The following is a 68,140-nucleotide window of genomic DNA, read 5'->3' on the forward strand; positions in this document are numbered from 1 at the left end:
AATGACAGTGGACTAGTTGTCAGGCTTAACCACACACACAAACCACAAACTTATACATACATCATCTTTAAATCCTAATTATATCACACTGGCAGAAGGTAATAAAAAATGTTTGTCATAAAATATGTAAATAAATGACATCACAAGCCCATGAAGAAGTGGTGGTGTTAGATCTGAGATGATTTGTAGGGAGCTATTTCACAATCACTGGATAGCCTGCTAAAAAAAAAAAAATAGAAACTTTGAAAGAGTTTTTTAAAAACATAAATCAATTTTTGGCAAATTGAAAGAATCGGTCGCATCCTCCTTCTGAAAGCTCATATACATTTTCTTCCTGATAGTTTGCCTGTTGTCCTGTTCTGGCTTGTTCTCCCACACAAGGAGCAGATGGCAGTCAGACTTAGGTGAAAGCCCATTTTAGGGTCTCTAATCCTAAATGCCCATCTGCTGCATCCTAAGGTTTGCCATTCGGACCTAAAATACAAGGTGATGATAGATTACGGCACTTCCACCCTCATGGTGATTAAATAATAAGTTACCTCCACAGTCATTTATCAGCACAGAATGACCTGCAGAGGGAGAAAGATACTTCAATTTGTAAAACAATGCCATGTGTTTGGGATAAACACCAAACTCCAATACTGTAAATATAATTTAATAATTCAGGGGAATTAAAGAATAATAAAATGAAAATGATATGCAACTAAAATGAAAACAGAGACACATCCTTAAGTCATTTCGTGCTAATTTTCATCTCAGATTTTTTTTTCTAACATGTCAAAACTCGTATGGAGTATAATTTATTATCTGTGTTTCCACATTAATTGTAATGTATAAATATAAAGTGGCTTTGTTGGTTTCTGCTGATTGATTATCTGGATAAAGAAACCGCCAGCATGAACTTAGGTCACTCTGCATGTACGGCGCTTTTTCTAGCAACATGTATGTGTTTGTATCAACTTGTAAAACGATCATCTACTCACCTGACAATAATCCTTCTCAGGCTGATTTATGAAACCCTCTTGGTTAATGAAAGTTCAGGAGCTACTGACACAAGAATAATGGATCGACTTAAAATGTACTTACTATTTTCTTTCACATCATTGTCTTGTCAATAATGTTGTCAATAATTTAGATGTATGTGTTGGTTCCCAGGTGCAATCAGTGTATGTTTGCCATATGTCTTGTAGAAAACCAAAGTCTGCATGTAACAAATGTTAGGTTAAATTTAAGTCAAAAGACTATTTGTACATTTGTACATTGTTGTTTGTGTGTCTTTAAATTCAAATGATCTGTACGTTGTACAGGTTCAGTAGTTGGACAAAGGTACATAGCACATGCTCTGGAAATATTTCTCACCCACAGCTCAGACTACCCACTGGACTCTTAGTAACTATCTGCTAAAAGCTGCTAGGAATGTGGCCCTTACTCAGGCTAGCTAAGCTGGTACTGAGAAGGGACACAGTGGGAGGTCAGGGGGTCCGTTGTTTACCCACCAGATCAACCTCCCTCTGTCCAGTCATCTCGGCGTTTCTGTCTCATCCAGTCCTGCACATGTGCTCCTACAGTTTACTTCCTTTGAGACTAAAGAAATGTATCTCTTTTTCTCCTAGAAAGTTCCTTATCTCAAACAAATTTGAAGGAGGATTTTTAAAACTGATTGACATTATTCTTTTAACCATGAAAAAAAAAATACATATTTTCGATGGTCTGTGGGTCAACGATGTCTCGTGTTTAATAATTTGTGGCGGGTGACAGTTTGGTTTGGATTGAATATGAAACAGTACCACTGGGGGGAAAAAAAGAAGACAGCATTGCAGCCTTTAATGGACGGACTTCTTCTCTTCTGTGGTTTGAGACTCTTTTCCCTTGAGATATTACGGTTTGGCTCATTTTCTCCAAGTGCTCTCAGGGATTTCATCTCCCAGTTACTTTACAAAAGCATGTTGTAGCGTGGACTTGCATTATCGTTTGATAATTTTCCAATTAGACAAGGTCTTCACAAGTCTTATCTTAGAGCATGTCTCAACTGAATACAGTTCTCTTGGAATTAATTAGAGTTCTGGCAAGAAATATTGAGCTTCCATAAGTGATTGACTATATACTGTAAGGTTTAAACTTTGGCAGATGACTGGGACAAATATCACCTGCAGTGTCAAGCAGTAGGTGATGTAAATCAATGAATGATTTCCTCCCGTTCATGTCAGCAGTTTCCCTTAAGAGATCGTATTTAATTGCTTTCTGCCAGTTCAGCTGATATGATGTAAAAGTGTGTTTCTTACAAAGTGGAGAAACACTTAAATACAACTTTTCCGTATTTTGTTTAATAAGAATGGATGCTTCTATATCAAAACAGGGACCTTATATTGCTGAGTGGATTTAAGTTAGAGACCTTTACAAGGTGGGATGACCCCTAAAATTGAAACTTGCGTGTGTTTGTGTAATACTATATCTTACTGTTTCAAGTAGTGGCTTCGAGCCAGGTGTGCCAGTTCCTGAACTAATCAAGCTGACTGGTCCTGCACCGTCAGCAGTCAGCAACCTCATTCAGCCTCCAGCCTCACACTATTCAAGCTCCAGGCTGAACAAACATTACAGAAACTCTGCTGTAATGCTGGGCTAAGACTGATGGAGGAGATAACCTGTCCTGGTCTGAAGAAAAAAAATAATAATAAATAATTTATGAACTGGCCAGGAGTGTCAAGTGTTGTAACGTTGAAGAGTATTCAGCCAACTCTTTGCTGTGAAGTTCAAAGCTTGGATCCATCAGCTTCTATAATTTAGGCAAACCTCTGATCACTACATGTAAAGTAACCTGGGAATGTGTTGGCCACAAAACAATAATTAATTAGCTACTGCCATTTTTTTTCATCACCTTCATAACAATTATACTCAAAATATTCCTTGTTATGATTTTAAAAGAAAATTAAAAAAAATTTAAAAAAAATCACAGGACTAAGTCACTGAAACATCGTGTATCTTGTGATTGTGCTGTCTTGTTTCAGTTTTGGTGGATAATTAAGTCTGCATTACTCGATCTGAAAAAACCAACAAATTGACAGGTTACGAGTTTGCCATTGTGCTTTACAACACATTTGTTGGTAATGACAACGTCTAAGAAGTGAGACCTAACAAATTACCTCGAGTAATAAACGTGATTTACGATGGATTCCTCTGCAGGCGAACCGCTCATCTATGCGTCCCAGGACACCGTCCTATGGGAGGGAAGAGGCGGAGGAGGAGGACAGAGGGAGGGAGTGATGGGGAGAGGGAGAAATTGAATGAGAGGGACAGGGCGAAACTGAGAGGAGCCACCACAACAAAACTTCTCCAACAGCCAACCAAGTGGAACTACAGATTGGTTTCTCTTCTTTTCTCCACGCATGGCTGCCTAGTCCCAACAAACAGAACTTCTACGGTGTAAAGTTGTGGAAGCAGACGGGGGTTCCCGCTTTGAAAGATGGACCATTTAATAAGGACCAGGTTGCGCAGGAGAGTGCCACTATTTCTTTTTATTCTGCTTCACGTCACGACGAATCAAGCCGGTAAAGTATCAAGTAAATAATACAGATGCCCGGGTGGCAGTTTATAAGTAAAAAAAAAAAGTCGACGCAGTGCCTTCTGTAACCTGATCAAAGCACTGTCTCTTCTTTCTGAGTTTACTTGACTTTTTTCATGCACCTTCATGCATCCCTCGGCCCCCTGCCAACACGAAGTTATTAGCGCAAAGGCATAATCTTTCCACTCTGTCTTTTCAGGTTCGTTTCAGATGCTGGTGTGTATAGCTGATATCTGTGATTTGAATCTGTGCGAATGTTTTTGGTGATGCTGCTACTTGTCCAACGGAGTCGCTTCAGGCTTGGATTAAAATTGTAATCTGGCTCAAATTACTTTAAGAAGTTGTCGGAACGTTTCAGAAGTCTGCAAATTTATTATATAAGTTTTGCATATGCATCGCTACATAACAATTATTCGTGTCATTGCACAGTGGGCACATTTTGATTGACTCAGCTTTTTTGCTCCAGTTGTATTAATTCAATATTCACATCTTTCCAAGGTTTTGATTTGAGTGTGTCCTTCCTGCAGCAGGTGTGCCATCTCAGGAAAGATCTCAGGAGACCATGATGTCATGTTTGAGTTTGCTTGTGACCGGCGTCGGTTTACTGTGAAAAGGTTTAACGTTGGCTTGAGAAAGAGGTGAATGGCTGAACACTGAAATAACTGAGTAGATTAAAATTCCTGTCATGGATCTGTTTAATGTGCCCTCTGCTCACAGAGGTCTTAAGTGAAGGCGCTTAGCACTAACACTCCTACTGCCTTAGTCATAATTATTCTGGCACACTTAAATATTTGACATGTTTTACTGCAGGCTGCTGCCTCTGCTCATGTTCTACACAGTAACTTAAGTGACCCATTACACTACATGTAGAAGTGGACTGATTCGACTCATTTTCCAATAATCCACCTGCAAGGAGGAAACTTCTGGTCTCAACATCGGCCCAGGCATCCACATTCAATTCGAGTGCAGCCATTTCAAGACTTCCTTGTTGCCAATATGGCCAGTAACAAGCAGTTACAGTTTGTCATTTGCCCCCCATGCTATCTGTCACCCACACAGGTCTCCATGCCCTATGGCCATGTCAGAGTAACTGGTGCAGACTACTTCCTTGCAGGTGCTGCAGTTAATTGACTCCGTGATGGAGTGACATGCCGCAACAGCAGGAGTTAGCCCTGTGGTCATCAGAAGTACTTAATAATATTTCATTTTCACTCGTGGCTTTCCACATGCACCCACTTTGTGGCTGCCAGGATTTGTTGGAATTCATTGGCTCAAACACTGTAAAACGATGGCAGGAGGAAGTGAGCTAACCGACCTAATCACATTCAAGTGGCACAGTGGCCACAATGTCTAATGTCGTCTTAATGACGGCCTGTGAAGTGAGGGGCTCAGATGATTTAAAAGTGCACGGGACATATAGCGGTGCTGATATGGCAGTCTCAGATCTGCACATGTGGTTGATAATACGTTTGTGTCTCTGAGTCTGTGAATATTTGCATGCATATGTGTGTGTGTGTTACAGTGAAAGAATGTTTTCCCATATGCTTTCTATGTGTGTGTTCGACAGAGATGAGAGAGCACTTTGTAGTCATGTTTACAGGAAGTGAGACATTCTTGCACACGTGCACAGTTAGTTTCACTTAGAATCCTTTGTTCTTCTGCCTCAACACATTTTCATTCAGTTTTCTTTTCTTTTTCTGTTCCATTCAAAGCGGAGGAATGTTTGTTTTCATTTTATAGGCCTTATCTCTCTGTTCACATCATCTCCCTCCTCCTGCATGTACCCGGCCTCATCCTCAACTGGTTCTGTGACGGGGGAAATTGTGCATACAGCCCCCTCACTGTGTCCCGTTTGATCCCGTCTTGCCAATCCTGCACCAGACTCCCAAAGGAAGACAGCAAGCCTTGTTCGCCTTTGATCCCACAACAAATTAGTGGCAAATGAAAACAAATGAAATAGGCAGATGAATTTAGCAGAGTAGAGAATAGGAAAAAAGGAACATTACAGCTCTAGTGTCTTCTTTTGTTATGAGAGTTTGTGTTATTCTAATGGTAATGTTAAACATCTAAAGCGTCAGATATGCTGATGTCTGTCCCTAGTTGCTGTTATTGCAACTGTCATATCAGACTGCTTCTTAAACTGTTTGATGAGGTAAAACTGTTTGGAATCCCCCCAAGTCTTTAATATGTAGAAATGATGCTCAAACACTTTTAGGCACCAGACTGCAATCTATAGTATTCAACACACATCTGGCTTGCAGAAACCCCCCTTCCCCTCAGGCTCCTACGGCTTTATGTTTCTGATCACTTAGTGCTCTCAGCAGCTTTCTGTAGGACCACTTTGAGATTCTTCCCGTGGAATTGCAATGAGCAGACATCAGAGGAGTGGACTTCTTTGCAACGTCCCCTTCCATGTCATCTTTAGCACGTGTTTATGAGCCTCACAAAAGTTTTATCATAGTCGTCCATCCTATGCACATCCACCAAAGCTATCTCTAGACTCTTGAAATCAATAGCTATCCTCATTTATTAACCTCTCTGAGCCACCAAGCATCCTTTGGGATGACTACAAACTACAGTGATCTTGGTCTTAAATTCAGAACCACGGGTTGTTGTGAAATTAAATTAAATTAAATTAAATTAAAAATTACCCTCAGAAGCACAAACTCAAAGGTCATGTGCACAGAATGGTATTAGACATTGTGCGTGAATGTGTGTGCAGCTTATAGTGTTGTGCTTTGATTTTGGCAACTCTGGTTACATTCCCTAATAGCAGCCTCAGTGTTATGTCTGTGAGGCTAAATGATGGCTTGGGGTTGAAACTTGAATGGGCTTGGTCATGTGTGCGTGTGCATGTCATTTATCTGGGTAATCCTCTGTGCCTGAGGTGTGTATGCTTTATATGTCCATTCAAAACGGTGTCTGCACACTTGTATTTGTTGGTGTGATGTGCTATGTTCCAAATTTCTGTGGACCTGCTGTCCCTCCTAGCTCTTTAAGGGAGTTTACCGAATAGAAATTGGGTCAGGCTAGGTTAAGGGCCAATGTTAGGCATGCGGTGGAGATTATAATTAGGGAATGGATTTCCTGCCGTCAAAGAAAATCCTCACAAGTATAGACATACTCGTGTGTGTTTCTGTGTGTGTTTGTGTGGAGCGTCTGTCCAGTTAGGGGCCTTGAGGGGCAGGTGTTTTCTCTGTGGGCCAAGCAGCTTTTGGCCTGTCGACTTATCATGCCGTGAGCAAACATGAGCAGAACAAACTGTGGAGATTAAAGAATGTGGTGTTGATGTGAGTTGGAAGGAAATGTGTGACCAGATTCTAGTAGAATCCTTCGGCTTCAACACCAAAAGGACATGGGCATTGTAGCCTCAACAACAGCACATAGCCACTGACCCACATCCAGCAGATCACTCAGTAAAACGCTAAATCATTTGAATATTTTCAATAGTTATGACTTTTGGTTTTTCACCTATCATACAAATATTAATACTGCGGGAATTACTGGTAATTTGATGTTTCACATTCCACGCTTGAAAGCGATCAAAGACCTAACAACAGGCCCTATTGGTCACTTTTACCATTGCTTTCATTGCCTCTTATTAATATGACTTCCTAATCCATGACTCCTCAGACTGTTAAAAAAACATTCCCTGTATTTATATGCACAACCGCTAACTTGACTTGCTCCTAAATCAGTGATAACTCAAAGAACAGACTCAACCACAAAGCACATTCAGAGCAATAAACATATCTGACTATCAACTTATTGCAAACTTCCAGACCAACTAAACTTTGTCTCAAAAATGTACCTCTGTTACGGATATTTGCAATATTCTTTCCAAGGTTTGAAGTACCTCTGCTTATGAGCAACATATAAAATTCTGAAGAAATTCTGACAATCTCAGAACCCCAGAGTACCAAATTTCCCTCTGTGGATTCCATGTAATTGAGCTACATATAAACAGTGTGTGCAGACTGGTTGTTCCTTCTGGTGTGACTGTGTGCATAGTGACTGTTTCCATCTTATTTGCCTGTGCATGTGTTTAAATTTCCATCAGCTCAGCATGCATTAGCTCTTCTCATCTCATAGTGTTCTTGTTCACACACAATGGTGACCCAGACAAAAGGTCACACCAAATCCTAATTAGATTATAGGGTACTCTTCTCAGAGCCTGGGAGAAAATGTGTTTGTATCAATTTGACCACTTCCACTGAATCTGTCATAATTGTTTCATTATTAGTCACCATTAGGATTGTTTTGTGAAGAAATTCTCTCTCAAAAGTAGTTTTGACAGAGAGTGGAAATTCCAAAAAACTGGTTTTAGAGAGAAAAAGACATCCTTTTAAAATTGATAAAATACTGTCTGTGTATTTCTGCTTGCACATGTTTGGCACATGGTCATGTATTGTCATTGTTATCTATTATAAGATGTGTGCACATCTCCAAACAGTAATTCAAAGTTTAAATGTCTAAATGTCTGTTTAAATGTATTCTTCTCTCAGGGTGTGGCCCAAGATATTGGAAGTTCCCATTGCCCAGATTAATTTTTGGCTTCACTTCTTGTTAAAATTCCCCCAATTCCCAGATGCAACAGATTTTGACAGTGTAGCACTGTGTGTGTGTGTGTGTCTGAGAGAGGGATATTTTCAAGCAAGGCTGGGAGTGTAGGTGGTGTGAGTCATGAAGAATGTCTTCAGAGACATTTGCTTTAGAAGCACAGAGAAGACATTATGTCCATGTATGACTGAAATGATGCTGAGTTGTATGACCGCAGGGCACGGAGAGACTGTGTCAAGCGTCACACAATACAGAGAGGATACACTGTGTGGTGGCCTTTCCAGGGGATAGAGCCCGAGCTGAGAGTTGGTGTGTCAGGAAGTCTGTGCCTGTCACTGTTGGTGGGCAGACATGGTTGTCTCACAGATAACAACACAAGAGGAAGAAAAAGGGGAGCCTGAGAAGAGTGTTATGGTTTAGAATATGTATGTGTTTATGTGATTTATTGTGTACATGCTGTTCAGCACGTTTTAGCTCTGACTGTTCGCCCAAGAATTGCCGGATGTCTGTGAAATCGCTGTATGTTCCAGCTCCCAAATACTCTGACCTTTAAGTGCGTGGAAAACACCCTGAGTCATCAGTCCCGAGAGATTCGATGATGTTATTTCAAATATGTTGAGCCATAACTTTTAAGTGGTGCCGACAGTTTTGTTTATCAGTAACCATACCCGAGTGTTCTCGAGGATGTTGTGCCCTGGATGCTCGGCCACTCTTCCAGAGTCTCACTTGAAGTAACATAATTTGACGGGTGAGGTAAGGACATAATTACTACAAAGCCTAATAAGATGCAAGCAAAACCTGTTCAGACAGTCAGTGCTGCAGGATAGGTAAGGAAGCCGCAGGAATTGGCTTAACTCAAATTGACATAAATGGATCCAAACCAGGGAACAGATCAAATTCTTTCTCTGATTGTTCTATGGATCAAGACTTCACATGGCAACCTTCCACTACTCTGGGCTTTTCTTCTTGATACAATATCAGGGATGGTGAAATAGTGAAATAGAGGATACTCTACAGGGACATTATTGTATTTCATTGGGGTCATTCTTGTATCCAACTAGTTAAAACAGCTATTAGGGTTCCATCTTGTTAGGTTTTTCCCACGTCCTATGATTCAGCTTACCAAATTTATCCATCAGTAGTATATTTTACACATGGGTGTGGGGTGTTTATTGTTCTCTGCACATTGAACTGACAGATAATTGGGAAAGCAGTCTCTTTTTTGGGAGAGCTTGTCTTAGATTTCTCCCTGTGGCATTGTTGTGCATTTTGACAGTTCTCTGTTGTTCTGTGAGTGTCAAAGGTCAGCAGTCTCCTGTCAGCCCGTAGCTGAAACGTGTAGAAATGGGCAACAGTTAGCTTTAAAACTTGTAGTGGTGAAGGCAAAAATCTTTTTTTATATGAGATTGAAGGGGTGCACTGACATAGCATCTTTGGATGGTCTGAAATGAAATGATTGTTAATGCTGTTAGCGTGTATAAAGGCCATTTTGTCAGGTGCTGTTCTGGATGGGCTGACTGAAACTCAAGAATCCTGTATAATTAAACCCACGTTGCTTTAGTTGAGAATACAATATTCAGACTGTTCCAAACATCGCTACTTTATGATCTCTCTTGAGCCCTGTGCAGGAGCGTGAATGAGAGACAGATAGAGAGAACTGCATGAATAGATAGAAAGACAGAGAGAGTGAGTGAGAGAGTTTTGAATTCTGACCTTTGACTAAAAAACAAACTTTCAGCATTGCTATCCCAAAGGAAATTGATTTGCAGTCAGGAATCAAACAAGGCCACAGCAGAGCTATAAAGAGCTCACTTGGGATTAAAAAAGGACAGAGACACTCCACCAATCCAGGGAAATACAAACATTAAGGATTAGGTCCCAGACATGATGTAAATTGCAAAGTAAACTTTTGTTAAGAATAACGTCTTTTGACAGAAATGCAGACGCTTTCATATTTAATAAAGATTTAACCTTTTGCTACAAGAGCCCAAGAGTCTTTTGCTTCTGTCTGGTCGGGGCATTCAAGGATGCGGCTCGTCCTTTTGGTGAATTACTAAACGCAAATCTTACAAAGTGCTTCTTGTAACCCATTCGCTTTGATGGTGAATTGAAACAGCAGTGTCAAACTATTTTATTTACTTGACCATATCCAACCCTGAGACAAAAAATATTGATTCAATGAAATTCTCATAAAAACAGTTGCATTATTGCATTGCACACTGAAAATAGATAATTTAAAAAAAAAATCTACTTGTGATACTTGTAAACCAGGTTAGAGTGCAAAAATTTGATAATGTCAATATCCTCATTCTTCATCGAAGTGTGAGTGACCAGGCTGTTATCTTTTAAGGTCGATAGATACTTTATCCCTTGACATTTAATTCTTGGTGTTATGTCATGATAAATAGAGCAGTTATGAAAATGATCCTAAATGACTGTGGGTGGGGGAACATTTATTGGCACCACTTTTACATATAACAGCTCAAGGTTTCGGTTGTTAGAGTCCAGCAACTTCTGTCATTATTTAATTTACATGGCTTATTTATTACTCTCTGTAAATTTCAAGTTTAAATCTTGAGGGCTTGAATACCTTTAGAGCTGTACTTTATATTTTCCATTGTTTGATCCTGGCTATAATTCATAGTTTAACCCATTCACAACCCCGTTGCCACGCTAGGGGACGGGGATGGCGAGCTCTCAAAGCTTTTTTTAATAAACGAAGTCTGCAAATAAATAATGCCATAAAATATAACGCTGTGTTTTTCTGCAAGCCATGTCTGGGCTGCGGTGAACTCTCTCCACATGTTTAATTAACAAGGAGAATAAAAGGCGAGCTCTGTATGAGCAGCAATAGCTACAGGAGGCAATTTGGGTTTAGGATCCTCATTTCAGATGCCTGGAATGCTAAGTGCTGAGTGGCTTGCTTCAGCAGCTGGTGGGAGCACAAATCTCTGATCCTGGCTAATGCTCACGGCAGCACTTTATCAGCAGAACATCTAATAACATGAACAGCAGACTGCAAATAAAGCAGGCTGACTGTAATGTGAGAAACCTTCTCCTGGGAGAAACATCATATCTACAGGGGCAACAGATGTGCTTATTGCAAATAGGCATAATTTGACAATGTATGTATTAGCATACCAAAAAATATCCCTCTCAATTGGTGAGACAGGTTCTCTGGCTTGAAATGAAAATAAAAAAAATAATAAATTAATGTTTCAAGAGTTTTCATGCTTGTCAGAAAAATTGGTTTTGAAGGTTTATTACAAAATGAGCTGGCTTGTTAGGGCTTATGATCTGTGAGAATACATGAATCACTGATGCACTTATGCATGCCAGTGAAGTTTTATCAAATTGGGATACATGAGATGCAGACATATTGTTGCTGGCTGCATGGTGCAGGGTGAGCAGTGTGCAGGTGTCAGCTGTCAGGTGTGCTGCTGGAGGATTATGGGTTAGACTGTGTACCACCCCTATCCTATAATAACACCCACCGAAGCCTGGCCACCTGCCGCCACATCTCAGAGGAGCTCGCCTCTTCCGACTCTGAGGAAGCAGGAAGGCTCCACACTTTAAAACCAGCTTCCAGCCACACTAAACCCTGCTCTTCAGCTCGATAACAACCAGCACTTAACTGAGCTAGACAGAAAAACTGCTTTCTCACTGGCAGAGTTTAAGTGTGCAACTCACAAGTTGAAAAGCATGCTGCTGCCATTTGCTACGAGCTGCCCCCTATCATAAATCATTTTTACAGTTTTGAATAATGCTAGAAACAGGAATAAACACAAAGTAGGAATTCAGTACTTTTAAAGAGACTGAATTGTAGCTATGCACAGATGGTTAATGTTCTCTTTCTTTCCCCAGCTGATCCCATTGATGTTCTGCGAGTTCTGGAGCTGTCAGAGAACATGGAGGGGGTGTCTTTGGAGGCTGGTATCTGCACCAGCAGGAGGGACGTGGAGAAGACGGACTTGGCCTACAAGATCAAAAAGATCCAGCTCAGTGTTCCCACCAAACAGTTCTTCCCTGGTAGTGGACTTTTGTTCAAAAACAGAATAGCCTTTCAATACTTGAGGATTTCCAAAAAAAGCAGAAATCCCTCAAAAGTGTCACATTTGTAAGGGATTCTTCTCTCAGTAAAACCTTAAGAAATATTACTCAGCTCCCTTCACTCCTCCTCCTGGGTACTCGTTTCTTTCATGGGCAATACTTTTCATCATTATTATCTTTACACAGGTCTCACTGGCAGCGGGTGGTGCCTGCATGTTATAAAAATGTCGGCTCCCCGCTGAGCTCTCTCTTGTAAAACTTAACAACTCTCTCTCCTCTCCTCTCCTCTCCTCTCCTCTCCTCTCCTCTCCTCTCCTCTCCTCTCCTCTCCTCTCCTCTCCTCTCCTCTCCTCTCCTCTCCTCTCCTCTCCTCTCCTCTCCTCTCCTCTCCTCTCCTCTCTCCTAGATTCCAGATTTCCTGAGAATTTCTCCCTGATGGCCACCATACGAGCTAACAAGGGCTCCCAGTTCTTCCTGCTGTCAGTGTATGATGACCAAGGGGTGCAGCAGCTCGGGCTCGAAGTGGGTCGATCGCCTGTCTTCCTGTATGAGGACCAGCATGGGCTGCCCACACCACAAATGTACCCCATCTTCAAGAAGATCAACCTGGCTGATGGAAAGTGGGTAGTCTGAGGGCCTATAACTTCTCTATTAGACCAGATGTTACTGCAATTTAACATCCATCATTCTGTTGATTTGACAGCACACAGTAGCTGATGTCTGTGTTCAATAGATCAAATCCACCAGCACTCTGTAATTGATATTGATAAAACTGTGCATTTTATAAATTTCCCAAACCTTGAGTGTCCTTGGAGGGAATTAGAAGGTTGTGGAGTACTTGATGCAATGGTTCGATCTGATCAGAGGAGTTAAAGAAATCAATCCTCCACAGTGTCTAATACTCAGAGGCACCTGTGGTCAGCTCGACTTGCAAGAGGTGTGAAACAGCTCTTTGCGATTCTGATTCTGCTGACATATGTGCTGTATCTTCACAAAATACTTCCGCTACTACATTTTCACAGTACTCCCCCCTTCCCAGGCTTAACTGTCAGTTAATTCTCTCCCCTTGTTCTTTCAGGTGGCACAGGATAGCTTACAGTGTGCAGGACAAGACTGTGACCCTTTACTTGGATTGTCAGAGGGTTGAGACCCTGGATCTGCTGCGAGGGGACGATGCTGTGGTCAGCACTGAGGGGGTCACAGTGTTTGGGACACGGCTGCTGGATGAAGGTGTATTTGAGGTAGGGCTATGTCAAAGTCTAGAAATGTCTGAAAACAGATAATCAAGTGTTTTATCATAATCCTATCCAATCCAACTCTGTTTCTTCACGTACTGTGGCCAGAGAATACAATTATTTCTAAGTTCTTTGTGCATCTCTGTATTGAGGTAGACAAAGGAGGTAAATTAGAGTATGTATTTTGTGAACTCTGAGTGATTAAGTTTAGTTTGTGAAACCATGGGCGATCAAGTTTCACTGGGGTAACATAGTACAATGCATATTAGCAGAATCATCTGACGGGGCACTGAACAAGTCAGCAGCAGGCCAGATGAATAAAGCAATAAGGTTTTGGATTGTTCGCTGTTTGTCAGATTAAATAACCTTTTCATGCTGCACCAATTGTCAAATAGACAAAACCAAAAAGCTTGTATTGTATATAATCTATACAGTATACCTTGGTGTCAGTGAAATGGTCATATTAGCTGACTACAAACTGTATTTGACACTGTGGAACGTTGACCCCTGACTTTAAAGGTACTTACGAAAAGACTTAAATCACAGAGGCCACAGGGTGACAGGGGTCCCTTGTCAATCAAGTGCTGCAGGAACAAAGCAGTGAGGGGAAAAAGGTTAGGTGTTTCAGAGGGAGTGGGGAGGAGGAGACATGCTGTTCAGACATGCCCAGTCTCATCACTTCCATTGCAAAGCCAAGAAATAACACATTCTCTTTGCTTTTTGGATTTATTAGCATACATCTCTTGGCTAGTCCGATTGGCCATCTGTGCATTTGAACATTTAAAACATGCTCGGCTGTGGGAGTTTGTAGTTTGGTCATGACTCATCCTCTTGCAGGACAAATACCTGCTTCTCGTGACTGCTTTTATCACAGAGTAGCAGGCACAGAGACAAAGATACTGCTTAAGTTGTTTCAGGATGCATCTGCCTGAAAGTTCAGATCATTTAATCCATTTAGATATATGTCCCCATGTCTATCAATAAAATGGCGGCAAAAAGAAAAGCAAGAAAAATCAATCTCTCTCTGGGAGTGATTCCAGTCCCTCTTTTTCAGTGCTGTAACCTTTTATTGCCACAAGTCAGTCTTTGTGCTTCCCATGGCAAAGTGCAACCCCTGCTCCATTGTCATTCCCAATGAGGTTCCACTCTAAATCTCTCACCCACAGCATGAAATAGAGATCGGCTCAAGCCCCTTCCTCTGCCATACCCTCGGGGCTCTGTGTCTGCTCGGCAGTGGAGCAAGGGAAAAAAAAAATGGAGAAATATACAGAGGCATAAGATGAGGTATACAGTCAAGTACAGAGGAATTATCATCCTCCCACAGTCTGCAAAAAGAAAGACTGTGTTTAACTTAAGAGAGTGCAGGAGGATGGTTGTTATAACTCCTTATTGGTATAAGTAGAGGTCATCATACCTCTTGATGTTCAGGGGAAACGGATGTGCTTGATCCAGACAAGTGAACACCTACTGCCTTTTGGTACCTCCCTAACCTCATCCACACAATACCTTCACCTTCCCTATGCCCTAATTTAACCTCAGTTGTCCCTCCATGCTGTAAGTCAGTCTCCACTCCCTTCCTGCCTTCCCCTCACAGACACTGACAGGCTCTCCAGTTTTTAAATTACTTTATATCCCACTTCAGTTAAGAAATGTGTCTCCTCGTGTGCTCTGTAAATTTCCCTTTTTAGATGCAAGGGAGACCATTTAATCTTTGTCTTTGCTCCAAAAACACTCCCATGCTCTTATTTACCATTCTATTTGAAGAGTCATGATGATGATACCAAATTTGTGGTGATGACTAATACCCTTCAGACTGTCTGTTCATCAAATCCATCCTTTAGTCAGATTCATGTGCTTGTTGTGGTCATGTGTGGAAGTCTGCACTTAATCTGTTTTAAATCTTTTTTTCTGTAAAAAAAAAAAAAAAAAATCATCTCTAGCTCTTTAGATTTTTTTTTTATCGATAGAAATGATGATAAAAGATTAATTCCATTGTGTGCTGCCACGTGGGCTGCAGCCGCCCCCAGCATCAGTGTTGTACACGTCGGGTGAGGCTGGTGCCATGGGGAGGAAAATTAAGCAGGCTGACCTCTGGGTCGCTGTTCTCAGGCCCTGGTTCTGGGGGAGGAGGCCAGTGTTCCGGACCAGTTCTCCCACCGTGGGAGCTCAGCGTGGGAGCAAGGGGACTGTGGTCAGCCACTAATGTCTCTATTGCTTCCAGATTGCCTACAAATGACTACAGAAGTTTGGTGTTCAAACTCAACACAATGCTTGCGTTTGCAGTAAAACAAACATCAGGTCTGGTGGCGCTCCTTCTTGGCTGCTGTGTGCCCCATGTATGCGCTGCTAACACGCTGACTGCTTAGATAAGATCCAGCCCAGCATTTGTTTGTTAGGAAATTCAGATGCTTTTTGTCTCAATTAGCACATGGAACAAGAAATATTTCTGGCTCGCTGGTACAGACATGTTGAAACAATGTCTTATCAAGCATGCCATTAAAGGGCAGCTTTGTTTGGAGTACTTAGCAATCACATCAGTTTACCCCACACATTGCACAAGCATATTGAATTGGTCAAGGTCCTATTAGGTCATATTTTGCCTCAGTAATAGCTTGTGTCTGATGGTGGTCTGATGTTTTTGGTTAGTTGTGAGCATCTGCTGCACTTTAGGCAAACGAGGAGCATCAAAATGTTGTCTCATTATGTTGAGCTTGTTTGTGACAAACTTTCAGGTGCTCCTTGGCTCACTTATTTTTTTTTTAGAAATTGAGGCGAAAGTCGAAAATTCCTCAGAGAAAGCCTCGTTACTTGTGATTTGGTGAAGTTGTATGACTGCTGGCTAGCTGGCACAACGCACCTTATCACAGGCAGCAGGGGAAAGCAAAGAGGTCACTCTGGAAAACTAATGAGTCTTGACCACCAGAGCCATGTGTGGCCTCATCAAAGATGTTTGTGACCCATCAGAAACATGTGGCTTGAGCTTAGGTGTTTTCCTTTTCCACACATCCTCACATGTCCTCCCAAGATGTCCTTGCCTCAGCCTCAATGGAGAATGGCGGTGCACACATTTTGGGCGACACTTGACTCTGTGTTTCTAGAAGCGAGTGCACCTGCTGGGCAAGGAAAACAGGAAAACTTCACTGTGAAAGCATTGCCTTTGATCTCAAATTGAGATTGGATTAGATTGGATTAACTCCCTGTTGCCGTTCTCCTTCTTTCTGTTGCTCACCTTAGAGCGTAATCATTTCCTTTGCTTGACATTGGCTTTTGGCCAAAACAGGAAGAAAAAAAAGGATAAGTGGATAACAACTCTTTTCATGTTTGACGTATTAAAGCATAAGCAACTGTTTGAACAGTCATTCCCAGGTTTACAGTTTTTTACAGTGCGCAGTGATCGAGACATGCGATACTGATGAAGCACGATTTGAGCTGTATTAGAAGATATGCGACCCAGAGACGGGTAACGGAGAAGTGATATGTTTGGATTTATTTCACCTCTGGCCGCTAAAGCCTAATTAAAGAGTTTACAGTGGGACGATAATTACCACAACATCGAGCAGTTAATCTAACTTAATTTATCACAAATGGCTGCCCAGCTGTCCCTGGACAACATTTCACCTGACAATATGTTTGCAGTAGCCTGTCAGCTACATAGATTCGTATCGCTAATTTAATCACAAACCTTGTCAAACACTGGGCTCTGGGGCTGCCTGCAGTTTGTCTGTACTGAATTACTTTCTGCCTTCAGTCCCACAGAAATTAGCAGTGCAACTCATAATTATTACGTAATTATTTTGTGTGGGTTTTTTTTTATCCATTATTAATCTTATAGAATGTCAAAAAATTCTTACAAATAGCCATTACAATTTATTTGAGCCCAAAAAGTATTTTGTTGTTATTTTTGTCTTAAAATGTAATATTTATTTTATTTTCATATTTAAAGCATTGCGTTGGGTATTTTTCTTGATGAATGACTAAGTAATGAGTCACTTAACATTCTTTTAAATGATAAATCAATTAATTTTCTAGGCTTTTGAGCACTACAGAGAATTATGTAACATATCCTATGGGCAGAAGACAAGAGTGATGTTGAGTGTAAGGCCACTAGAGCCAACCGAGGCTCCTGGCCCAGAGCTGCAGGGTGTAGCAGGGCTGTCTCTGTGCATGTTTGTATATACACTCTGGCTGTGCCTCCAGGGCATGATGGGAAGATAAAGGTCCTGACAAGGAGGCGAGAGAGCTTTTTGACTAATTTCATGTACCCAGTCAGGCCCCTCCTGGAGTTGAGGGAACACAAAGAAGCAATAGTCAGGAGCAATTGTACTAGTAGTAGCAGTTTGATGATGTTTCTGTATTACACTTTGCTTTACATCGAGCTATGCAGCCAGTCTTGTTGTTCTCATTGCATCTGTGGTGTTGTAGTGTATTGTTACATGTTCAGTATTCTGGTCCTTCTAAAAGGCCTATTCACTGTGCAGTAGCAGTTGCTGTATGCTTCTGTCAGTGCTCTAATGAGGTGATTCTTCTCTGTCTGCTTTCTGCTGTCTTTCAGGGAGATATCCAGCAACTACTGATCCTGGAGGACTCCCAGGCTGCCGCCAGCTACTGTGTAAACTACATACCAGATTGTGACTCTGATTTGCCCTACGACAGCAAAGCTCTGGAATTGCAGGAGGTCAGTACTGCCACTGAAGAAGGGGCAATGCCTCATGAAACAAAACGTGAAATTTTGTACAGTTTATACACAGGTAATATGGAGCACAGTTTTAGGTTTCATGTTATAACTGCATTGACATGGTTTGTCTTTTGGTTTGAACACAAAGAACTTTAATTCAGTAAAAGTACAACTATGTCAATAGAGCTATGGGTTCCAAAAGGTTTGAGTGTTTGCAAAAAGAGACTTGAGAGATTAATAGGCCATCAGTCTAAGTAGAAGTGTCTTCTTTCAAATGCAGCCAGCAATGGACAATTTTTAAGGTCAGGTGTACACTCACGCTCACGCACACGCACACACACACACACACACACACACACACACACACACACACACACACACACACACACACACACACACACACACACACACACACACACACACACACACACACACACACACACACACACACACACACACACACACACACACAGCCAGAAGCCTATTACTCAAATGTGATATAATATCTCTTCCTTTTCTCAAAGTGTATATATAAAAAAATTAATCCATCATGGATATATAAATTACTGTATGTTTCTTTGGTGGTGTATGACAAATAGAGATAGAAAGAAGTGAGGCAGCTGCGTGCGTGCGTGCGTGTGTGCGTGTGTGCGGCTTGGTTTCTAGGAATAGAGAGTTTTAACTGAACATTTAGACATCTTCTTTAAGTGTCTATTTTTTGTGCATATGTGCCTCATGAATCCCTCCTCACATGTGTGGATACTTATGTGCGTAGATATGTGTCAGCAAACAACTTGGTGTGCCAGCATAGTTCATTAATACAATGTGAGGACATTTCGATCGTCATCCAGCTGGCTTTGACAGAACTACAGCTGAGCAATGAACTCGGAGTCCGGCACATGTTAACATCTGTCACCCCACTGACCTACTTCCCATCACTCCCCCTTAAATACTGACCTTGTTTACAAGTGGATCTAAATCTCGTCACTGATGACTTTCACAGACTCGGCCCTCAGCATCACTTTCAGCCAGAGTCCATTCACATCACTGACATGCAACGGACATCACTCTGGAGGAGGACACAGCCCATATTTGCTTAGTTGCCAGAGCACATAAAGAATTAGCATCTTTGTAGGATCGTAGACAGGGTGACCTCTGACACAACATGTAAATATGTCTTCCACTTTGACTTAGAGGAAGCAACTCTGTATTTGTTTGTTCCTTCTCATTTCAAGTTTGCTTTAGGTATTACCAGCTCAGTGGGAATCACAGTGGGTGTCTGACCCACAAAGGTTGTCAAAGGACCTGTAACACATTGCTTGACTTTCCTGAAGCAGGCTATTTCCTTTGCTGTGTTTTCATTCACAACAGTGTTTTGTTTTTTTCCCTCCATCCTCCACCTGTGCCCTCATCTTACATTCAAATGTTTTCATAAAAGAGCTCCCAACTTGGGTCTGATGCCTTGATGCAAAGCGACCAGCCAGCTGAACCACAGGAGGTCTCCAAAAAGGACAGGAAAGGCAAAAAGAACAAAAAGAAGCAGGACAAGGGCTCTAAAGGCAAGCGCAAAGGCAAGGGCAAGGGCAAGGGCAAGAGGGGATCCAGAAAGAAAAAACGCGAAGAGGAAAGTCTTGAGGACGGCTTTCTCAGAGTCTCCACAACACGGCCTGAGTATCAATCGCAGGAACCGTTTCAGACCACAGAGCTGCCAGAAATTAAGAGCACCCTACAAACTGTCAATGAAGGGTTCGACAAGACCGTCGAGATGCCCACACATGAACCTGACTTCACAACCGAGGCCCCCACTGTGGTACCTAGCACAATGCCTGTGTCAAAGGTTACAGAGGAGGTAGACAAATTTACCTGTAGACCCTCGATCTCCTCCGACCATCTGCAATTCTAACCAATCACTCCCTTAATACCTCCTAACCATAGAGAGCACCTCTTCCTCCTCTCATCTCTCCAGTTGCTCACCACCACTAACCAGCACCGTCCTAATCATTACCTCTTCCATATCCCTGCCAGAAAACATAAAGAATGCATTCTGATAAAAAGTTGATAGTTTCACTACATGCCTTTTTATGGAGTCCATGCAGACCACACTATACAGTTGTATATCCAAAAAACATGATATGCATGGTTAACACAGTATGCAGACTTAAACAATGAATATTGGGATTGCAGTTCATTCAATATGAATATTTTGCTCGGATGCCAGCTAAATCATTTAAATCACACCACATATGCTATTATGAACATACCACAACAACCGTATATCATTTCTTTTTATTCAAACAATTTTTAACATCCCACAGCAATAAACATGTCATATTTTTTGTATGTCTCCTTGATGTTTAGTCCTATTTCATTTGCCAAGTAAACACATTTTTCATGCTCATGCTGTGTCTGTAGCTGCTGCAGTCTCTGCCATGCTGTTACATGAATCCGATGTAGTCCATTTGCTAATTACACTGCAGCATTGTAATTAACTGCACACCTGTCAGCCTGTGTTCCGGATAACCAACACATTCTCATAAAATCCACCTGTTTTGCTAACATTCATATTGTACATTAGAAAATGTGCTTTTACTCGGAGGCACTGTGTGCCACAGAGAAGCGCTCAGTGTCCCCTGGTTCATTTTTGCTATGATTCACTTAAGTCCGTGTGTTGGCCTGCAGAAGGACACGGCAGTGAAGAAGCCGGTGGTGGAGGAGTATGCAGATGACCTTTACTCAGACCTCTATGATGATCTCTCAGTTTCCACAGTAACAGTGGGTCCGAATGTTACTGAATATGAGGTAGGTTAAACGCTAATTTAAGACTTGTCTTCACCTCAGAACAGAAACAGAGAGGTATTTTGGTTTTCGCTACACTTGTTACGGCTGGAGTTATGATTCTCTTACAGGTTTTTGAATATGATGATTTCAAGAATGACACACAGGCAGAGTACGAAGAGTATGAAGTGTACGACAACGGCTATGACTTTGCCGAGCGGGAGAGAGCAGAGACGTGGGAAGGAGAGGTAAGTCTCAAGGTGAACTCGTACATCAAGGGAGTGGTCATGTTTTCAATTGCCTGTGTCAAGTGATTCCTGACCATCTGCATCTTTTCATCCATTTGTCCTCCTCAGGCTAACGTCAGAGGAGAGAAAGGCCAGAAGGGAGAGCACGCTATTATTGAACCGGTGAGCAGCTAGAAGCATTTAATGAATAGTTTAGTAGCTTCAGTTATGAGCACAGGACTGGATTGATCATTTCCTAATGTACATTATATCCTCTCTGTGCTTGTTTTTAGGGTACATTAGTGAAAGGACCCCCAGGCCCACCAGGGCCAGAGGTAAGCCAATTCAGTCTGAACTGTCCAGATGTTTGGTTGTTTGCCATCAAGATGAGACTGTAGCTTCTTTGGAGACTTCTTTCAGGAAAGAACAGCCAAAATACATCCCTGCACCACAGTGATGCCTCTGTGATGATATTTTCGGTTGGTATTTTTGTAACACACCGTGAAGTGACCACTGCATCATTACAAATAAGCAGATAAGAAGATTTCAAAGCTACATAAAGAAAATAAAAAGGGATTATTGTCAAGCATTTGGAGGATTAAAATGTGATTAACATTTCATTTCTAAACTGCAGCGTGGCAGTGTTCCTTGATGCTTGTTTGAGTGCTGTGAACGTTTTCTCCGCAGGGGCTTGCTGGCCCAGCTGGACCAATAGGCCCTCCGGGACCCAGGGGAGATACTGGTGAATTGGTGAGTGTGGCTAATAGGACCTATTCTCACGAGCCAAATGTTGAGTGGGTTGTTTTGACCTCAGTTTGACCTCTTTACCTGAGGGACAGAACTGAAACATATCCTGGTTTGTTGTACGGAACCTGCTGGAATTCAGGGACAGATGTTAACTCAAACACATGTGACCTGATTATCTTATTTTGTGTGTCTGTGTGTGTGTGATGGCTTGAAAAAGTGTTTTTGTCCATGATTCATCACAATGGAACACACTCCATCACAGATGCTCCATTATTTCCTGGTTGTTGCTGGTTTCTATCAATTTGTTTCAGCAAAGATGATGAGGGCAGTTTTTCACCACACAGATCCCTATGGCTTGCAAGCTCCTCACATTCAGTTTCTGTACATATTTTAGTAGCTATTGACAATTCAGATTCTGCACCGATGACAAACATGCAAACCTTTTTAAATTTCTTAGATGAAATTAAATATGATGAAACAATACCTGGCAAATGTTGCTCAATTCAGAAAGCAAGTACAGAAGGAGCAAATGCAAAGAAAAATGATCACTTCATCAATTATATTAAAATAGATAACAAATAAATTTAATCTTGAAACTGAAATGGACTAGAAAAGACATTTTTGGTTTTAACATATCCCTTTTGCTCCCTTTATTCAATAGTAAATCTCATCAGTGTCAGTCAGTCAGTCAAGACAGTGTTTCTCATACATATGCTCTACTTGGCCAGCCCACCCAGATACATAAAATCACTCAGTTTCATTTTAGGTAAATCTTGGAAATCCTATTTCACTACTTTCAATGAAATTTGGCACTGCAGTGACTGGAGGCTCCTCTATGTGCAGCTGGCTACCGAGTGTCTACTGACGTGAGGCGTCAAGGGAACATCGGGGCATTGTAGAGTCTAGCAAAGGCTTTAATGGGAGGCGTTTAGGGAACAGTTGTAAACTGTAGCATGTAGCAATTACTGAACAATGGGGCATTCAGGAATTTTCTGTAAATTGTAGCATCTAGCAAGAGCTTGTATGTGAAAGGTTTAGGGGATACTGGGAAATTGTAGCAACAGAAAACTACATGGGTAACACTCTCCCCCTCCAAATTGTATGACAACTGAATTGGCATAAAAAAAAAAGTGACATTCAGGGACGTGGATAGATAACGAGGCCCAATAGAAAATGAATATTTACAGAATTATTGGAACAGTTTAGTGGAAACACCACGCAAATGTTAACCTCAGAGGTTTACTTAAGTTATTTATGAAACATATGTTTTAATACATTCTGCCTTTGTATAAATTTAAACCAGCAGCAGCCTCTAAATCCACCCAAAATGCATCATGCATTAAAAGTATATGCATCTATATACAGATATATATATAGTATCTATATACAGATATATATATAGATACTATGAAGTATATGATTACAACTTGTCGACATATACATCAGCTAATTGTAATTGACATGCACTTTGTTTCATGTTTAGGATATATATTTATGAACAAAAATGTTCACCATTGAGGTAACATAATTGAACACATTTCTAAGGAGGTTTTTCTCAGAAAAGTCAGTTACTTGACAAGAGTCAGTGCCAGGGAAACTACCACTGATTCATAAAAATATTTCACACTCTGAAATCCTTTTGCCTCAATGCAACATTAACTGACTTCTTGAGATATTTGCAGCGTGTAAACAGAAGATAACGTGGTGGGTTTGAGAGGCATGCTGTAGAAATATAGCAAAGGTTGTTTTTGCAAAGATGCAGTCATGTTTTCTTCCATTTAGCCTCTAGGTCTCTCTCCGTCTCACACACACGCACACGCACACGCACACACACGCACGCACACACACACACACACACACACACACACACACACACACACACACACACACACACACACACACACACACACACACACACACACACACACACACACACACACACACACACACACACACACAGTACATAGTACACAGTGACTTACATTATATTAAATTCTCTTAATATATATATATATATATATATATCTTCGTATTTACATTATTGCTTTTGTCCCTAAATAGATGATGGGTCCCCAGAACATGTTCAATACAATTACACACTCACACTATCAAGGTAACCGATGCCTATCCTATTTCCTGTCCTCTCTTTTTAGGGTCCCCCAGGACGTCCTGGTCTAGCTGGGGTTGATGGGATTACAGGTCCCCCAGGAACCCTGTTGATGCTACCAGTAAGACCTTAAAACACACTTACACATGCTCATGCACATGCAAACACAAACAGAGCACACTTTTTGGTTTCTCGTGTTGTGTAGTGGCATGGCCACAAGGGGGGGCTGTGTGATTGAACTTCACTTACATTTGGGGAATCCTGCAGTGGGACCTGACTGCTCCTTTCCATTTCTACCAGTTCCAGTATGGTGGTCATTCCCAGAAGGGACCAGTGGTGTCACCGCAGGAGGCGCAAGCACAGGCGATCCTGCAACAAGCAAAGGTTCACTTTACAGAAACCCATACTTTAACACATGTTTAATATAACATCATTGATGATCACATTTATATTTTATGCTGTAAGAAGACCCTTTTGCTACATATATAAATTCAAAAGGAATCATTTTCAGCTTAAATAAACCCCACAGTTGTGTTTTTATTTCAGCTGTCACTCAAAGGGCCTCCAGGTTCTCTTGGTCTTACAGGTCGACCAGGCCCACTGGTAAGGCACTCCTCTGACCTTGACCGAATCCTCATCTTATGTCAAGGGCTCCTCCAACCTCTAACCTCAACTTCAAATCAGTGTGACCAGCCACAAGATCTCCTTCCCATCCTAACCTCATCATTATTCATACTCAGTATGTTGTAATTGCTTGTGAAATCTTCCCTCAGAGAAGGCAATCTATAAAAATGAACATTTGCTTAAATTAGTAGAATAGATGATTTGTTTTCAGCTCATTTGTATTTGGTTTGTTTGGTGGTATATTTCAGTGTATTGCCCCTCTTCATCATGTGCATAATGGCCTTTTGTTTTTATTTGGTAGGGTGTTCCAGGTCCCTCTGGGCTCAAAGGAGACCATGGAGACAGTGGCCCTTCTGTAAGACCAGGCATCATTTCTGCCTCATTACTTGCTTCCGTCATACCAGTCTTTTTTGTCACAATATTGATTTCCTTTTGTCCTCTTGCCTTCTTTTTTACACCTTTTCCCATCTGTCTTGCTCTCCTCATTTCTCATGTAGGGGACGCGTGGGCTGCCAGGCCCTCCTGGAATTAATGGAAAGCCAGGCAAGAGGGTGAGATATCTTGAGTATTGCAGGTTTCCACGCTGCAAACCTTTCTCTCTCTGTATCTTGTGTTAAAGGCATGCAGTGCCTGATAAACTGTAAAGCACAGCCTGTTTTACATTGTGTCTCACAGGGGCGAGCGGGAGTGGACGGAGGTCGTGGAGCTCCGGGTGAAACAGGCTCGAAGGTAAGCTCATTGAGACCTCGCTGCGCTGCACAGCAATAGCAATAATCTCATCTAATTGAGCTGCACCAACAACCCATTGATTTTTTTGTTCAAGCAAAGTATTCACATCCTCACTGCATTTAAGTTGGTATGTGTGTGAATGCTGGAATACTACATTTGCCAGCACAATATCTCCCATGTTTTGGCAGCAAGGTCTCATACAATAACAAACTATCTCCACTTGCAAGTGTAAGCCTTCAGGTATCAAGCAGCCCCCAGCTTATTATACGTATTGACAACGAGGCAACTCAATACATAATAGCTGCAGGAAGAGCTTAGTAAATAAATCAGTCTCCCCTGATGCTGGGTCTGACAGAACAGCGGAGTCTTTATCAGTCAAAGCAGCATTTTAGCAGACCTACAGCTAATCTGAAAGCTCCCTCTCCCCAAAACACACTTGGAGCAGATGGGAGGCTCTGCCAGGGGAGACTTTCACTACAATTCTGCTAATGTTTACACATTACCGTATGTTTGTGTGTGTGTGTGTGTGTGTGTGTGTGTGTGTGTGTGTGTGTGTGTGTGTGTGTGTGTGTGTGTGTGTGTGTGTGTGTTTCAGGGTTTAATGCACTTGCTTCTCTCTTACTTCTCAGGGTGACAGGGGTTTTGACGGCCTGCCAGGTCTCCCAGGAAACAAGGGACACGGAGTGAGTTAAATGTGGTATAACTTGACATTGTCAACACATTTATTTAGGCATTCAGACACTAACACGCTAACATGGCATGCATGGATACCTTATACGTCATTTGGCAGATGTTTATTTGCATTTTATGATCATGATGATTGCTGTGATTTCTGTGATGAGAGCGTACACTAAAAAGCATCTGCTTGATTCTGCTTTGCTATAAAGAGATCAGCCCTAAATATCTGGAGGGTTGTGGCTAATGCATTTATCTTGTAGGGGGACAGAGGAAAGCCTGGTCCTCATGGGCCTGTTGGAGAGTCGGGAGAGAAGGTGAGTGCACGGTACTTTCCAAAAGTCCCTTGCAACAAACAATGCACATAAACACATCCTGCAGCGGTGCTTTGTTTTTCACATTTTTTCCATCACGCAAGGTTAAAAGGGAAATCCTTTCCAGATCAACGAATGAACTCCATAAGACATTTAGATGGTAAAGCACCACAGATCTAAGTAGGTTTTGGTGAAATTAAGTCATAAACTGCTGCATATTTCATTCTGCTCTAATTTGCTGGAGTTCATTCAGTATTAAGGTTTGCAAAAGACATGAAAGCCAGCCAATCCATCCCTGACTCAGAATTGAAAATATGAAAGATCTGTGAGGATCATATCAATCTATGCAGGCAGGCGGGAGACGTTTGAGAGTGGCGGTCTATTAGTCTTTGCTCGGAGATAGTTGAGCCTTATCTGTCAGGCAGTGAATTTCTTTAATGATCTATTTTCACAGATTATGTCTGTGGGGATATAAATGAAGCCATGCCTGAGGTTAAATCTGAGAGTTGCACGATATCTATGTTTTGATGCTGTTTCCTTCTTATTTATTTTAGGGATCGGATGGACCAGTGGGGCCAAGAGGGCAACCTGGAGAACCTGTGAGTTCCTTCCAGATGCTTCCAGATGTGGCTACATCTGGAAGGATATCATTTTTATTTCAGACTTAACACACATCACAGCTCACTTCTGAATAAAAATATAATTTTTTTCATTGTGCCTCTACATGAAAAATACTTTTTTCATTTCATCTAGTCTATGCTTTGGCTCTTCAGAAATATAGAATATGAAATATAGAATGTAAAAATCCTTTTCTCGGTGCAGAATAAGTCATTCCCACCACAAACCCTGAGGGGATTGTAGGTGATCACTGGATTTAAGCTCTCCCTGAAGTTTCAGCCAAAATCATACAACAGAATTTACACATCTGCTGCTCATACTGTATGTTTTGCTCATGTAATAAAGACAATGAACAATATTATACAGTGCACAACAGCTGTAAAAAAGAAAAAAAAAACTAGGATAGTCACACGTCACACTGCCTGAGTTTTCATCCTAGCATTAAGAGAGAAAAGGTCACTGGAGAAAGGCATACATCTCGGATACAATGCTGTACTTTCTCGTTTATTTAAATGCTGCCATTGCGATTCTACCGGGGAAGTACATTTGAAGTACTGAAAGACCACAAAGACATTAACAGCCCCACTGAGGAAGCTGTTGTCGTTACCGTGTGTCTACAGTGAATCGGTTATGACTCACACTCTATCTTTCTCCCAGTTGGCGGGGTTCGGGCTCAGCAGGGGTCTGTCCCTCCAAATGGATCACCCACTGCAGGAAGAAATATAGTTGCCATAAGACATGTTAGGAAAACTGTGTTAAACTACAAAGATGCAGGAAAGGAGCGGAGTTAGCTCTTTTGATGTGCGAGAGGGAGTGGAGGGAAAAGTGAGACAGAAGGGGAAAAAAAACACAAGACAGAAATTTGGTTTGGTGGTGAATGAGATAAGAGAGATGGAGTGAGCAAAGAGGAAAAAGAGAGTCGGAGAGGGAAGAGATAAAATCCTGGCCTGAATGATTATATTTCCATATCAATCACTTCCCAGGAGATCACAGATGTGGCTTTGAAACAGGTGGCTTGGCCAGCCTACAAAGAGGGAGGCTGACAAAAACAGAGCGCACAAACACACTCACGCATACGGGCGAGCGCAATCTCCGCGGCAAGCACATACAAAACAGATGCATGCACACACACATTAAATATCTGCCCGTTTTTCACTCTCTCCCTGTCCTTAGTTTTGATTTATGATTTAGTATTCCACACTCATTCAGTCTCATCATGAATGCAGGTTAGCTGCTGAGTATTTGTTGTGTTTTCTCTCCAGGGTTCTCGAGGTCTTGTTGGGCCAAGGGGGACAGCCGGCCCACCTGGCCAACCGGTAAGTCAACATCACCTTGATTACAGGATCAGAGCGATTCAGTCTCTTCAACTCTATAAAAGGCTCCCCAGTGCATGGAATCATCAATATGCTTCTGAGGATAAACAAGAAAAACATTGAACTGCCTTTTTCTTTTCCTCATTATTTTCATCTGTGTGTATTTTTGTCAGGGCATTCGAGGAATTGATGGAGTACAAGGTTCAAAGGGCAACCTGGTCAGTCCTGCTACCTTCACCTTCACATTATCTCATAACTGCCATTATATATCAGAGGTTAAAATCATTTTGTGAAAATGTGTGTGTGCCTTTTTTTTAACAGTTATTATTTTACAAAGAAAAATCAGCCAGAAAGACTTAGTGTGACCGTCTGATGAACCTGTTGACCACTCATGTGATTTAAGCTTATGTCAAAGACCATGTGGAGACAGAGTGTGTAACCAGCAGCGTTTCTTGTTCTCAGGGTCCATCAGGAGAGATAGGGCCACCTGGTCAACAGGGGAATCCAGGAGCACAGGTAATGTACCAACACAGGAAAGCCCACCTGTCACTACGAGAGTTAATCAACTCATTACGCATCCTATAAATGTATTTATATAAATACAGACAGATTTCAATCTGCATAATCAATCACCAGTTATAGGTACTCATTTCTTATGGTTGTAGCGTAATAACTTCTTTCCTGTTTATATATGTTTTTACTCACCTTTTCTCTAGGTTGAACATTTTGTTCATTTTGGGCTCGTAAAACATTAGTAAACCATTTGCATGACACTGAAATGTATTCAAAATAAAAGTCCGTTCTTATTAGCTCATGAAATCACTGCTTTTCACAATATAAGCACACAGCAACAAAATGTAATATAAAAATGGTGTCAGAAACATTGGAGTCATCTTACGAAGAGTAAATCATATTTTTTGGCATGTCAATAATAGTAATGATACATCTGCCCATACATATTGTTTATGACTATTACATACACACACACACACACACACACACACACACACACACACACACACACACACACACACACACACACACACACACACACACACACACACACACACACACACACACACACACACACACACACACACACACACAGACTCAAGCAAAATCTAGGCTCTCAGCCGTCTCCTAATCTTGTGACACTTAACCTGATTGATGCTTTGTTTGGGTTCAGGGCTTGCATGGTCCTCAGGGTCACATTGGACTGCCAGGAGAGAAGGTAGGTAGCATGTCTCTCACTTAATTTTAGAATTAAAGCTGTGAACTTGTGACCCCTGTCATCACATATCCAGGGGAGGCAGGGTGCGCAGGACAGCACGACCCAGCCACTTCTGGCTCCCATTCAGACAAGACGGAGCTAGACAGGAAATCAATACTCAAGAAACACATGCAAGCATAACAGACACTAACAGCCTGATAAAAGAAATAAAAGATGGACTTAGTCACAAATACAATATGTAGCAGGGAAGTCAGAAATGTGTTCTCTTAGGGACGAGTTGAGGTGTCATGTATTTGAAGCTCAACTCTGGTTTTCTGTCACGGAAACTGTCCTTGTGTGTTTGAGCGTTGAAAATCCACTGACGAATTTAAGAGTAGGTGTGAGGTATCAGATCCGTTTTAATATTCATGCACCATGGAAAGAACACTGTTGTTGGTTGTTCTCTGAGGAACCGGCAGAGCACCTCGTCTCAACATACCCCAAGTGAATATCCGCTGCTAACCTCAATACAAGATTGATTCAGTCAGTTATACATCCAGGTGTTAGCCATGTGTCATGTTTACAGCCTGTTTTGACATGCCTACGGCCTTCCTCAACACAAAAGCACATCACTCAACTTATTCTCCACTGACTGCCCCACAACTTAACCCTCGTGTTGTCCTCGGGTCAAAATGACCCGCAGCTGTGTTCAACCAAGTTCTATTTTATTTCTATATTTTTATATTTTTTGGGATCATTGGTCATCATTCTTTAAAGAAACCCTCACAGCCTCCTTGTAACCGATGATCCCCCAAAAATATGAAAATAAAATAGAACTTGGTTGAACACAGCTGCGGGTCATTTTGAACCAAGGACAACATGAGGGTTAAGAACAAGAACCACATGAACATCACCAAATCAATATACTGATTCCCTTGATTTAAAATGTTCATCTCCCACAACTCATACCTCTTAATGTCCTTCACAGGGTCCCCAGGGGAAACAAGGCATGCAGGGACTACCAGGCATTGATGGCCCATCTGTAAGTAAGCACAAATGCACAAACACATAAATGCATGCGTTAGCACAAACACACATAAACATGTTTGTGCAAACTTTTGCACATATATTCACATATGCACAGACAGTTTACTGCTGATACTTCATCAGTCAACTCGTGTCTCGAGTGACTCAAGACAACTCGGCAACATCAACTGATTGACTGCACTTAAATCAAACATTTTTATTATAGCACAGGTTGTCCATCAATGAGATGACTAAGATGACTTCACTCAGAGACAGATGCTGCACCGTAAAAAATGCAAACTCTATAACTCTAACTATGGTTATATGTGCACGTATACAACCCAGATGTTGTTAATCAAAATGATTTGCCAACCTGCATTTAATGTGGTCTGCCAATAGGAGGACATGGGAGGCATTTCTAAAATGGATCCTAAGCTGTATGACATTTAGAATAAAGTGAAATCTCTTCTTGCTGTGAGGCTTTTCTCATCTCCAATAATTAATTTTACATTGCAGTCAAACACATTTGAATGAGTTTCACATAGTTACTCTTGTACTGTTTTGCAAAAGCTTTCTGGCACACAATTATATTTCATGGCACTTCACTTTCAGTGCCACTGGGGACTTCTCTTTTTTATTGGTTGGTTGCATTCAGAAATTTCTATTAAGAAGCGATATAATAATGATGTATTTCCAGCAGTGCTAAGTCAATCGGATATTTGTTTTCCTGCTTCAGGGTCACCCAGGAAGAGAGGGCCCCCCTGGAGAAAAAGGCATCCAAGTGGGTAACTGCATGTCTGAGGCTTGTCTACTACAGTGTTGTACTAAGATATTAAAATGTCGATATTATGTTGTTTCTTGCAATTGATTGTAACTGTGCATTCACTGACATTAAGGCTCCTCATTATGCTCATCTTGTTCCAACAATGTGATTTTATACAATAGTATTAGCCCATTAAAGTCAGCAGCATGCTTTCACACAGCGACTGCATGCAATGTTCATTCACATCTGGTCAGAGAAAAATGTTTTTTTCCTTGTTTCTGCTTAGTAAAATGAGTATTTATCTGTTCTGTTTATTTTTTTCATAAAGGGTTCACTTGGGGTTCAGGGGCCTATTGGGTACCCAGGGGCTCGTGGAGTCAAGGTGAGACATAAATGCATCATGATCTCCAGTAATGTGGCCACTGATATATTTATTGCCTGGCACATTTCATTCTGCACGTATGTCTATCTGTGAGGGACAAACTGTTTGAGTCTATGACTGACACGTGACAGGTGGAGGCAGAGCACTTCGGTTTTCAAGGGGACTACTAACCACAGACTGAGGAACATTTGATGAATAGGAGAAATGTCAGAGTCAGGTAGAGCAGAGATGGTTGCGTAGGAGTGGAGCAGTCCATTTTGAATGAATGTTTTTGAAAATGAGGCATACAAAGTGAAGTTGTCACGAAATGCCATTCTGCTTGATGTTTGTTTCTGTAACATCCTAGTATATTATGTGGTAGTCTGCTACAACATCTTTTCGAGGGAAGCCTGACCTTGTTGGCAGTCATTAGTATGAAATAAATATAAGGTCAATAGCTGCTCAATAACAGGGCAATGTTGCGTCAAGAAGAAATCAATACACATTTACAAATGATTTCAGTGTTTTAAGAGTTCCTTTTGGAAATACAGATGAAATACAGACGGCGTGAAGGTCTTTTCTCAAGAGTAAGCTTGTCGGTGATGTTAGATTCTTGTTAAATTGAGTGTTTTTTCTTCTTTTTCACAGGGAGCAGATGGAGTTAGGGGTCTAAAGGGGAGCAAAGGAGAGAAGGTGAGTGAAACAGATAGTGAGCTTTTATTCTGTTACTCGTTGCCAAAGTGTGGATTGTGACTGCAAAAACACTTGATGAATTATATTGTGATATAAGAGCGGTCATTAGACATCTCTCAATGCATTACAGGGAGAAGATGGTTTTCCTGGGTTCAAGGGTGACATGGGTATCAAGGGAGACTGGGTGAGAGTGCCCTCTAATTACAAGCCTCGCCATCATTTCCTCTGTTATTGTCTTTCGGAGGAGATAAAATTGTCACCTTCTTTCTACTCTCACTCTTGACTTTAGGGCGATAACGGAGCCCTCGGTATGCGTGGAGAGGATGGACCAGAAGGGCTCAAGGGTCAAGCTGGGCCTGTGGGAGATGCCGGAGCTCTTGGGACAGCTGGTGAAAAGGTACATTTATGAAAAATGACATTTACACTTTAAGACAAGGTTGGGACACAAAGGAGGAGGACAGTAAGATCAAACAGGCTGCCAATTTATTGAAACCTGATTTATGCTGCTAACATTTTAAGGTTCGGTCATGCAGTTACATTTCTTTTGCTCAGTTTTCAGTTATGACACAACTTTCTTATAAAATGAGCATTTGATACTGCAATACTTAACATATGGATTTGAATGCCTTTACATTTATTACATCTGGTTACAGCCCACTCCTAAGGCAAAATTGCCACAGGACCGCCGTGCATGTTTAGGCATGTTATCTTTATGTCATCACTATTTGCATTAATTCAGAAAGATCTTGCTGCATCGGCACGTGCACACCGTGCAGCACGTCATAACATTTTAAATAAATGGTTACGAACTTTTCTTCTTTTGCCTGCTTTATTTCTTCCACCTCTCTTTTGGCAGGGTAAACTTGGCGTGCCTGGTTTGCCAGGATACCCAGGAAGACAAGGTCCTAAGGTGATTTAGCATTGATGAGCTATTATGAGCAGTTAATGTGTCCTCTGGTTCCCTTATCAGAGCTTGATGTGTGTCTTTGGTTGGACTGTTTCCTGCCTGATTAAAAATAAAGGATGATGAATGGCATTTCAAAAAGGGCTATTTTATTTATAGTTCATTAGTGACATCAATTCATTACATGTTGATGAATGGTGTATTTAAGGCTGTGTTGGGCTCATGGATTAGATTTGCTTTAATTTGATACAGTAGTTAATTATAAGTTAATGAGACATTGGGGGTGATGTGTGATAAATGGGGGGCTGAGGCTGATTAACCTCCACTTGTGTCTCCAGGGATCACTTGGCTTCCCCGGTGGGGCCGGGGTCCCAGGAGAGAAAGGACGAAGGGTGAGGACTGTGCTGACTTTTGAATCCACATCACATTCTGTCTACTTCAGAATATATAACATTTCTATACAGGGGATGTTGGGAAACTAATAATTTGTAACCTTTTCCAATGCAGGGCCCAGCAGGTCAGCCAGGTCTTGGGGGCCAAAGAGGTCCTATTGTGAGTACAGCTAAGTGTGCCATGCCTACGCACCATGTTCCTTAGTGTATAAAGCAATGTGGATTCCATTTAGATACCATCAGCTTACCACAATTTGTGGGAGTGACTCACACCGTTACATCACTGCAGTGTTTTCACATCACCACATATTTATCTTCCACCTCCAGATGAGTTATGCATGTGCTAATCAGACTGCTGTTTGTTTTCCGATAGGGAACTCGAGGGGGACGAGGCGCCAAGGGGCCCACTGGAAAGCCAGGAGAAAAGGTGAGCTTAGTGACATAAACAAAGACATATGCCCATACTGTTACACATGCACAAAGACATACCTGGCTGTTTCATAAAGTATGAATGAACGCGTTGACCGAGCTGGAAGCGGTTGTTGCTGTTCACTTCGAGATGACAGGCCATCTGGCAGTGAGAAGCTAGTGTCTGGCAGCGGATGCTTCAGTTTACACTCTCAACCTCAAAAACCAACTTGGGAAAGCTAAAGATGTGTTGGTTGGCAGAGAGCTGAACATGCTTGAGTGGCTGATGTTCAACTGTACTTTTGTCTTTTGCCTATTTCACATGGCAGGGTTCTGCCGGACAAGATGGTCCTCCAGGATCCCCCGGAGAACAGGTAATCCTGTGACTACTGTATATTACTACAGCACCTAAACAATATCTCAGCTGTAAAACCTGAAGAAAATTGTTTGGCTTCACTGATGAGATTTGACAATCTGTGTTATTATCTTCTAGGGTCCCCAAGGACCGCAGGGGAGAAATGGTGAACCAGGACCTAAAGGGCCTAATGTGAGTGGGCTAAGATGTACTGTAATGATACTCATTTTTACCCTTCCAACATTTTATGTTCACCTTTGCCCATGCTCAGTTCATTACAGTGATGTCAGAAAATGCTTCCTTTCAGGGTCCAGCTGGAAAGGATGGATTACCAGGCCATCCAGGTCAGAGAGGAGAACCAGTAAGTTACTTTCAATCTAAAAAAAAAACTAAAAAAAACTACATATTTGGAGTAGCAGTGTTTTCTCTATGAAGTTCAAACCCCAACATTTAGTGCACAGAAACCTGACAAGATACTGTATGTGTCAACACAGCAAACAAGTCAAAAGTTTCAGCAGTGACTGAACTTCCAGTCAGAGTTCAGAAGCCTATATTAAATCGAATAAAACAGCCTTCCCTTTCTGCAGTCGTCAGATAAGAGGATCTGCACATAGTGCCTCGGATTTACTTTTTAACTGAAGGTCACCAGACTCACTTGTCTTTTCCCTCAGGGCTTCCAAGGCAAGAACGGCCCCCCTGGCCCTCCAGGTGTTGTTGGACCTCAGGTAAGAGGATCAGCCCACACTAGTTCAGTTGATTCTAAACCAAACGCCTGTTTATTTAAAATAACATATATATATATTAATAGCTCTGTGATGTGTGTTGTGTACTCTGGTTGTTTTCAGGGCAAATCTGGTGAGACAGGGCCAACTGGAGATAGAGGTCATCCAGGCTCACCGGGACCACCAGGTGAGCATGGTTTACCAGGAACTGCTGGAAAGGAAGGTGCCAAGGTGAGTGCTTTTCATCATAATGCTAGGTTCATAAAAACAGTATCACCTTATTACTGCTATTTTAGATAAAGCCCAAGGACTCTCAACACTACTTGAATATATTTTCTCCTGAGTCTCATCCTATCCTCTAATTTGCTAATAAATAACAGAGGAAACCTCACAGTCTTTATTGTATTATGGCTCATAAAAGATCAATATTCTTTCTTGGCGTAACTTACTGGTTGGGGTTGATTTATGGCTGCATAAAGGCCTGCTTTCTGCTGGCTACTTGCCTTATATTTAATCACGTGTGTCTGTGTGTGTGGTTTCTAGGGAGATCCAGGTCCAGCAGGAGCCCCGGGGAAGAGTGGTCCTGCTGGGCTCCCAGGCTTCAGAGGGAGCAGGGGGAATCCTGGTGCAATGGTAACATAAAATCCCCAAAATCTCATATTTCCATATCTTGCTCTCACTGTCAACAGCTTGCAATTAGATCACAAGTGAAGTTTCAGTAAAATGGTAAAAGCGAAGGTGATCGTGGAAGAGTTGTAAAAATGTGAACTGTGCTGTGAAGATTGAGCCAAATTACAAACCACTGATGTGATTTGTGAAGGCTGTTTTTTTCATGTGACTCCAGGGTCCTGCAGGTCTGAAGGGAGGAGAGGGCCTACCTGGTGTTGCAGGAGCTATTGTGAGTCTGAATTTGAATTCATGCTGTCCATCCTATCCCCTCGCTTCATGTTCAGCCACTATGTTACATACAATGCCAGGACATACGAAGCAGGAGGCTGTTTCCATGGTGACCAGTGATCGTGACCACTACATTAAATAAAAGAGTGAATTGTGTGATTCAGTCCCCTCACCTCTCTATCTCCTCTTATTTTTAGGGTGCCACAGGAGAAAGGGGCCCCGCTGGGCCGGCTGGTGCTATTGGCCAGCCAGGGCGGCCCGGCGGCATGGGTCCTGCTGGGCCGATGGGAGAGAAAGGCGAGCCAGTAAGATTTGGAACATTGCTAATGTTGTTTCTTCGGCAACAATGTCCACTAACACATGCGGCACCATACCCTCCCACCACTGAGTAATAAACAATATGTGCTCTTGCTTTGGAATTTGTCATTATGAGACAAAGGGCAGGGGAGAGGCTTTCCTGGGAGTGAGTTTCCTTCCTGGTATGACACATTAATCAACGTGTCATGCTGCTATATGAGATAATAAGTATTGTAGCATTTGTTAGATGTGTGCTGTCTTCCCATCTGCTGCCTAGGGAGAGAAGGGCCCCCTGGGGCCGGCTGGGCATGATGGGGAACTGGGACCTACAGGTCTGCCGGGGGCAGCAGGACCTCCAGGGCCTCCAGGGGAGGACGGAGACAAGGTATAGTTGCATTGGACAGCTAATGTGCACTGCAGCACTTCTGTAAGGTTGTTGCTGATTTCTGGACTCAATTGTTTATGTGTGTGCATTTGTCTCCACAGGGAGAGACAGGAGGACCGGGCCAGAAGGGCAGCAAAGGAGACAAAGGAGAAGCTGTGCGTATGAATTTTATGACTATAGTTGTAACATGACATCATTACTTTGCATCACCGGGAGGTAGAGGACAAACTGGCCTATAATTGGTTTGGGGTAATTCATTGTAATAACTGGTTGTCCGGACAGTGCATCCTCTGGGGTAATGAGCAGATGGCTTTAATCATGCCCTTCCCTCTGAATGTGTATTGAATTGCCCCCCTGCGATTTTTTTTTTTTTTTTTTAGGGACCCCATGGACCTCTTGGAATTCAAGGACCTGTGGGTCAGCCAGGACTGCCTGTATGTTACCTAACCTGCGTTACATCATATAAAAACACATCATCATAAGATATGCTGGGTTGGTTTGTACATTGTTAACCGTGCTGACCTGTCTGTGAATGTTTAGGGTGCAGATGGTGAGCCAGGCCCTCGTGGGCAGCAGGGCATGAACGGGGCAAAAGGAGATGAAGGATCTCGAGGCTTTAAAGGGGCATCTGGTTCTTCTGGGCTACAGGTAAAAATTACTCTCCATTCACATTCATACTGGAGCACTTCTTCTTCCCTCTCATACCTGTCACTATATCTGCATTTGTAGGGTATGCCGGGACCACCAGGGGAGAAAGGAGAGAGCGGGCATGTTGGCTCGATGGTGAGTACTGTTCAATAATCTCTGCAAATACAGCAGTCATCTCGAGTCCAGTACAATCGTCCAGTGACACACGCAAGTCTGGTCTCATCTCCACTTTTCTAACACCCTGCATGATTATGACTTTGCCTTGTCTTAATCTTGTCTGATATTGAACTGATTTGACTTTTTCTCACCTCGTTGAAAAGCCTCTGAATGGGTTTCTCCAATTTTTCTTCATTTTCTCTCCAGGATCAAAACCAGCTTAAGAGATCTCTTTGAATATTAAACATGTGTGCATTCATTAAAAGAAAACAATGAATTATTTACGAAAAGGATTTTGGGTATGATGCAGAGCTTCCGCAAATACTATAAATTCACATCTCTGTTTACGGCATTATTTTATATTTGCAAAGATATGAGTCTGTAGCATGAGTGCACTTAGCTGTCAGAGATTATTACCCTGCTCAGTGTTTTCTCTGAACAACATACACATAATATTGAAATGTTTTTGTTAGTGTCAGGACTCCAGTACTTCATTGTGAGGGGAGAATTCCATATATCGGTGTATTTTGAACAATCTTACAAGGAGAACGTGTGATTCATCCAATACGGCCCTTGGCAGCTATATCCGAGTGGCAAACTCATACCATCCCCTTTGTTTGGGAAAAGGGAGAAGATGCACAGACTAAGTTTGCAAAGATACAATTTAATGCATTGAAACTTTCACCAGTATTGTGTTTTATATTATATTTTTTGGGAGAGACTTGAAAATTTCACTGCTATGAAAATGTAGCATGTTTAATATTTAATTATTATTTATTAAGATTTTTTTTAACAGTCTATAATTGAAATAAGACTGTTAATGAGCAAAAATATCTTGTTTTTAAGGATCGAGTCTGACTTGGTGTTTATTTTGCAACATTTCAAAGTATCATCACTCTATGAGCTACTGCTGGTGCACAGACAACAAACCCGAGCTTATTAAACTTTAATTACTACCACCTATTTAGTTCATTAGCACCAGCTGTGCAGATTCTGCTGCTGTGCGCCAAACTTGTGAGTCAACCTTTTCCTCTGCCGATAATTGTTAACATTTACACCCCCCACCCCCACCCCCACCAGACTAGGGGAAGTGGTCTTGAGTGGGGCTGAGATTGCCCTGGTCAATGATCAGTCTAACTATTGTTTAGACCAAAGAGGTGTTTGTACTGATGTTCAGAGAGAGCCAGTCTTGGACCAGTTTAGTGTGTGACATTCAAATCAGGAAATTCAGCGGCTTTGCCGCCAGCCTATGAGCTTAGAGCTGTGCTTCCAATGTGATAGCTTTGAAACTTAACAACTAACATTTTGAGGAATTGGGGGAAGCATAGCTTAACTTGTCATATGAGGAAATACTTAGGTGTAACAAAAAAATGTTAGCTATGTTTCTGCCGCATGCAATGATCCTTGCATGCCATGCCAGCAAGCCAATATGCACAATGTCATAGTGATGCTGTGTTCAAATGGGGTCGTGTTTCCCGTGTTCACGAGAAGAGTCCATATGAGCCTCTCTAGTGGTAGTCACGACGTATTAACTAAAACTTTTCGCTACTCCTGGAGTTCACAAGTTGTGACGTGTTTGTTGACGTGCGAAAATGGCAGAGGCTATAGAAGTTGGATTTTAGTTGGATGTTAAGCCAATATATTCAAATTTTAGTCATATCGAGTTTTTCTTTGTAATTAAATAATACGTCTGAGGGAAATGCTGATGTTAGAACGGCCTCATCTTTTCTCTGTCATTATGTCTTTGCATTTCCCACATTCTGCTTCCCGCCCACTATTTTGCTAAATCGTTAGCAAGTATACCGTCAGCCTGAGTCCCCATGTTGTAACCACGAGCTCACGAGTTCCATTTGAAGGCAGCATGAGAGAGAGACGAAAGTACAGACGCATGACAGTAATGGCTTACTGTTAACAACTGAACCATTTTTACACCTTCTGAGGTTTTGAAGATTCCACGTTGGCTCTGATAACTAGCTGTCAACTTTATGCTGACAAATCATACTTATTATTTGCCCTGTCTTAATTCTGCTCCTTGCATCTGGACTTCTGTCTGCATTGATCACATCTTATAATAAGATATTCACAACAATGACTTTGAGAAGAAAGACAGAAAGCCATTTAAACCGGTAATAATCTCAACACATCTTTTCAATGTGTGATGGATCTTAAGGGCTGAATAGTCATAGCAGAGAATAGACCATGACTTCATGTGCAAGACAGATGAGCCCAGTGAACGAATAGGTGGTCCTGTATGTAAAAGGAAGAAAAAAAAAGAAAAAAAAGATGAAAAAGAAACAGAAACAGAGTGACAGAAAGGAGGCAGTGGAGCAATGGAGTGGAAGGAAGAGGCGGGGCACTCATTGTGAACAGGAAGACGGTGTGACAGCTGCTAATCAGATTAGCCTCAGCCTTGGCTGTCTAATGAGCATCCTCCTTTGTGACAGTCATCTCACAACGCTGTCAGCCATGAACACACGCTCAACAAGATTCTCTGTAGCCCCTCTTCTCCACAGCCAGATTAGGGAGGGAATGCATTAAAATGGAACCAAAACAAGAGAGAGCGAGAGCAGAGGAGAGATGCTGAGGACTCAGTGGGGAAGTTTCATTCATGTGTGAGTGTTGCGGATCACAGAATTCTCCCCTCTAACGCTGAAGTATCTCTCCGCCAAAAGGATATGTGTTTCCTCTAGTCCCACACAGTCTCTCTCTGGGCAGATTGTCTGTTTTTCTGTTTCAGTGTCTTTACAACACAAGGCTCCCTCAAAGACTTCAGAGCGATTCAGAGCTCAGCTCAACATCTACTCAACTGAAACTGAAGCCGAGCACAGTTAGGATTAATTGCTTGGCGTTCTCTTGAGCTGCACAGAGGAGTCAAATCACATGCCGTCACAGGCTGAGAGAATATGGTCCTACACATCACAGGCTAGAGGTTTCTTATTAATAAGAGAGAATAAGAGAGAGAGGGTGGGTGGGGAAAATGAGAAAGAATCAGAGCCTGTGTCATATTGAGGGTAATGACCTGTCTGGACGTCTTCATCATGTCACCGCGATAATAATCTTAGATACTGGGGCCATTGCATAACCAATCCACCATAGGCTGACGTCTATCTCTTATTTAATTTATGAGGCACCGGCTACAGTAACACAGCGCTCACATTCGGTTTAGGTTTATGTGTGTACTTTGTGGATTAAGTATATCCTGATTGTCTGCTCTGCAATGCTAATGAAAACATTTCATTTCTCTCCTCACAGGGGCCTCCAGGACAGCATGGGCCACGAGGCCCTCAGGGGCACATTGGCGGAGAGGTAGAGTGGAGTTTTTATTTAGTTTATATCTTTTAGATTTAATTGAGGGCATGACTACATTACGTATATTACACAGACAATTTCACTGAGGGAAGAATAAAGAAAACACTGTACCGTAGACACGAACATGTACTCTAGAGGAAGTGGAATTAAGGGTTTATTGCAGTTTATCAACAAGCTGCTTATATGCATTTTCTCAACACAATTATAAATATGTCTAATTCACAATAATAATCCTTGCAAAAATAATTCAGAGGAACATGCACAGATTGCAAATATTAGAATTAAATGAGTTGAAATAATGAATGCACGGGCATGGTTTATTTCATTTGGTAATGCTAATCGGCATAATCAGCATTACAAAATATTCTAATTTACTCTCTCATTACAAATAAATGTGCATAATGTTTAATCGTTTCTGAATATTACTGTCACATTTTTGCCTGATATGCTTTTATTTTGAAGCAAATTCATTGAAGTTATATGATTATAAACCAGCACAAGTATAAACCAAGTATCAACACAATAGCTTCTCCAACTCACTAACAACAAACGCTTCGTATTTTCCAGTCCCTCATCCACAGTCACGTTTGAGCATTTCCTGCCACCAACCCTCCACTGCTTTTGAAACTTGAATTATTAAATAGTATTAGGATATAATCCCTGGGAGAGAGTTATATTTACTGCTCTATGAATCATTAAGAACTATTAGACTATTATCCTTGAGAGGCAGTTATATTTACCTCCAGTAATGGCCGTCCCTCCGCAGCCTCTCATACCGGTCAATTATTCAGCACTGAGCTGCAGAAAGCCGTGCAAGCCACACTAGTGCTTCATCATAGGAAGCATGGAAATACAGCGGTGCAGAGATGGTTGGATCCATAAATGGATTGATACAGGAACAGTGGAAAAGAGCGAAATGGGGTGAGATAACATGAGAGGAAAGCAGTTGACAGCAGGAGTTCAGTGGTGGTGCGTGGCTGTATTTATCACTCACGTTTGTGCACTCTAACGGCTGGGTTTTGCTGGGTTCGTCTCAGTATGCAGAGCTAAGTACACGGACATACATGCGTGCATGCTCAGACACATGCACAAACAAACAAGCAAACTGACTGAGAGTAGAGAAACAGAATCCGCCCCGCTGTGATTCAGACAATATCCACACAACAAAAACAGGCACTCCGTATTTTCCTTGTGTTGTGATAATTCTGTTCCAGTTTCAGCAGTCTGTGAGCAGAACTGCTGACAAACAAGCAAACAGAAAAATACTGCACAATGCTGCAGAATTAGATTTTCAGAAATCAAATTAATATTTGAAACTTGCCCTTGTTTTATGATGCTGTTCTCTCTCCTCCTGCCACAGGGCCCACCTGGCATGCCTGGCGGAGTTGGTCAGCCTGGACTTGTCGGAGAGAAGGTCAGGTCTTCCCACAAGCAACTACACTGACCGTGTCTGTGCACATACAATAGAATGGTGGTGGTTTGTTTGTGTAGACTTGAGCGTCAGTGAGTAAGGTGTGTTTTTATCTTTACAAATGTTGCTTTTCTGTCAGGGTGAGGATGGAGAGGCTGGAGACCCCGGGTCAGTCGGAGAGCCTGGCATTGCTGTGAGTCACGTTGCCTCCATTTCCCCTCCTTGTGTTGCCAAAAAGCTAATAATTTCTTCATGCACTCTCTTTGACCTTTCAGCGAGTGTAATTTCATTTGCTGGTGTTCCAGGGTGCTAAAGGCGATGTGGGGGAGAAGGGTGATTCTGGCCTTCCCGGTGCAGCTGGGCCTCCTGGACCCAGAGGAACACCAGGAGAAGATGGACCCAAAGGCAACCTTGTGTGTAACAGTGACATTTTCTGGTTCTGGTTGTCCGGGCAGTTAGTCTGTCTCTTAATGTCATGCATTATGATTTTTGACTCATTGTCTTTGCCCGTAGGGTCCTATTGGATTCCCTGGAGATTCGGGGCCCGCTGGAGAGACTGGGGTTAACGTGAGCTTTTTCTTTTCTTTTCTTTTTAAAAAATTTAATTATGAATTTATTAATAATGCATTTTTACATAGTTTCTCTCATTTCTTCACTCAGGGGGTAGATGGTGGACCAGGGCCTAAAGGAGACAATGGAGATCCAGGCATAGCAGTGAGCACATTTTTTATTTTTTTTATTCACTGACTGCATATTTACAACACTATGAGCTCTTTCAAGTTTTGGGACTCGGTAGAAACCTGTTTCTGTTTGAACCTTTTCTGTTATCTGCAGGGCCCCCCAGGAGCCTCTGGAGAGCCTGGTCCTTCAGGACCTCCTGGACGGAGGGTGAGCTTAGTGTGTTGTATATGTTTGTGTGTATGCCTGTGTATGTAGCAATACTATGTAATTATTTGCTGTTAATAGCGCATGCCATGATCACAACAATATTGTGTACTGTTTCTATCAGGGTCATGTAGGTGCTGCAGGAAAAGAAGGGAAGCAAGGTATGAAGGGAGCCAAGGTAAGATTAAAATCATTGAGCTCACTGGTCATATAGCGTGCCTTTCAACAAAACCTTTTTGTTTTATCTTACTTGCTACTAATACTTTGCTATCTGTGTCTGTCTCTCTGCTCTATAGGGGACAACTGAAACCCAAGGTCCAGTGGGAAAGATGGGCCCAGTGGGACCCCAAGGGCAACCTGGGAGGTCTGGTCCAGAGGGGCTACGAGGCATTCCTGGTCCCGCGGTCAGTACAGGGGGACATGGGATGCAACATGCTATTTTAATTCATTTATTCAGTTATTAACGTCTGTGAGGGTCTTACCACACACATCTGTAACTCATTTGTATATTTTCCAGGGTGAACAAGGGTTAAATGGACCATCAGGACAGACTGGACCCCCAGGACCACTAGTAAGAACCTTATATGTGGCTATTAATTGACTGCGAAATTAAAGTGGGGATTTGGGACAACTGTAATTAAAAAGAAAAATTCAACACTATCGAACCATATTTCAAATGCAATGTCTACAGCAGTGATGTAATTGACCAATAAATTTGACATTTCTTGTTAACAGGGCCCACCAGGACTTCCAGGATTTAGGGGAGACCCTGGAAGCAAGGGCGATAAAGTGAGTGTTTAGCCCATGAAAGAGGCAACACTGCAACAGTCGAAACCGAGGCAAAGAGTGATGATGAACCGTGTCTCTCTGCAGGGTCACGGTGGGCTGATCGGTCTAATTGGCCCTCCAGGAGAACCTGGTGAGAAGGGAGACCGAGGACTGCCAGGAAACCAGGGCATACATGGACCGAAAGGAGATGAGGTATATAATGGTGTACCTGATACACTTTCACACAAGGAAAGTTCAGCTCATTGACAAGATGGTTGTGCTTTATAACCTAGGGTGCGTCCGGCCCACTTGGTCCCACTGGGCCACCAGGACCACCCGGACTCTCAGTAAGTGACACAGCTCTTACAAAAATGCATTTATTTTTTTTTTCTATATCAAGTGTGTATGAAGGATTGTTTCCTGCTTCATACATGACGAGTCTTTTGAGTGTGAAACCCAACCCATATGCTCAATGACGTGGATCATTCTATTGATTTAGATAGTGCTATTATTCTTGTATTGCATACAATTATTTCTGACCATAAAACACACCTTGACCAGTTTAAAATGCAAAAATAAATCGCAGAATTATTAACAAGCATAGTTGTAGGCTTATGGGCTACTCCGATGTTCCAGTGAACAGCTGATTAATATTTTGCTTCTTACTTGATTAATTACATCATTTTTTTCATCTTTAAATCGCTGTTACACTATACTTTTATATATGTTTTCAATGCTTCATTACTCTTCATCTCCATTTTTAGGGTGCAGCTGGCGAGAGAGGATCGAAGGGAGACACGGTGAGTCACGTAATCTGTCTTATTTATACATTAACATTCCTGTATTCACACCTCTGCTTGGTAAGCAGCTGCTGGGAACATATGCCGGGGCAGGGAGAGAAAGTACGTTTGTTGGCTTAAATGTACCATGCTCCATAGTCATAATACTCTACTGAGTTTACTGCATGTCTTTGGAACTAAAAGCCTGCTGTACAGCCACGCTTTCCTTGTGTGTGATTTTTCCATTGGGCCCTTTTAATAGGATTGTGTTCTGGTGTGTGTGATGTTATGAAAACCACTATAGTGTGTCTTGAGAGCCAAGGCTTTGACCACAGAGTGCTGATGCACACAGCTGGATAATCCTATAAAGCAGCAGCCATATCTGCCTGGATAAAGTCGGGATTTAGCCAAGAGGTGTGAGAGGGGCTCCAGGTGAGACATGATTGACACAAAGTTTTGTCCTCTTCTATTCTCCAGGGCACTGTTGGTCCCAGAGGAGATCTGGGCCCTGCCGGCCCCCCAGGACTCCCGGTGAGTACCTCCAATGATCCACTTCATGGTCTTCTCAGTGCCAGGTCATCCTCTTGCCTTCCCTCTGACCTCTTGTTCACAATTATCTTCTCCCTCCAGGGACCCCCTGCGACAATAGTTGAGCCCCTGCCTATGAGGGAGGGCAGGCGAAAGAAACGGAGGCACTCAGATCGGTCAGGAGGAGCAGCCCCATCCAGGGAGGAGGATGTTGGTTTGGACTTGGAGGAGCTCCTCCAGGGAGATCAGCCTCTGGAGGATGCTGAAGGAATGGAGGAAGTCTTTGCCACCCTCTCTTCTATGAAAAATGAAGTGGAGCTCATGACTAGGCCTCTGGGAACTTTTGAGAGTCCTGCACGGACGTGCAAAGAGCTAATGATGGTCCAACCAGACTACAAAGATGGTTAGCAAAAATATTGCTTGATAACTGATGTTTATCTTACCACCTTTTGTCACTAAAAGTTTATCCAAGACAAAACGAGAAACTAGTCCATGATTAAAAAAAATTAAATATGCACATATCCTCTAATATATACTTGTTTTAAGTCAAAATGCTGTTTAAATTATGCCCTAAACATCAGGTGCTTGATTTTCCTCATTCTGTGGTCTATGTAGGAGACTACTGGATAGATCCTAACCAGGGCTGTCACCGCGACTCCATCAAGGTCTACTGTAACTTCACAGCTGATGGAGAGACCTGTCTCTACCCTGACAAAAAGACCGAGATGGTGAGTGTCCAGTCTCTGGCTGTCAGCCTTTACTAAGCTGACCTCGTCATATTACATCACAGCACAAATCACTCCGCGTGTCCCTTGATCCTAAAATTTTACTCGGCGTACTTTATCTCTCCCTCTGTGTGTCTAGGTGAAATTAGCAGCGTGGAACAAAGAGAAACCAGGAAGTTGGTACAGCCAATACAGGAAAGGAAAGCAGGTACACTAAATAAAAAAAATATTCACTAAATTGAATAAAATAAATCAAGCCTCACCTCCTACCATTAATCTCAGCCGGCTCCAAATGCCAGGCAATCTTTCAGGTACATTACTCATCGTAAATGAGCGTGTTTGAATGATCTTCATGCATGAGATTGAGCTGTGAGCATTTGTATGAGTGTTTGCATGATTGTTTGCGCGTGCGTACATGTGTTCATCCATGTGCACATGACTGCTCATGAATATTTGTGTATATTTGTGAATCTGCTCACTGTAAAATTTGATATTAATGTATTACGTTATGTGCAGTGAGACATCTTTGATCGTGTCAGCAGTTGATTTTAGCAGAAACAATGACTCACACAGAGTCATTGGCAGCTCTGCCTCATTGATGACCAATCATAGCATCTCACATGCACCTGATCAGAGCTGTCACATCCCTCTCAGATAATCACAAAGCTGCCATCGCAGTTGTAATTCTCACACCACTCTCTTTGGAATGGGTTAGGCTTTCCATTTCTTTCTTTTACACCCTTGCATACATAAACTTCATCAGTACAAGCTGGGAGATTTGTGAGTTCGGTGATGATATTTTTTTTTTTTTTATAACAAGGTATACTTCGGGCACACATGTTTTTCCATGGCTTCCTCTCAGTTAGAGAAAACCTGTTTTTGTGTTGTTTTGTTTTCATTCCGTGAGATTTAATGTCACTTTTAAACCTGTAGTGAGACTACGCATCATATTTCCCTTCCTATTTTGTGCACTAATGCTAATGTACCTGTGTCATTCAGTTATCCTACAATGACAGGGATGAGAACCCTGTACATGTAGTTCAGCTGACCTTCCTTAAACTACTAAGTGCCACGGCCAAGCAGAGCTTCACCTACACCTGCCAGAACTCAGCCGGCTGGTTTGACAGCACCTCCCGCTCCTATGAGCGTGCCCTCCGCCTCCGGGGCAGCAATGACGAGGAGCTGACACAAGCCAAAAGCCCCTTCATCAGTGCAGTGCATGATGGATGCCAGGTCAGTGCTGGGAGATGCCGGGGAAAGGGACTAGCTGGACAAATGGGAATTAAACTAAATGAAACTAATGTGTTTGTCAATTGTGTTGCTGTTGTCAGCTCGTACTTGATTCAATAGACGGGAAACCATCAAATCACTGGCTTGAATAGGGATTTAGGCAGGAGTGGGGAGAGCTAGTTAGTTGTTTTAAGTCTGGGAAATTCTACTAATGGCTTTAATCTTTCTCTTTCAGTTCCGCAAAGGTCAGGAAAGGACTGTTTTAGAGATTGACTCCCCCTCAGCAGAGCTGCTCCCGATTATAGATGTGGCTGCAGCAGACTTTGGCAGCAACAACCAGAAGTTTGGATTCCAAGTTGGACACGTATGCTTTAATGGTTAACATCTTGGCAGCAACATGAGAAGACCTGCACAGCAAGCTTTTAGTGAAAGAACATGGACTTTGACCGCTGCCCCAAACAATATTTATTATAGCATGTTCCTGTATTTGGTGGGTTTGTGGTAAACTATTTAAGACTCTTCAACAGCCAATGAAATAGTGTCAATGGGTTTCCAACAGTAAGAAGAATGGCAAGAAAAAGGCTATGCAACAGTGGGAACAAAGCACATTTATCAAAGGGAATTCTTCCAGTTAAATATATTTAAGTGTTTTTTGTTTTTGTTTTTGTTTTTTTATCTCTCAGTTTGAGTGTGCTGTAAATGATCCTCTTGAATTATGAGGGCTATGCCACTTGACAATGACCACTTACAAACAAGGTGGATCTATCAGATCCTGGACGGGAACAATCCGTCTTTCTCTGGTATGGGTCAGTTGAGTGGGACTTTGCAGACCATGGATGAACTAGTTGTTACCTAATGTTTTACAAAGACTGAGACTGAATAAATCAGAGACGTCGTCATACTCATTTGCATGCTTGGATTTCACTATAATGACAATTGCATAGCAGTTGGAAACTAGCCTAGCATATTAATTCCACACAAGCACTATAATTAATTTCCTATGTGCAGTGGTGATAAATTGTCCTTTTTACCCTTCAGCTGCAGTTTGCTCAGTGAATTACCTTGATTTGTATTCATTAGGTGTAGCTAGTTATTGAACCTGACACTTACTTGAATGAATAAGGTTGTTTCTTTTATTGGACTGCTTCCCTCCAGGGGCTTGATAATAAGCCTTTTTAGCCCTCCATGTTTCCACAGAATACAGTACTGTATATGTCATAATAACATTAATTCTACTGTGGTATTTACTTGCTACGACATACCTCAGCACCTACAGGTTGGGAATATATCAAGGTAAGAAGAGTGTGCTGATTAAAGTGTTATCAAGTCTAAACTGCAGTCCTTTGTACCGAGAGACATTTCATGCATCTCTGGAAAGCGTATTATAATTGCTGACATAACCCGTTTTCATTTCTGTTTTGTCCGACTCAGAGGTTTTTGTTTCTCTGCTTTGTTCATATGTTGAAATTTGAACAAAATACATTGCTGTTCATTTGGCATGATTTGCTCCTCAGTGGTGCTAAAGATGATTCTGTTATTTTTATGTCACTATGTTTGCGTGTCTCGGCGGGCAGGATTATTGGACTAGTGAGTGAGAGGGTTATTGCTCTTTCAGCAGCACAAAACATCCCCAGAGGCTGGGGACTAGTCTGCTGTTGGTGGTGGTGGTTTTTTTTGCACATCTTCTGGCTGATTGTGCCAATTTCACAGGACAAGTAAAAGGATTTAAGGAACAGTTCAGAGCAATATGGTTGATCACTTTAAAGGGATATTCCACTCTTAAACCAAATTTGCATTCTGCCTTTCCAGTCATCTTGGATAGTAAATCTGGCATCTACAAACACGGATAACTGACTGACTCAACTCGTAATTATAGCATCTAGACTGGAGTTAATAATGTCATCAGGTTTTGGCCTATTATAATGTTTTCAAATTACAATTTTATTGTTGCTGTTGAGCTGTGAATCAGAAATTGTCACGTCCCAGTGAAATTACCACGGGTGCTATTATAGTGTCGCAAGTGTAATTCCATTTTTCACTGTGTGGAGCAGCTTCAGGATTTGTTTTTAGATGATGTTATTACTACAGTCTGTCTCTGCATGTTGGCTTAAATATCCCTTTCTTTTGCATTAACAAACAGAGCTGTGAAATATAACAGAAATGTCATATGTATGTGAACTCTATCTTATGGTTGATTTTCCCTTTAGCAAATAAAATGTCTTAATCCTTTGACTCAAGTAGTCGACGGTGTATCGAGCATGTTATTATCAAATTCACTCCTGTGGTTTTGTTTCATAGGTTTTAAACAATACAGCTATTGACCTCTCTCCTCCTGTCCCATCACGTGCTGCCTCTCCTGTGTGTGTATAGTGTTTGTTGTACTAATTTTATATACTGTACAGTTATTCTGAGGACTTTATGAGCAATAACATGTTGCCTGAATGAAATGTATTTGTCAAAAGTGGACGTGCAAATAAAAACAAAGAAGAAATCACTCTTGTTTTCTTTTTTTCTCACTAGACCCTACAGGCAGGTTAAAAACAAAATCCACGAGGACTTCTACGATGTCAAGCCAGCGTGTAATAGACAAACAATGGTCTCCATCACAAACTAGTTCTGCAACATCCCCTCAACAAGCATACAATCAGAATCCCCACACAGTCGATATAATCAACACTGATTCACTCCCCAGTTCATTTATTTCAATTACCTCTGTTTCAGTTCTCAAGAGGGAAGGTGGCGAAGAGACAGAGGCAAGGAAAGGATGGAATGACGGATGCTTAAAACAGGAGAAGAGGTCAGCAATGAAATGACAGAGGATAAGAAATCCAGTTGGTGGAGATAGAAAAGAGTTGCGCGGTTGGATACTTATATGAAACTGACAAAAATACACAGACTCATGCGGCTACAGAACAGACACAGTCACACACACACACACACACACACACACACACACACACACACACACACACACACACACACACACACACACACACACACACACACACACACACACACACACACACTAAAATCTGTTCTGTTGCACACATTAGAGTACAAGGCTCTCCCTTTGGGGCCCATTGTTCAAGGTTAGCATCAATGGCAGAATAAAGGTTACCATGTTTTTTTTTTTTTCCTATTTTCTGCTCTCTTTCACTCAATTGAATTTTAACCATACTAAGCTCTTGACTAGGAAAGGTCATTTGTCGCCACTACCTCAGAATAATGATTAAGCAGAAGAGCAGTGTGACTGTCAATATGGAATTTCAACACCACTATGCCCTTTTTCCTTGTTCAAATTCCAGCCTGTTCTGCTCACCATTCCTGCGACATTGTGTTTTGTATTTCTTTCTACTGTGTGCCGAAACTTTGTAAGCGTCGCTGCACTGCTATGTACAACCACCAGCTCTGTTGAGAGCTAAACATCTTTGTGATAGACTAATACATAAGATTAGAGCGTCATAATCGAGTTATCAAACATGACGATCATTTGGAAACCACTGAGGTGCAGTTTATTTTTAGATAAAAAGATAAAGCAATGAGAGGAGCGCTTCATCTCGCTGATCTGGGAGATCAGCTTCGTGAAAGTCTCTGGGAATCCCACGAAACGGCTCCTCCATGTGAGGAAATTGGCGTTTATGCTCACAAATACATACAAAAGACAAACAACAATGCTTAAAAGTGTGGATAAGTGAAGGCCAAATCTGTGTGCTTCAAAAAATAAACAATGTAAACTGATCCATTGATTTCCTTTTTTCTTTAAGCTCTTTAATGTTGCCAATGCAAAAAAAACGGCAATACACAACACCGCAAGGTAAAACACAGGAATCAATAACCTTTTTATGGAAGTATCCATCTTTTTGTATGATTATAATGTTGCATAACCTTAGCAACCAAAAGACCTGACCATTATATTTTGCTTTTTCAAAACATAATTTTTTTTTTCTTCTATTCACTCTCCTTCCTTAAAAATGAACCCCCAGTTGAACAGATGGTTGTGACTTTTCAATTTCATGCCAGTGAAGATTAAATCAATTGAATTTTGTGACTGAATGCAACAGATTGCTAAAGTCTGTCTGGAAGACACCAACCCTGCAGTGCTCCGTTTTTTAATACAGTTTGGACAGGACTTCTATAATATCTTCCTAGTATCTCTCCTGCTGTATCTAGAGGGTGACACACTGAACACACTCTGATCTGCAAACATGATCTGTGCTGGAGACAGAAGATCTACACTCACCTTGTAAGCTTTACCGTACGGATGTGAGAAAGTTCGGCGTACTTTTGAACTAAGCTCTGGCCGTCTCTGTATTGCTATTCACTGCTGTGCCAGGGATTTGAGCAGAACTGTGGATCTATAGTTGGCACTGATGAGCTACTTTTAGGTGCAGGAGTACATTATTGTGACCCAGTAAGATCCTTTGCTGCTGCATATTGGAAAGAAGGAAGATTGGAAGATTGTGTCTCGCATTCCATCTTTCTTGTCTCTGTTCTCTCTTATGCCTCTGCCTCTCTCTGCTTCCCTCTGGCTTCCTCTTCCTCGCGCTCACACGTCTGTCTCATTATTCTGTAGCTGAAACTGTTCGAGATGTTTCTTTATTGTTTGCCGGAATGTCGAGTTTCCCTCATCTCCCTCTCTCTAGATTTCCATGCCCTCAGCTCCTCTCCTGTGACATTGATTCTAACTAAGCCGAACGTATCACAAAGTCACAGTGAGAAATGAACAAATTAAACAGATGTTCGGATTAATTAGAGAGAGTCAGTGGGAATATCTACAGTTCTGGGCGAACAGGGACATTCCGTTGGTCTCAACACGTCCACCCAAATCCGGATGTTGTGTCACAGTTGATAACAGCCGACATTATTTTCCACACCACTGATGTATGTACGAGTGTGCATGCTGCTCTCAATTTAACATCTTGTACTGTACAAGCGGTGGGGAACAACTTGGATCATGTCTGGCTTGTGCTGAACATGCTCCTTGAAGCGTGGTCCTGCATACGTGTTTGTGTGGGTATGTGAAATCCTGAACAGCCGCAGCAGAGCAGCGGGTTCTCCTATTAGTGTGCAGGCAAGCACCTTTCCTGCCAGGTCCCATCCACAGCTCCTTTATCTCGCGAAGGGTGCAAGGAATCATTTCCACAGATGCCTTTTCCATCCAAAGCGCTTATCAACAAAGCTAACATTAGTAAAGCAGTCTGAAAAATGACTTGAAGGCGAGGGAGGGAAACAGAAATCCCTGGGCGAGTGGACAAACAGCTTGGTGATGATTCGGAAGCCCAAGGCCCTGCGTGTCTGAGAGAGTGTCAGATGATTATTTGGCAGACGGAGAGCCCAGATTTAAAGGCACATCTTGAGAACACCCCCGCCACCTCCAACACACACTGATAATTCACCGTCTGCTGCAGCTCTCATCATCCACCGCCGCAGCTCCAACTGCAGCCACTACTATTGCCATGCATGCCATCCTCACTTAACTTAACTTCAGTAAAAAAATAAGGATGAGTAGTCCACAAGCCCCCCCAGACAGCCAAAGTAATCAGTGGTGTCATATTTACCAGATTGGGAGAGGGTCACAAAGACAAGTGGAGGGATGAGGGGAATCAGAAAGCAGGAAGAGAGCTAGAAAGAGAGTGGTAGTCACTCACAAGACAGGCATATGTTCTATGAATCACTCAGGCCAATTTAAACATGAACAGCTGTTCATAAATCCGAGGCAGACAATGTTAATGAACAAACTTAGCCCTGATCAGGAAAACGGGAGGAACAACCCCCGGGGAGCTGCATTCAGCTTTGTGCCTGCGTGTGTGCGTTTCTGATTCGTTAGTGAGTGAGAGTAAGTGTGAGAGAGGGTGGTAACTGCATGACCCCATCACTCAATAGAAATTATTTTTTTCCCATAAATCAGATGAGGCAGAGAGGAAAAGAGTGCGAGCGAAAGCTAGAGACTGAGTGATTCAGCTGTGGGAGTACCCATGGCTCAGACCTCAGCTGAAAAGCCAGGGAAACTAATCGTTTCCGTTCACCTCAATAAGTCTGGCTACTCTTGTCTGTGATGCTGAATGTGGTCCCCACACTCAATCACCCCCCTTTCCCCCTCTTTTTGCTTCCCCCTCCCTCTCTTGAATGATCTATGCTCCCTGTCCTGTATCAGTAGCAGCACTGACACGGTTGTTATTCTATCACAGAGAATCAGAAGTGGCAGTATTTCATGGGCACCTGGACACTTTTCATAAATCTTGTAAGGGGGGGGGGTGGACTGAATGGACAAAATACCGAACTGGAGGTGTGAGGGTGAATGCTGAAAGCCATATGTTAGAGAAGAGAATATATGTTTCTGTCCCTTAAGAAAAACTACCAATATCATGTAATCTCTGCATTCATACCAGCAAAATAGATAGTAATCAATACACTTTCGGAGGAGATAAAGTGCATCCCTTTCTATCTGCTTGTCGGTGCAACTGGCAGCGTTTGAATTATGCTTTCATATGTCTCTCAGTAATGAGTACAATTGGGCCTGACTCTGCTGCTCCTCAATAATTTAAACCCAACCTGAGACATGAAGCAATATTCGGGAATCTGCAATCGGGAATTACTCTTGCAGTCACTCTTTCCTCTATGTCTTTCTTTTTTCTTTTTTTTTTTTTTACTTCCTCCGATTAACTCGCTTTGGACAAGTTTCTCTCTTTTTTTCCATAATCAAACATTGTAGCTGAAAAGCCCCATGTCCTCCTCTTCATCTAATCCATGCATACACATGCAGAACACACTCGCAGTATGGTCACACAAAAGTGTGCTGGTGGCTTTGACTTGGTACAGAGGTAATCTGAGTGTGAACGTTAATAAAATAAGCACTGCACTTGCATAATAGATAATGATATCTGGTTAGAGTGATCATAATCTCAATCAAAAGAGAAAGCTTGAGTTAAAGAAGGTTGGCCTCCTCATAAATTCAACATCTCAAATACAGTAGTCTCTTGAATAGTGCATTCTGCCATGTAAAGACAGAAGTGCCAGTCACAGTGATAAGCCCATGACCTGATTCTCTGAGATATAGCAGACGAGTAAAAGGCAGGCCAATGTTAACATGAAACTGCTGTCGTTAAGAAAAGTCTTCACGCTAGTGTTTCTTTTTCTTTGACTGTTCCACATTCTGCGCAGCACAAACAGAGGTCTTTAGTTAAACCTCCCTAGTTCTCCCTCTATTTCCTCTAGGACACATCAAACAGCCATTTCTAGTTAAGTCCCAAATGCTTGCTGGTTTCAGCATCAGATGAAAGTGCAGTGATGTACTGATTGAATGCTTTGCGCCTGAATAAACCCAATCCTGTTTAAACCACAATGCTTCAGTTTGAATTCGATTGAAGATCCAGGCTCCACTGATGCTCCGCGTGTATGTTTTCTTTTTTATATCTCAACACACCAGTACAAGTATTATGGTCATGTCGTAGAATGAATTTATGCTTATGATAAAGAGACTGTGTGTTGGTTGATGTGTATGTCGATGCTGCTGCACTGCTAATGAGAGACTAGGGGTTTCAGGGTTTCAGGTGCTGGAGCTTTGAGAGAGGAGGTGAGTGACAGGGCTCATGAATAGTGATGGCCGACAGCTGCTCATTAACCAAGAGACTGTCTGTCAGCCAGCAGACTGGAACAGCAGCCCCTTTCCCTGTGTTTACACACACAGCCATGAAAATACATACACATATGCATAGGCTCGTGCAGATTCACCCACAACCACATGAGTGCACACACACACACAAACACACACATACACGCACACAGATCATATCCCCTTCATCTCAATCCCCCGTGACTGCTGTCGAACGGAGGCCAATCATGCCTTTCCCCCTGACAGTATGAGCGCAGTGTGATGATGTGCTCACACCACTCCCACTGGGGCGAGACCCTCACTGAATACGGAAACACCTGCTAGATGTAAATTCTGAATGAGGCCCAGAGTGCAAAAGGTACAAAAGATTGAGGCTAAGGCAGTGCCTCCACGGAGGAAGTGAGATTAACTTTTTTTTTTTTTTAAGTTCTTTTAAACTGTTGTGATGGAGAAATGTCTGCCACCTTCAGAGTCTGCCTCTCTTTCATTTTTAACAACCTTGAAGGGAAGTTAAAATTCGAACGCAAGGTGACCTAGATACTGGACATACGTGTGTGTGTGTGTGTGTGTGTGTGTGTGTGTGTGTGTGTGTGTGTGTGTGTGTGTGTGTGTGTGTGTGTGTGTGTGTGTGTGTGTGTGTGTGTGTGTGTGTGTGTGTGTGTGTGTGTGTGTGTGTGTGTGTGTGTGCGTTTCAATACTTTTATAACTGCTACATGTTGCTCTTCCAAATAAATCTGTTTGAAATTGTACATAGAGAGAGAACCAAAAAATCTGCAAGCCAGTGCTGGCAGCACACTCTTGAGAATATCAAACTGTGAAACTGCCATTTCTTGAAAATCAGGCAGAATTATGGTTGGTCAGGCCAAAGTGTGGAGGCACATCCAAACAGACACTGTGAGCAAGATGTCACACAATTAAATGTCAATGACAGTCACAGCAATTAAGACAACCTGTATTTTCTGACTGATCTCAGGAAGTTGTAAATAAAAATTTTTGGGAGAAATATTTTGCCTTTCATTTACTCAGGTGGTGGGGAAAAATAAAAGCCGGAGAGGGAGGATCTGCTGTTGTGTCTCTGTTAGTTGGACAAGACCAGAATGTGAGAGGTGTCATCACCATTTCTGTTATAATCTATCACTGGATTGGACTGTGGTGCAGAATCTCAGTTGCTGAATGAAAACAAGCAAACAGTAGAACAACACAACTACATGAGGGACTGTTTTGAATCCAAGTCCCTGCTCCTGAATTGACACACAAAATTCATACCAACAATCACAGATAGAAAAAAAAAGAAGTATCCTGAGACATCAGTATTACAAGCAAGACATAATACAGAAGTCCTCCTGGCTCACACTCTCAGTGAAGCAATGACAAGTTATTCATTCAACATATCATAATGAATTATCATAACTTCAGTTCAGGAACAAGACCTCGCCTTGTCTAATTCCTACACCTTCCTATTTATATGTGTAAAATCCAATTTATCAAAACCCTCTATTGTCCTTAAACCCTTGTCTCCTTCTGTCTAAATACAGAAACCAGAGGGGGACAATGAAGCCAAAGCTCATTGAGACATGTAATCCACCCACACAGTCCCCCTCCCTGGATTCCTCAACACCTCTGGGCTCATTATTGTTCCCGATACACCTCTGTTCATTCTGTCACCCAAACCCCTTTTACCCCTTCATCTCTGGTACTAATTCAACCCTTCACACACTTACTAGTTATTCCAATATTCGAATTTGTGTTTATATAATGGTGTTGTTGTTTGTGGCTTGTTCTCACCCTCTGTCCCTGTAGAAGGATGACAGACTTGTTGGTTGTGTAAAGTATGTTGTTTACTTGGCCATTGCATAACTTTGTGGCTTATGTTTGAAGCTTGACTGAGCTGATGCTTAATGTGTGAAAAACAAATACGCCTTGAAATGTGTTGATTTCAGAACAATGAGTCCTGGTTAGGAGCTTATTTTATTGGCATTATCAGACCGGACAGTTATAACTCAACACGCATGAAAGGCTACCTGTCTCAGCAGCAAAGTGAGGAGAAACTACAGCCTCAGTTCATCTGCCAGTTTGTGTGTGTTTTTTTTTTTTTTTTTCAAATATGCACCACACAGAGATTTACACTACTGACAAATTATAATTTAATCAACATTACAGCCAGCTTTGAAAGAAATACAGTCTATGAATGATAAGTGTTGTATTTCAATTTGCATTGAGCAATACTGAGAGTGAATGAAAAGACGTCCAGTAATATGAAAAGAGTGCTGCTACCTCCTGATACCTCAAACAAACACTGAACTCTTAAACTCAACACATTAGTGACTAATAGTCAGATAAATTTAGACATCACTAGCATTACATCTCAGATGTGACTATCTTCAGTAGTGTGTCCATGTTGCTCTCTTGTATTTCTGTGTCCGTGTTCCAACTGGCAACAGGACACACACTGGACTCAAACGCTTACATTCAGTTTAACGGGCAGTCTACTTAGAACAGTGTTCAAAAACAAGCTTTTTAAAGTCAGCAGGCAGTCGGATAAAAGGACACAAGAGCAGAGACAGGCATGAAACAACAGGTTAGCAGTAGGTTACAAACATACAAATAACAACATACAAATGTTTCAGTCTGGGGGAACAGAGGTGGAGAAGATACGACAGCTTGGAGGTAGGCTATGTTTCCTATCGTGGTAATTAGGGCCCGAGCACCGATGGTGCAAAAGCCCTATTGTTATCCAAGCGATTATTATTCGCCGTAAACAACTGCATTTTTGGAGGCTTTATCATACTCAAAAACACATGAAAGTTGCTAAACCCGTCTCTCCTGGCAAAAAAAATCTTAGTCGTGAGTGGGTGTGGCCAAATGGATCGCTAGCACCCCCTAAAGAGATGCCCCCATTTACCTACATGCACAAAATTTGGTGGACATGTGTATCACACCAAGATGTACAAAAAAGTTACACTGAACCATTACGTCAACTCAACAGGAAGTCCGCCATTTTGTATTTAGTTGCCATTTTTGGCGATTCACACATTGTACTTTAACAAACTCCTCCTTCAGATTTTGTCAGACTGACGAAAAATTTATTCTGTGCCCTCTTAACATGTTTGGAATTAAAAGCTATCAAAATAATTTGTTTTCATCGATCGGTGTGCCAGTGGCACGGCGGCCAAAAAGTGACCCAAAAATAACTTTTAGGTCACTTTTTGCTGTAGTATGACTTTTTTTTTTTTTTTTTTTTTTTTTTCATAATTTGGATGACATGCTATAGTATGATTTTTTTTTTTAACATCATAACAAAGGGGAGAATCAAACCCCCAACCTTCTAACTGAGAGGCAACAGCACTAACCACTGCACTGCAATCTTCCTAGGTGGTGGTAAGCATTGTGACAAATCTTTGGCTCACTGCAACATATAACTCCACCATCCACAAATATTCATTCAAATGCGACCAAAATTGCTGCAGACATTCTTTGAATAGTAGATATACATGTTTTCAAGGGGGTCTGCAGTGATATTAAATATCTTCCTGTAATGTGTAGTGTATGCAAAACTTTTTCAATTTCTCCAAACGTTTCAACTTCACTAAAAAGTTGAATCACCATCAACAGGCCAAGGTGGAATTTGAACCATTAATAGCAACAATTAGTAGAATATTTTACCTGTTGAGTTAACCAGACTGTCGGTTGAATCTCTGGAAGCTCCATGAAACTCCATGAAACACTTTCTTCTGCCACGCTTTGTCCTCCGGCGCCGAAGATAGTCCAGCCACGTGGTTCACGGAGGGCGAGACCTCTAAAGGTAAGCCACATGGTCCACGGGGGCTGAGTCCCTCTAAGGCGAGTCCCTCTAAGGGTAAGCCACTCGGGAGTCACATGGAGTCATACTAATACCAAACCAAAGGTCAACAACAATACAAAACTCAAAAACAAAGACAAAGTCCAAAAGAGACTTTTTTTTTCATATTTTTTCACATTTCAGACAACATGTATGCCAGTGGTGCACTGGTTAAAGCAGTTGCCTCACAGTGAGAAGTAACTTAAGGCATGCATGTCAATTCAGAAAAAGATCATACTCCAAAAAGTCATCAAAAAGTCATCCAAAATATCCAAAGTATGTCGTCCGAAATATTTAAAAAAAAGTCATACTATAGCATGTGACCCAAAATTAATTTTTGTATCGAGTATAAAGTATAGCCAGAGCGATGCAGCTAAGTTTGATGTTTCGCTGTGACACAGGAAGTTGATGTTTAAGGTCAAATGATGCTCCAAACCTCATGATACATGCATCACGCACCAACTTGCATGAGTATTTGAAGATGTTAAAGTCACCAAAATAAGGCTTTTTTTTTTTTTAAATTTTAAGAAGAATAAGGAACAAGATCGAGAAAAAAAATGTCAACTGCAAGCAGGTATATGCTGACCTTGGCGTCCTGCACGTCGGGGAGCCGGCGGCCCCGACCCGCTGGATCCCCGACATCCAGCTGCGAGGGCCCGCATGTCAGTGCTTGCAGTTTGAATTAACTTTTGCTCTTTGTTGTAAGAAAATTACTGTTTGTAGTTTAAATCAAACATTACAACTTACATGTTACATAAACTCAGTTAAGTAGTAAGATTATCTAATATACAGTTGCTTCAGAGAGTATTCAACCCCTTCACTTTTTATTTGTATTTTTTATAAAAGTTGTAATTTTACCCATCAATCTACAATAAATAGCCCACAATGACTAGTGAAAATGTGTTTTAAAAAAATAAAAATGAAACTCAAAAATATTTAATTTTCAGACCCTCATTTAAATACTTTATCGAACCACCTTTGACAGCAGTTACAACTTAAAGCCTTCTAGAGTGAGTCTCTCCCAGCTTTTTACACCTGGAATTGGACAGGTTTTTTTTTTTTTTTTTTTTTTTTTGGGGGGGGGGGGTTCACTGTTAAGTTCATTTAGAGAGACCATTGGATACTTGGTCACTTACCTGAACCAAGGACTGTGTTGCTCAGTTAAGCTGGTGCTTTGAACCATCTTTTATTCCACAATTATTGTGAACACTGTGCTCCTGGGAACCCTCAAAGCTTTAGAAATGGTTTTATGCCCTCTCCCTGATCTATGTCTCACCACAATTTTATCATGTAGGTATCCTCGCAAATCATGGCTCAGTTTTTGCCCTGACATGCCGGGTGAACTGGTCGACCTGATATCCACAGCCGTGCATCTTTCTAAACAATGTCAAATCCATTACATTTGCTAATCAATGTCAAGACACATCTCGAGGATAATCAAAGCAAACACCGTTTGAAGTGCCACCGTTTGAGTGGTCGGTGGGTTCCACCGGGCCCAGCACCATTCAGCCTCACTCCTTTTTATCTGTCCTTCACTCACTCTCTTTCTCCATTTGTTAGTCTCTTGTTTTTAGCATCTGACCACCGTTTGAAGTGCCACTTACTTTAGTTAAAATGAATATGACGCCTTGTTAATGTTCTGCAACATGGAGTTTTAGCTGATGTGATGCGTGGTCGTGTTCACTAATAAAGCCAACGTGTCAAAAGTTTTTGCCTTTTTGTTGACGGAATTTCTGTTATTGATTGGTCTGAGTGGCTATGGTGGCTAGGCTAACATTTTTTGTTGTTGCGTATTATTTTGTTGTTGTGTTTTGCACCTCAGTGCCACTGTACTTTTGAGCAGCCAGTATCTACTTTCCTTGGGAGAGAAATAGCTAAAGCCTTGACTGCTCATTCTAATTTCACTTTAATGCTAAATGTCCATTTGGGCAGAAAGCATCCATTTGAAAATCACTCTCTCACCGTTCTTACAACCATCGGATTCGAGGCGAGGGAACAACGTGCCAGTAAGCTATAGATGGCCATGCATACAGCAGGACCCCTAGTTAAAAGCCTCTGATGGAATGCTCCTTTTGTTTGTAATCGATTGAGAGAGAAAGGCATCCACCGTGTAATTGTAGCCTCATTTGATCTCAAATAAACCATGCTGTCCTACACAAGGGAGAGAGCAGGGCAAGGATAAGCTGGAAACACCTTCATTACACCAAATACACACTCCAGCACACTTACTTCCTTGGCCCCACTCTTGCATGCGCACACATAAACACATTCATTTGCACACTCCTTTTAAATTATATTGCCCTCCCTCTGCTGGTCTGTCTTTTTCTCCAATCTCGCTCTGTGTCTTGTCTTCAATCATACTCTACACACAACTACACAAAGGGTGATCCAAACACACACAGACACACTGACAGACACACACACACACACACACACACACACACACACACACACACACACACACACACACACACACACACACACACACACACACACACACACACACACACACACACACACACACACACACATTCACTCTAACTGCCTATCTTGGAATGAGCCTGGGATTGATTCTAGTCACACTAGAGTGGGGCGAAATGAGCAGTCACTCTGAATAGGCAAAGGCATCAAATAATATAGATATGAACGTCAGAGGAATAATTGAAGAAAGTGTTTTATATGTAAAAGACAGAGGAGGATGGAGTGGAATTGAATCTCAGAGAAAATGAGGAGCGGGTTCTGGTCCCGGGGGACGGACTCACAATAACTCCAACCATTTTTAAAGAAAATAGAGGATAATTAGAGTGGTCGGTGGGTTCCACCGGGCCCAGCACCGTTCAGTCTCACTCCTTTTTATCTGTCCTTCATTCACTCTCTTTCTCCATTTGTTAGTCTCTTGTTTTTAGCATCTCCAAGTCAATTGTCAGTCTGTGTTCATATGCCTATAAGACCCTTTTTTCTCTCCATCTCCTGCTCTTTCTTTGTTCTTTCTTTCATCAATTGCTTTTCTGTGTGTGCTTTTTTTTTTTTTTTTAACATTCTCTCTCGCTCCCTCTTCCTGCCTCCCTCCATGCCTCTATCCATCCCCCAGCAGACGTGCAGCTACATCAGTGGAATTGATCAGATATTCCAGGCACATATGGACAGCACTGACAGGCATAAATCATGAGTATTTTTGAAGTGCCCATGCAGGGTTCTTCAGACTGCTTGTATAGTCCACAGGAAAAGCTATATGGAACCAGTGCATGAAATCTCTCCCTTCTACCTCCAGCTTCATGCCAAATCTCATTCTTTTACTTTGCTTTACTAAGTATTTAACTTCTGCCTTTACAAGCCTTTCTACTCTCTTTTTCTGTGCCTTTCATCCTGAGCCAACTCAATATGTGTTAATACTATCCTCCAAACCCTCCAAGTCTGAGCTCTGTGCGCTCAGCCTGAGAGGTGACTGATTTTCAAAGGAATCGCCGCCTCACTACTCCACAGCAAAGTTGCGAGAGCCTCTATGGTCTGATCCTCTCACCTTATGCCCCTTGTTTTTGTTTTTTTTCACATTCTGGATAGCTGTCGGCATGACAACAACATGTCTCTATGGCAACAGGCTAGCCAGCAGCTCGATTTCTAGATGTTTGGACGTGTAGTGTGGCTTCAAGCTTTCACCTGGTCCCATGGTGCCGGGACAGGAGAAGACGATCAATATTTCCTTCTGAGGCAGAAACGGTTAAAAAACCTGCACTTCCCCCCCCTCTCACAGAAACACAATCAGCACCACAGTAAAGCATAGGCATCACAAAGGTCCACAGTTAACTTGCCGTTTAACATTACATTGAATAACGTTTGAAGACAAAATAAAAGATAAAGCTCCCCAATAACTGCCAACCTTTCATTGCTCTATTTACCAATTCCAAACAGTTGTAAGTGTCATCATAAACTAAGATTACTTCTGACTAATATACAGCTAGTCAATATTGTACAGAGATGAAAATCATCACAAAATCAATTGACGTGCTCTATAATCACATAGGAGATTCCTGAGGCTTCCCATAAGCATTTGTCTCCCTGTGTGTGGCCATAAACCAACAGGCAGCACTAATAAATCGCCACACTCCGCTCTGTCCTTGCGCTCTCTCTCTCTCTCTCTCTCCCTCTACCTCACTCCAGATGACTTGTCCTCTGTCTCCCTCTCTCGCTCCAAGTCTCTGGTTATTGATTTGGAGCCTACTGGAGGGTGCAGGGATAAGATAAATAAGGAGTCAGTGGCCATGAACAGCTCTCTCACTCACCCTAACATGAAGGAAAGGATAATCATCTGCCAGACCTGAGAAAGTGACCATGTATTTGTCAGGCCACTTTCATACAAATGACCTCACCTCTTACTTTGGCCACACGGATTCCAGATTCAACCCTGAGATTATATCACTACTTGATTCAGTGATAACTTGATGGTTTAATCTGATATATGTTTTTGCACTTACAGTAAGACTTGTTATTCGAGTCATATTTCATTTAATGGATATACAATAGCTCTTAAATTAACCAAATGAAAAACATCTCATCATCCAACCTGAAATAACACTGAGCACAGCTGCAAAGATAGTAGTGTGGTGCATCCTCATCTGTGAAGCATAAAAGAGAATATTTTCTGCAGGTGCCTGTTTTCATTTTACACTGATAATGATCGAAGTAGTGCACAGAGCAGGAAGTTCTTCTACACAGACCGCAACACACCATGCCACACTAGTCCTCGATTAATGAGGGCAGATTTCGCTGAAATCCAATAAGGAACATAACTGATTGTTTGTTACACACCACCATGTCCGGCTAAACGCCGCTGTGTGCAGCACACAGGCATGTATGAAGTCATCTGTAAACACGAGCGTACAGAGTGGGGTAAATAACTGTCGGTATCTCTTGCAGCATCGAGAGCAGTGGCGCGAGGCTTCCCCTCAGATTTTGAAAGCCCTATCTGCATCAGGAACAGCAAACCAAAAAAGCAATTTGCTTTGTCACACAGAGACATGCTTGACTACACTGAATAATTGCACTGCAGTTCTGGAAAGAGCTGTTTTCCTTTTATCTAATGAAGGCCTTCAGGGGAAGGAGCACGGGTCTGTGTGTTTTGTATCTACACTGTGTGTGTGTTTTGTGACAGTGTGTGTAGGTGTTATATGCTATATATGTGTCTTAGGACTTATGCATATACAGTATGTGTCCACACATGTGCAATGTGCAACGGACAGAAAAGAAACTGAGGTATAAAGAGGATATTCATTGCTCCGTCTCTATCTGATCCAGTCATTCCACTGTTCCTTTGCTGCTTTCCTTTCTTCCATACTTTTCCTCCGCACTATATCGATTTATCAAATCTGCATGTTGCCTCCTGGCTGTGTCCAGTTCCAGGCTTCAGGCAGTCCCCTGATTCAATAATGCAGAAGCAGACTGAGAGTGAAAATCCCTGTGCCTGGCTTCAGACACGAACTCCTGAGAAGTGCTGAGTCCACACTCAGCTGCCTGCTGGGCCTCTGTGGAGCTTGGCCAAGCAGTGTGGAAACTGGAGGTACAACTTCAGCCTCCAACCACTACACGACTAAGAGCTCAGAGGACCGCATGAGGCCCTAGCGAGCATTAGAAGAGTGAGGGAAAAGACGAGCAGTTAAAAGGACAAAAAGGGAGTCTCTCCCTCATCCTTCTTCTTTTCTGTGTTATTGAGCACAGCAGTAAGCAGAGGCACATGATAAAGCAGGGTTTGATTATCAGGAGCAGAGGACAGAGACATAAAAATGAGAAAAGTGGGAGGGAGAAGAAAGATAAAACAAACTTTAGGGAGGAGAGAAAGCACCTTCTCTGATGACTGTGTTCAGGAAAAGGTTTGTGAATTGCCGTAATGGCTCTAAAACATTTGTTCCACTGTGAAACTGTAATTAAGCCATCAACGACAGTTGGAGTCTTTGACTTCATAATGAGACTGAATGTGCTCAGTTCGTGTGGATAAGCTGCTGTAATCGCTTCTATCTGCTTAATTATGTAAAACCATCCTTTTATCCTACTAGTGTCTAGCTCTTTATCTCTTCCTCTATTCCTCTCTCGGTCTCATATTTTGAATATAACTGCTGCTGTAGAATCATGGGGACAAGGACTAGGACTAGGAATGAAAAGGCATACTGGGAAATATCACCGTGAGACAGATATGCCTGTAATTGTCAGTCCAAATGGCTGCTGGAGGATGGGGTACAGTGAGAACCAAGTGCTAACAAAGAACTCTATACAAGGGAAGAGGTGTCTTCGCTGCAGTCACTTATAGAATATGCACAAAGCCCTCACCACTCTGAGGAGCTTTTTATTACCTTTCTCTATAGCCTCCTTAATATTGGTCAGAGTAACATTAGAGCTCAAAGGTACGTAAGTAGGTAAGGCATTCTCCTTTCTTCTCTCTTTCAAGTTCATTTTAGATTCCACGATCACATCTTCACTCGTACACATTTCCTGAATGACAATAGGACTCTGCTCCACTGTGATGGAAGCGAAGATGTGTGCTGGGTCCTGCAGGTTATTTTCAATGGAAGTAAACACGTCCCTAATGGAGACAACCTGACTGTACCTCTTTTTTAGACAGACCTACATCAAAGCTCTCCTTCAAAGATCACTACACTGCTGCGTGCATGCTGCACACACACAAACACATGTACTCGCTTCCTCACACACACACTTGAATGTGGCAGTGGAGAGTGAAATCTTGTGATGCTCAGGAACTTTACAGCATAGACACGCTGCAATGAGAGGAGAAAAAAAACCAACTGAATGCATGAAAAACAGGAAGCTGCCACAGTTTCAATGGAGCAGAAAAAACAGTAGCGAAAAATGTCAACAACAAATAGCTGCTGGTTTCTATTGCCGCAGGCGACGTGGACTTTCGGTCCCTCATGTTTTTTTCCTCCCGCATTATGCATCATCTTTTCATCCAATTAAACACAGACACTGGCCACAGAGTACAACTCTGGGAGCATCTTAGTACTGCTCATTCTGGGAGAAATAAAAGGGGGAGCGAAACAGAGGGAGATGTGTCAGTGGAGGAAAAAGGAGAAAAAGGGGCTGTTGAAGATAAAGCAATGGGTAGATGGGATTGTGTGTGTGTGTGTGTGTGTGTGTGTGTGTGTGTGTGTGTGTGTGTGTGTGTGTGTGTGTGTGTGTGTGTGTGTGTGTGTGTGTGTGTGTGTGTGTGTGTGTGTGTGTGTGTGTGTGTGTGTGTGATACGTGGCTGCACTTAAAAGATGCACCTCTTGGCAGACCATCCCTGTGTATCTGCCAGTCTGTGTCTCCCCTCATTTTTTTCATGTTTCTGTGAGTCTGTGGAGGGCAGCGATTCACTGCTTTGATTCGACGACATGAGCACACTGCCGTGCAGTTCTCCTAGATGATGATTGATGATGTTTGCTGAATTATGGCGAGGTGCAGACGTGAAAGCATGGCGGGGAACCTTTGCAGAAGCACTAACTGAACCCGAGTTGTCCTTGTCCTGGTTGCCTTGGTTATGTGAAGGTAGGAAAGTGAGGCGGCCCAAGACGGGTGTGAAAAGCCATGTTTGATTCCATCTTCAGGCAGCCATTCAGGGTTTCACACCTTTCCCACTGGGCACCCGGGCGAGTATTGCTATGGCAACAGAGCACTCTTAACCCTCTGACCCAGTGGCTGGCTGCGCTTCACCATCACTAACTTGTTTTTACTCAAATTATTTTATGAGGTTTTTCCTCATCTGTACGAACAAAGAGAGGGGATTTAGTGAGCTGTCAGTGTGTTAACACGGTCCTGGCAGAAAAATCCTTTTAAAATATGACATTTTAATTGTAAGAATAATAGCTTTTGATGAATGGAGTTTCACATTGACCCTGTTCGGCAAGCTATTAGCTTAAAACCCTGGAATTCTCTATTTTCAAATATAATGTTTAGATTTACAAAGAGTTTCAATTAGTGAAGTGGAAAGAAGAATTCAGCAGGTGGGTGAGTGTGAGCTGTGGTGGTCTGTTTCACTATACAAAGACACTGTACTTTGGGGACTGCTGAATAAGGGGTTTCATGCTGTTTACTCAGGCGTAAGTTTATCAGATATTCATTAAGAAGCATGAGTGTGGGATTCATGCTGTTATAATGTTTGCACAAGGATTAATTGTTAGATATCTGTTATGTTTGCAGGAGTGTCAGGGTTAACACTTCCCCATCTTTGTGTTTATTGACATGTTGACGTTGTGGTGAAGTGTGTTAGTGTGCGAGAGATTGTGTGTCTATTCAGGATTAAAAGCCCCAAAAAAACTGAGGTCCATAAGCTTTACTCTGCCCTGCAGGCCCACCAGACAACTTAATATAGATTCAACATTTTGGATACTTTCAGGAAGCATTTGGTCTTTCAGTTGTATTGCATAATAACTCAGCAGCAGCGGCAGCAGCAGTAACATTACGGAGATCAATAACAACCACAATCTCCGTTATAGGACAGACTCCAATGTTTGCTAGATGGATAGAGCAACTCATGTACTCCAACTTCACAAAATCCAATTAGACTGTCTGTGTATGTCTGTGCAATGATCTACAATCTAGTCACTCACTGGGCGTATATGCACCTGTCTATGATTTACTATGACCATGAACAAAACACAAAGCCCCTCTTCCTCCAGCTCTTCCCTAACCACATCCTCAGCATATGTTTAATATTCCTCCTGCTTCCCAATCATTTAAAGAGAATCAAGTCTTGGAAATTGAAAATCTATGTAATGATAGACTTGGCAACGGTGGCTCAATACAAAAAAGCTCCACCCACACAGCTGTGTTTTAATGCTTAAAAAAACATACTTTTTGACAAGCAAGGTGCCTGTAGGCAGTCAAAGACAAACACTCAGGCGCGTGCGCGCACACACACACACACACACACACACACACACACACACACACACACACACACACACACACACACACACACACACACACACACACACACACACACACACACACACACACACACACACACAAAGATTCTGGTGGCTGTGAAATATAGTCCTCAGGCCACTTCAAAACTGTGGGTGTATTGTTTCAAATATTGTTGCAACACACACACACTTACCCAAAGGAAAACACAGTGAGTGGACCTCAATCAGAAGGTATGAAATACAATAAAACAAGTATTAACATAAACACTGAGAGTAACCATGAGAAGATGAGAAGTCAAAGAGAGAGAGACAGAGACGACTTCAGAAAGGTAGATAAACATCTCGACTGGCAAACTGTTAAAACCTGTGATTTTAATGCTACATCTGCAAAACACAGTGCAGTCTCATGTGAGGTGACAGAAAGAGTTGATTCCTGCTTGCCTGAAAGGAAGTATAGTTCCTCTGAAGGTCTATTTTTTTCTTTCTCTTGGCCTTCTCACACTAACTCTGGGATGAAAAGAGAAAAATGCTGGGTCTTTGACAAATGGGTCATGTTTTGTATGCATTTACCTCAGAAATATTCCCAAAGCTTCCTTGATGCCCCAGGTCTCTAAAGTGTGACATAGGATGGAGATGAAGGATGAGATGGGAGCAGAGCAACCAGGAGAAGGGAGGAGTCTGTTAGTACAGTGTATTTCCTCAGCATGACCATTAAACA

At 42.0% G+C, this 68,140-nt stretch overlaps 1 protein-coding gene across 2 annotated transcripts; it reads left to right on the forward strand.

Moving 5' to 3' along the window:
• Nucleotides 1-3,313: 3,313 nt before the first annotated feature.
• Nucleotides 3,314-49,542, forward strand: col5a3a (collagen, type V, alpha 3a). 2 transcript variants are annotated; one of them, XM_069715511.1, is made up of 67 exons: nt 3,314-3,545; nt 11,984-12,148; nt 12,576-12,789; nt 13,248-13,410; nt 17,957-18,079; nt 19,518-19,928; nt 20,759-20,878; nt 20,986-21,102; nt 21,211-21,264; nt 21,375-21,416; nt 21,769-21,831; nt 23,982-24,056; nt 24,236-24,319; nt 24,482-24,538; nt 24,861-24,914; nt 25,057-25,110; nt 25,235-25,288; nt 25,918-25,971; nt 26,227-26,280; nt 26,832-26,876; nt 28,158-28,211; nt 28,382-28,426; nt 28,671-28,724; nt 29,395-29,439; nt 30,407-30,460; nt 31,181-31,225; nt 31,536-31,589; nt 32,217-32,261; nt 32,392-32,445; nt 32,551-32,658; nt 33,118-33,171; nt 33,504-33,557; nt 33,673-33,717; nt 33,931-33,984; nt 34,295-34,339; nt 34,459-34,512; nt 34,628-34,681; nt 34,992-35,045; nt 35,166-35,273; nt 35,586-35,675; nt 35,887-35,940; nt 36,137-36,244; nt 36,514-36,621; nt 36,723-36,776; nt 37,002-37,055; nt 37,162-37,269; nt 37,351-37,404; nt 40,678-40,731; nt 42,095-42,148; nt 42,285-42,338; nt 42,451-42,558; nt 42,659-42,712; nt 42,806-42,859; nt 42,980-43,033; nt 43,155-43,208; nt 43,327-43,434; nt 43,548-43,601; nt 43,766-43,819; nt 43,904-44,011; nt 44,092-44,145; nt 44,563-44,598; nt 45,055-45,108; nt 45,208-45,508; nt 45,721-45,833; nt 45,970-46,038; nt 46,830-47,063; nt 47,296-49,542. In XM_069715511.1, exons 1-67 carry the CDS (start codon nt 3,461-3,463, stop codon nt 47,440-47,442), a joined length of 5,616 nt encoding a protein of 1,871 aa, XP_069571612.1. In that variant the 5' UTR covers nt 3,314-3,460; the 3' UTR covers nt 47,443-49,542. The 2 variants fall into 2 exon arrangements, with proteins under 2 accessions (XP_069571612.1, XP_069571613.1); XM_069715512.1 differs by lacking the exon at nt 19,518-19,928.
• The last annotated feature ends 18,598 nt before the right edge of the window (nt 49,543-68,140 follow it).

Source organism: Brachyistius frenatus, unplaced genomic scaffold (genome assembly GCF_029030835.1).
Source record: "Brachyistius frenatus isolate BFR_SWC_R1_liver_20210118 unplaced genomic scaffold, ASM2903083v1 Contig_144, whole genome shotgun sequence".
Lineage (NCBI taxonomy): Eukaryota > Metazoa > Chordata > Actinopteri > Embiotocidae > Brachyistius > Brachyistius frenatus.

Bases quoted from the DNA above. Each gene is read 5' to 3' on its own strand.
- col5a3a (XM_069715511.1), top strand. From the start codon at position 3,461: ATGGACCATTTAATAAGGACCAGGTTGCGCAGGAGAGTGCCACTATTT. The intron at 35,676-35,886 runs GTAACATAAAAT...ATGTGACTCCAG, and splicing joins GGGGGAATCCTGGTGCAATG to GGTCCTGCAGGTCTGAAGGG. The intron at 45,509-45,720 runs GTTAGCAAAAAT...TGGTCTATGTAG, and splicing joins CCAACCAGACTACAAAGATG to GAGACTACTGGATAGATCCT.